Genomic DNA, 72,089 nt, shown 5'->3' with positions numbered 1-72,089 from the left:
CTCTTAATTTTCTGTGTCCTCTGCCTCTACTTTCCCTCTGGGGAAGATTTTTACCTTGGCTCTTTGCATGCCTGGCTCCTTCTGATCTTTCATGTCTTGACAAATACCAGCTCGGAGCCTCTCCCAACTACTTCATCTAAACTAAAGTTGCCCTTATTCCCACCCCAACACCCTTTCTTATGATCAAATTTTATTTTTGCTTTAGACCTTATCGTTCTACTTCATTAATTGTTCACTTTTTTAAAAATATCTTCCTCACTAGAATGTGAGCTTGGTGAGAGCAAGGGCCTTCTCTGTCTGATACAATTTATCACTGTATTTCCAGTGCCTTATACATAACAAATGGTCAACAATTTATTGTAGAATGAACAGAATGGTTCCGTCAGTAGTATAATACTGACAACAATGTCCTCCAAGTCATTTTGGAACTTAATAAATGATCTGTTTCCACTGTGGATGAGGCTGGTTTTTAATTTTCTAAAATATTTCCCTAGATAGGAAAATTAAGTTCTGGGAAGGATATAAGTGACTCCCCAAGATCAAACAGAGAGTCTTTTATTTGTGGAGTGATTCCCACAGCATTAATTTAGCTTGTGGTATCCCACAAGAGTAAAGGAAAAAGGCACAGGGGACTGTTCAAGGTCAAATCCAAGGTGCTTGAACCTGCTTTCAGCCTCCCTGCCATTCTTCGAAATTTCTCTAAACTCAAAAAAGAAAACCAGGTGGTACTAGAGTTGATGGCTCTTTGCCAAGCACAGCAAGCATCAGCTACTGAGTGGCCCCTTAAAACTCATTAAAAATGAAAGAGACTTGTTAAACAAGCTGGAAATACTGTCGCATTTGAGTGAGATTGGCTTCTCACAGCTCATCCCTGGTTACCTCCAGACAATGGTTGGTCGATAAAGCACTTAACACTGAAGGATTTTTAACCACTGTCTGCCTCAACCTCCATATCCCCACATCCTTCCTGAGCCAGTTCTTCCTGAGCCAGCTCTTGTTCTTGAGAGGTTGTGGTGTGTGGGAAACAGGATGGTAAGGGAAGGACTGAGCAATTTGTGTCTCCTTCATAGGTCCTTGTCTCTTTACCCATCCTTTAAATGTGGGGATAACCTTTATCAGGGTTATTCATGTCCTTGGCCATAATGTTCGACAAACATCTTGGTCTTGTAATCCACTCTTAGGGCTTGTGTCTTCCACACTTGAACTCTCAGTCCAGAACTTTCCTCTGAGCACCAGACTCATATAACTATTTACTATGTACTAGGATGTTCCAGAGATGCTTCTAACCTAATAGCCAAGCTGAACTCAATTATTCCCTGCTCTTCACTGTCCATCACCAAAGAGAAGGGGTGTAGGGAGGTCACACTGCAATTTGCCTTTATTCTTATTTTAATAAAGGCTATCTGCATGTACCTGGTTTCTCAAAGTAGAAATGTAGGGTTCATGCCATATTTCTTCCTTTCCCTCATACCCGTTTTGGCCCCTCCCCTCTTTTCCCATGCAACCTGTCTTCTGTCTCCAAGTGTTTTCCTGAATATGTCATCTTAGAGTTCTGTGGCTTTGGGGAAATCGTTTAACATTTCTAAGCCCCAGTTTTCTGCCCTGAAAATGGAGATAATGTCTACTTCATAAGGCTGTTGTGAGGATCAACTTTACTATTCAAATTTAAGGGTCAGTTACTAAGTAAAAGGCAAGTCCTGCTTGCAAAGATTAGGCAATGTTGGCTCCAAATGCCCAGCAAATATCCATGATGATAGCCTTGTGGGCAGTTCTAGATAGAAGTCATTTTAGAATCACAGGTGTGCCTATGATGTCCCCAGAAAGCAGAATTACATCCCAGGAAGAGAATGAACAAAGTTTTTTTGGCTGCCAATTGTATTTTACCCACAGCTAACAAGAAAACATGGTATATACTGCAGGTCACTAGGCAAATGCTCAGATATGCCCTGGGGTGATTTTACCCCAGTACCCAAATACTTACCCAGAGAACAAAGCCAAGGTTCATAGAGAAGGGCCTTTCTTATTGTGTGGTCCTTCCTTCCTGCAGCTGTTGCTTCATGGGATTTTGTGGGCAAGTACTCTGGCCCGTAGCACTGTCTCCACTGGCCAGCCACTAGCCCTATCAGATTACCCCTGTGGAAAAGGCTGTTGTGTATTTCCTGAGCTCTACATCTCATTTCCTGAGCATTTTTTGGTTATCCTGTAACCCTCAGTTTTCCTTCAGCCTCTAAGCCAGCACTGAACTGGCAGGAGGTACACTTATCCTTTCAGCTCTTTTAATGTCCTTCTGTAGTGTGATTGCTCAGGTGTTTTGGGGCAGCCTGGCTGGCTACACCATTCAGCAAAGCCAGGAAAGGGTAGTAATGCTGTGATAACCAATTAAATGCCCAGAAACAAATCTTTGTGAGTGAGGTCCCCAAACTGACAAAACTCTGTGACTTGCTTCAGGAATCAGAGGCAAGGATAAGAAGGATTTCTTGGTTCTGGAATGCTGCTTCTTGTTTCACTGAAACTCATAACCCAGTTAGATTATCCTTTGGGAAATGAATCAGGGTGGTTTAGAAAATCAGTTATGCTACCAGAGGCCACTCTCCCACATGGTTTAGCCAACTGTGAAGATAGGGGTCTTAGTGCTAGGAAGGCTTCAAAAGACACTGATGGCTTTGTGGTAAGAGAGGTGAGGTGGAGAAGGACAGAGGAAATACTGTTGAGAGACTTGGGAGGAGACCGTTTGTTCTTTCAGCTGTGTGGACCATCATTTAGGACATTGCCCTAGGAATAGAATTCTAGTCAAACTTTGATTAACTGGAGCATGAGAAAGTGGACCTTCTGTTCCTAGGCAAATCAATCTCATAATTAGTCAGCAGTGGGGTACCTTGAATGCAGGGGCCAAAAGGGAAATGAAAAGTGAAGTTTGGCTGTTGTAAATGCAAGATGATCTCCGAGAGAAGATGAAAGCTTTTGAGGAAGACCTGGGGCCTGGAAATGCTAATATTACAAATTTTTATACTTTAAAAGAAGACAGTTTCCAAATATAAATCAGATAATCCTTTAAACCACACAGTGTCTTCCCATTGCTATGAGCTGGGCAGATCAGAAAGGCGGGTCAAGGGTCAAAGACTGGTGAGGATAATGACTTAGACTAGGTCAAGGCAGCTTAAGTGATAAAGTAGTAAATCTCAGGCCTAAGTAATAAACCTCAGTTTACTACTAACAAATCTGTGAACAATAGTACATCAGAAACCCTGAGATAAAAATAGGAGATGACGGTCACTGTTTCCTTGTAGCTGCTCCTGTTTTCATAGAAGTACGTATGAAGTTGTGTGGTCTTAGCCATGGTACTTAAAAAGAAATCCTATAAATCCCTGCATGATCTGCCCTCTGCTTACCTCTCCAGCCTTACCTGGTACCACTCTTGCTTGGTTTACCATGTTCCAGCCCCATTGGCCTTTCTGTTCCTTAACATGCCAAGATCCTCCCCTCCTCAGAGCCTTTGAATTTACAGTTTTCACCCAACTTCTTCCAGCTCTTCTCTTGCTTCTCATCCTTCAGCTTTTAAGCTCCAAGCCTCACCAGAGAAGCTTTCCCTAATTCCTCTATTTAAGGTAGGTCTCCCTCAACCTCATTACTCTATCAATATCACTATTTTTTAAATTACTCAATATTCATCACTGTCCATTATTATCATGTTTGTTTGTTCGTTTAATCTTTTGTATCTCTTTGAGTAGAATGTAAAAATCATGAGGGATCCTGTCTATCTTCTTAACTCTTGTGTTTCCAGCACCTAACACAGAGCCTGGCACATGTTAGCAATTAATAAGTAATTGTTGGCAGGTTGCCCTTCTCCAAGAGGGAAACAATCAGCATGGGTGATGGATCCTCCCCACCTAATATATAGGACTTTTGAAAATAAAAGTAAGACTCAAAAAAGAATTTCATTTAATATGTTGACAAATTTTCTCCTTTTTTTTTTTTTTTTTTTTTTTTTTTTTTGCGGTACACGGGGCTCTCACTGCTGTGGCCTCTCCCGCTGCGGAGCACAGGCTCCGGACGCGCAGGCTCAGCGGCCATGGCTCACAGGTCTAGCTGCTCCGCAGCATGTGGGATCTTCCCGGACCGGGGCATGAACCCGTGTCCCCTGCATTGGCAGGCGGACTCTCAACCACTGCGCCACCAGGGAAGCCCCATATTTTTTCTTTTTGAAAGTTAATTTCAATATAAATATGCTTACAGAAAGATGCTCATAGTGGTTAATATAGTGTAATTTAGTTTAATTTACACTGCACAATTTGGACTAAAAATATGTTACATTTTAAAGTTTTTCTTTAAAAAGGGATTGCGATCTGTTTTTTTTAATCTATTATAAATATAATAAAGATATTATCTCAAAAGTTGTTAAAGCAGGCAACAAGATCTATGAACAATTTCTCTTTGCTTTACTTCTTAATAATACACACATTGCACTCTAAAGGCTTTAAGTTGGGGCAGCAAAATATTTTTGAAATGTTTCAGTGCCAGCTAACATAGTGTATAGAGAGTGGGGAGAAGTCTGTGTGCAACACATAAACAACTATAATAGCTATAGTATTTTGGTTAGTATTGTTTATAGCTTATAAATCTACACAAACCAATACTGAAGTAATTCCTTGAATCTGAGTTCCAGTAGTGTGCTGGAATTGGATTGTACAAGCTCATGAGAGTAGACTGTGTGTATGTCTTCCCAACTCCACTTTCACTGACTTCAAGTTGGTAGCTTGAAATTGGCCATGGTGGGAGTATTTACAACACAGCGATCAGCAAATGCCACCAATCAGGGCTCTCTTGCTCCCCTGCCTTGTGAAGCCAGTTATTAAATATTTACCTGCACACCACATCACACTAATAAGGTCATCCTCTGCGCTGAATAAGGACATTCACCAAAAGAGTTGTCAGTTCTAAGTTTCATACAAAAAAGAAATATATAAGTTTCATCTCTAGGTGTTCAGTCTAGAACTGAAACTATAGTATAAGCAAGGTGTACATTCCATATTCAACCTGCATGGGTGACACGTCATGGAGTCTATGTGGTTTTAAATTTGTAAGCACATAGTGCAAATTCTCCAAAGTTCAAGGGCAATGGGACTCTGGAAATAAATGGTCCCGTCCTGTAAGACTAGAACAAAACATAGAACCATATTAATAAGAAAGTTAAAAAACAAAAACAAAAACAAGTAGCCCCCAGAGAAGAAGCAGCTCTGACAAAAGAGGAATAAATAAGTTAAGTTATACGCTAATAAGTATGAGGTTTGTTTTTGGGGTGATGCGAATGTTCTGGAATTAGATAGTGGTGATGGAGTGTACAACTTTGTGAATATACTAAGAAAACCATATTCTATACTTTAAAAGGGTGAACCTCATGGTATGTGACTTATATCTCAATAAAATGGTCAGTTAAAAGAACTTAAGGCATATTGGAGAAACACATAAACACAGGTTCAAAGGATAGACAGTTAACAGAGAAATACATTTGCACAAGCTTACCGAATATTTGGCTTATACTGATCTCTAGTGCGTTGTTAACTTCACAGATTCTAAAGGACTGGCAAGGGTTGACTGGCACCTTAACAAAGCTGAAAGCAAACAGCACTTTTCTTTATTTCACTTTCCCTTCCTCCTTTTTCAATGCCTTTCTCATAACAATTAACTTAATGTCTCTACTATAATCTATCGGTGTGGGTCTAAACCAGTGGTCAGCATTTTTTTGTGTGTGTGTAAATAGCTAAAGAGTAAATATTTTAGGCTTTGTGGAGCATAAGATCTTTGTCACAACTCTTCAACTTTGCAGTTGTAGCATGAAAACAGCCATAGATGGTACATAAATGAATAAGTTGTGGCTCTATGCCAATAAAACTATAAAAACAGGCAGCCTATTGGATTTGGTGCATAGCACAGGCTCTGGCTTGCTGACCCCTTGTCTAGACTGCAAAATGTCGTGGGAGTGTTGATTTTGCTTGGGAAATTCTACTGTATAGAGCAGTGTTTTGCGAACTAGGAGTGGGAGGTGGGGATATGTATCAGAATCACCTATCACCATATCTTGTCTTTGCAGGATCTCTTATTCCATACTGATCAAAAGCAGAATGTAGGTATTCCCTGGGTCCTTGACCAATGCCTATTTTAGCATTATTAAAATATTATATATCATCCTATCCCTTAAATAAATAACAAGAAGTGTTCCCTTCTCAATCCTTCCCATATGATCTTCTGGAAGCAGGGCTGAAAAGCATTTTTAGATGAAAATATATCAAGAGCCACAAGATACCAGCAATTTTTTTCTGAGACCACTATCAACTGTTAAATTAACAGAAAGCAAAACTTTATCCAATAAATTTGATCATTATTTAGCATACATTTCAGTTTCCATAGTATTTACTTAAGGAAACTGGAGGCACAGGGAAAAGAGGATAAGAAGAGGTAAGTAAAAATGAGCTCTTAGAGTTGCAAATAGGAGTCAGTTACCCAAATGTCAAGTGTAGCCACTAAGCAAAAGGCAATATTTATCAGTGCATAGAGTGGAATCACTATCTTTCTGATGACAAAATTTTCATCCATGTTTCACACACAGTTATTATGTGTCTGTTAATACTGACTTATTTTTAATGACAGAGGGTCTAGCATTTCTACTTTTTTTTTTTTTCTTTTGCGGTACGCGGGCCTCTCACTGTTGTGGCCTCTCCCGCTGCGGAGCTCAGGTTCCGGACGCGCAGGCTCGGCGGCCACGGTTCACGGGCCCAGCCGCTCCGCGGCATGTGGGATTTTCGCGGACCAGGGCATGAACCCGTGTCCCCTGCATCGGCAGGCGAACTCTCAACCACTGCGCCACCAGGGAAGCCCGTAGCATTTCTTTTTATATATCCCTATATCTGAAGCCATCGTTTTTAAGGGGACACGATCAGGGAGATTATAAAACTTATATCGGGAGCTTATATTGCTGAACGTCTGACATTCCACCTATGGGGTCATCTCTTCCTCCCCCAGAAAAGGACATAGTAAGCCATTATTACAGATGGGAATGTGGTTTATCAGTGTGTTGGGGCAGAAAAAAATGGTTAGAAACTACTGATGGAAAGTAGGCATAGAAGAATATAAGGCTTTATCACTGATAAAAGAGAGGATGCCTGCAGGAAAAAACTTCAGCAACTGTATTAAATTATCAGGGTACAATGAATGTGCTAAACTGCTGGTTCATTTACTCTCATATTTTGAATTGTTACCACTAAATGCTAGATAACAAGCCTGATAACCTTCACTGCATTCTGAGAAGGCAAGTGGACCATTATGGAAGCGAAGATGTTTTGGATCAATCTAGTATGCTCTATTAAGTTAAGTTAACTACCATTCCTTCTTCTAACTCACTTTGTTCAGCAAAGTTCCCTGTTCACAAGGCAACTCAGAGGCAAAATGAGACATATATGCAAAAAACTAATACAAGGTAGAAGGTAATACGTTTACCAAAATAAATATGGAGTGCCAGGGACATTATAGGTGGGAGAGATGACATCAGGTTGGAGCAGAGTGTTAGGCAAAGCTCCATTAATCTCCAGTCTTCTCAGCTCTTTTCTCAAACACAAAAACAGTTATTGGTGCTTTGGGATAAGTTAGACACTGACTTTTGGTAGTACTGTTATTTTTTAAAGGTATTGTTAAGCTTTTTCCATGTGTGATTTTAAGTTTCTGAAATGTAAACTTGTCATATCTTTGAGCCATAGGTTGCTCTGTGGGAGCACATTCCCTATCACATAGTGGAAATCAGTTTGGGAAAAAGAGGTTATTCTGTCTTACTCCCTTCAGGCATGTGTCTTCTGAGTTGTTTCCAGCCACATTAGGTGCTACCTAATATACATGGTGAGATTATTTAGGGCTTTGGAAGTTAGGGAGAACCTCTATTCCTCAGCAGGCATTTGGGTAACAGGTGAGGAAGTGAGATAGATATGCAGTTCAAGTGTGGGCAGGCACACACACACACACTCACACACTCACACACAGCTAACTTAGCAGCTGTGAGGATGGAGGTGGAGGACTCAGTGCCCGCTAAGCTACTTCAAGTACCTGCATGTCTGAGGCTGACTTTGAAGCCTCCAGCGTGTTTGGAGTTAATTCCCATTAGGTTGGACTCCGCCCCTCTCTCCCAAAGGTAAAGCAAGATTTTCAGGCATCACTGCAAAGAGCAGCTGGGATTCCCATCCCCTTCTGACAAGCTGTAAGGAGAAGTTGTTTCTCAGATTTGAGTCCGAAGAGAGGAAACAAGTCAATCAGCCTTCGTGGTCAGAAGGTAAATTTGCAACTTGGGCCAAATGCAATTGAAACAGCTGGATAAGAAACTGTTTGCTCTCCCCTTGCTCAACCCCCCCTTCTCCCCTTCCTTTCTCAGGCTTCCTGTCCTTTCATCTCACAGCTCAGAGAATCTGTTTTCTTCCCAAAGGCAGCCTGGTGCATTTTTACTTCCTCAAGTCTGTTGTTTGCACAGAGGCTAAGAGGAATCAGGGCTGAATTCCTATTTCATACTGACATGGTGTGAAGACCTAAGGGTTAAATGCTAGTTGGTTTCCCCAGGAGAGTTGGTAATTTGAGGAGAGGAAGTCCATGTCTCTGGGAGTGGAGGGAAGGATTTTGTTCTGACCTATCTATTGAAATAAAAGTGGATTGGGTTTGCTGATATGCTGGGTTGATCTCTTAGACTTGCCTAAATTGGGGTTATGGTACTAAAATGGGGTGCTGGGGTTAAACTGAAATGCAGATGTTAAAGTGAATTGGGCTGGAAATAAAAGATTGCATTAGCTCAGTAAATATTTGAGTTCCTACTGTGTGCCAAAGCATGACGATTTCCAGAAAAACCTGAAATAGTTTAACTATAAATCCATTCTTGAAAGGAACACTGGGCCAAATGATTCTGTTTTGTGGTGGGAAACAGAAAACAGAAAGAAGTCTAGGGGTGAGGAGAAATCACTGAAAGACTGGTTAGCAGAGAAAGGGGAGAGGTATGATATTCTACTTCTTGGGTGACTTTGAGTCTTCTCTATTACTTTGGGAGAATGGAGTCTTCTCTGATAGGTGGGGGAATGAGCACCTATCCTGGTGTTAGGTATACATAGCACAGATGTTACTTCACTTGAACTTTATGTTCCATCATCTCCATTTTATAGATGAAACTAAAACTCAGAGGTTTTAATTGATCCTTTCAAGTTCATATAACCTGCAAGGGGCAGACCTTAGGACCCTATCCCAGATCTGGATTCTAAAATCTGGACTCTTGTCCATTAAAAGAGTATTTCTCAATCATTAATTTCCATCAGAATCAATTGAGGATTTTTGAAAAATGCAAATCCCATAAAATTTAATTCAGTGAATCCTAAAAGGGTGTCACAGTCTGCATTTTGGACAAGCATCGAAGGTGATTCTGATGCAGAGGCGTTAGGGACCCCATTTTGAAAAGCACCCTTCATATGCCAGGCTGCCTCTCATGTCTGCTGAAGTGAGAGGAGAAGCCTTCAGCCCACCTTCTTCCTACACTGGCCAGATTCACTGAATGGGGGAGGTTGGCTATGGTGGCATTTTATTCACTATTGAGGCCATGGGTAGAGGGACTCCTGGGCAACAATAGCAGGCCTGGGGCTATGAACCTAAGCGTGTGAGGAAATGCTTTACCAGTTAGTCCATTGTTGATAGGACTTAACAGTGTCTTGCCAGAGCAGGCTGGTCGGAGTAGTGAGATAGGACTCCTAGCCAATCAATTGCTCACTAAAGGTGGTGGCATCGTTCCAGCCAGAATAAGAACTGGGGTGAAGATCTCTAATTGATATGCCACTTTCCAAAGCAGAAGACAAGACAGAGAGCTCAGTGAGCAGTATTTTTTTTTTAATTTACAAAGAAGGGAGAAGCTCATATGAAATTTAGGGAAATCATTCCAATTCCCACCTTTCTAACCTCAGACCCAGGAGAAGGGGAATAGCCCAGGACTTGACATGGAGGTTCTTTTTATGGGCTCTCTCTGTCTCTGCCTGGCCAACTTGATTATTTAGAATTGGCCTTCTAGGTTGTTGATGACTTGGTTGGTCCTGTCTCTGCACTCACTCCCTGGCTTCCTGCCTCCTCGTGCCTTACCTGCTTGTGGACATCTTCACCTCAGGATGGAGCAATGCAAATAAATAAATAAACAAACCCAACACAGCTAGTTTTGCTAGTCTTTCTACCCCAGACTAAAAGAGGATGGAAGGAGGGAGAAGGCTTAGAAAGACCATCAGCAAGCAAGAAAGCTGAGGATTTGACAGACAAGACTTAGACTGAAAGCAAGGTCTTCTTAAGCATAGAGTAGAATGGTGGGTGCCAGGGGCTGGAGGGAGGGGGAATGAGGAGTTGTTTCTCAATAGGTTTACATTTCAATTATGCTACACGAATAACTTCTAGAGATCTTCTGTACAACTTTGTACCTATAGTTAACAATATGCACTTCAAAATTCATTATGAGGATAGATCTCATGTTAAGTGTTCTTAGCACACACACAAACCCACAAAACAATACAAGGAACTTTTTGAAGTTTATGAATATATTTAATACCTTGACTGTGGTGATGGTGTTACAGATGTAGGCATATGTCCAAACTCAGAGAGATGTATACATTGAATATGTACAAGTTTTCATATATCAGTTATACCTCAATAAAGCTTACAAAAAGTGAGGTCTTCTTCAAGTCACCGGGATGCAAATGGGAAACAAAGTTCTGGGAGTAGATAAATCATGAGATGATTTCAGGCACAGGAGAACCTGGAGACACTCCCATTGTGGAGACGTACAGAGGAGGAGAAACTTCTGGGGAACTCAGGTGGCAGAAAATAAAGAGAGAAATGTTTGGGAAGTGGTCGTAGATTCTTTTTGAGGCTGTGTCTGAAGCAGAAAGATCTAGAATGGTCAGGTTGCTTATATATCCAATTTGATACAATGGCAAGACATTTCTCTGGAGTAGGACTCTATTTACCCACTGGAACCATATGCCTGTGCATATTGCTTATTTCCTAAAGTCTCAACACTGAGCATGATGTATCTGTAAAAGGGTTGGCAGGTAGGCTATGCGCACAGTCTAGGGGCATGAGGCGAAAGTCCGTTCATATTCCTTTGCCAACAGAGCTGCTCTTCACAAAGCAGTCCAAAACCGGTAGTGTTGCAGTCACATTTTCCTCAGCAGATGCAAGTCAGAGACTCCCTTTCTGACCACTTCATATTCTGGTCATTAACTCGTTGGCTTCTTTACCTGGACCCTGTTAGCCAAGATAGCACTGTCCTTAACCCAGAAATTGTATGACAAGCTTGAGTGGAACAAAAGGATTTGAGTCTTTTTCTGTGGGGACTGGGGAGGAGGTAAGGTATTGGAAGAATTTGGTTTGTTTTTCTCCACCAAGAAAAATATAAGAGCAATGTTTCCAGTTTCACTGATACTAAGTGCGTGCCCACATATGAGTAGGTACACATGGGAGTGAAAAGGTGAGAACAAATGATTACAGTCTTGGCAACGAGACACCACAGGGAGATGTGGAGTGCTCATTTGGGGAGAAAAAGTCTAAAGGTAAGCTACCAGCAATCTGAATTAATCTGTGTTGATGAAGGGCTCTCGTCTGGAGGACAGTGGCCAAGCTATTCTCTATTCCCTCTGAGGCCCCGACCAAAGGAATTGGCCTTAAGTTGCACTAGAAAACGGTTTAAAATGAGATGTAACAAATGATTTATTGACAGTGAGAATTATCAAGCTACTGAGAAAAATTGTAGAGTTCTCTTCTCTAGAGTTCTTTGAAAGCAATATAGATAACTGTTTGACATGTATGGCTTAGGTGGGTTTCCTGCATCTTACAGGTTGAAATGACCTCTATCCATGAGTCTGTGTTAGAATGACCACTGTATCTTTACCACTAGTCTTTAGTAAAAACAACAAATTTAGAACAGACCTCATACTTCCACCCTGGTCGTTATAACTTTCTAGCCAGACTCACTGCATCTCATACAACTGCTCTCAGAAACAGGCATGTGACCCATTTATGAGATAGAGCAACTAAGGGTGAGGGACCATGTAACCAAAGAGAGGGGGTCAATAGCAATCCTATCAATACCTGGTTACTGGACCACTTAGCAGGAGCACCAGGGTGAGTTCTTGGTTTCTGAAATCCAGTGTGGCTCTGTGGCTAGGCATTCCAGGACAGGGAAAAAAAGCGATTGCTACATGAAATACACAAGAGGAATAAAGATAGAGTGAAGTATAGCATTGTGTGTAACTTTTATTAATGTGAATGTAAAGAGACTTGGATAGCCCCTGGGAATGAACTTGGATTGCTTTGGAGGGCTGTCATGAAGGGAGGTTACTCCATTGCAGGTGGTGCAGTAACTCAAAGCATTTGCGTGAATGCACTTCCCTGTCTGTACATGTGAACATGTAGCAATGTACACGCAGACTCCACATGGCCCATTGCCTCCTTATCTGGCCACAGGTGAAGCTGGGCTGGGGCTTATTTTGTGAACAGAAAATATTGAGCAACTGGATTCCTGACCTCTCTTGTCTACATGAAGTCAAGCCTATGATTCAGAAAGGTTTACCTTCAAAATATAAAGATTTCATCTCTCCATTATTTAATTCCATGGTCACTTTTAACTTTATATTGTTTAGGTCCTGGAGAGATAACATGAGAAAATTATCTGTGGCAGTGATTCTCAACATGCTGTCCATGGACAGTGCTGGCTCTCCACACTTCTAGTCCTAAAGAGAATGACTAACCCATCCAAGTTTGGGACTTTCCTAGTTTCATCCTTGACAGTCCCACATCCTTCAGTCCCAAGTGAACTAGCATGGTTGGACACCCTCATTCTAAATGAAATAAGGACAATGAGTTTTTCCTGAAGTTGAAAGTATTTAAATTCTGAAGGCCAATGAGTTTTTCTAAAGCTAAACCTATTTTATTTAAAAGGAATTTTGTAATCCTGACTTCCTACCTCTTGGCTTCGAAATGCCATTTTTTTTTAATGAAATTATGGTAACAGTGGTTGGCAGTCTTGTAGTTTTTTAAACATCCTGCTTTGTCACAGATGGTGATAACCTTATGTCAGAAGGCCCCCTCCTATTTTAGTATAGTTGTAGGTACCACTCACTGATATGGTCCCTTTCTCTGCCTTAAGCTCTCTGCCCTTCTACTGGCTGTCATACTCGTACTTCTGATCTCAAGGTGATGACATTTGTGGGGGACATATGGGGTTAGTTCTGACTACAAACTTGAAACAGTGAATACCCGGGTCCTAACGGTTACATGCTGCTTAGAGAAAGTGGCCTTCCTCCTACCTTCCCTGTCCTTCCCCTCTAATTCTTTTGCCATCCTTAAACAGTTTTGGCATCATGGGTGGGAAACCACGGAGGCTTTTCATTGAAACAGTTTTGGGGTGATGAGGAAGAATATGGGGGAAAATTGCAGATGAAGGAGAAGTGGGAAATTATGGCTCTCCCATTGAATCACTGTGTAACCTTGGGCAAGTCACTTAGCTTTCTGACCCTCAATTTGCTCATTTGTAAACTGGGGGTACTATTCATACCTTTCTTACCAACCTAAGAAGATTTTTGGGCAGAGCACATGAAATAATGGACTTGGAAGGGAATATGATGCTACAGCCAGCAGCTGTTCATCAGCTTGTTTCCTCTCATCCTCTGGCCTGGGCTTCTTCACGAAGAAGTAAGTTCATAAAAGAGGGCTGCTTGCATTTTCCATAATCTTACATGCTCTAATATAGCAAGCAGAGGCATTGCCTCATTGCATCCAAGCGTACCTGCTTTCTAACAGCAATTACTCAAAACTAGTTCCACTTCTCCTCCTGTTGGCTTTCAATCCCTCATCACATCTTTCTCTCATTCCCTCCACTCCCAGGCATAAAGCCTCATTCCCTGGGGCCCAGCTCAGGGCACTCTCTTCCCAAAGCCCTAACATTCCAAAGTAAGCACCTGCAATTTATGATCTCTGCTCCCTTCCTGCACGAAACACATAGCACACAATACGTATGTATCAGGAGGGGAATTGTGGTGGAGTGAAAAAAGAGCATTATACTAAGAATCAAATAACTGGGCTCTAGTCCGGCCAGTGTACTTCACTAGTTCTTTACCCTTGAGTAAATCATTTCCTCTCCGTATTTCCATCTGTAAAGTGATAGGGCAGGGGGGTGATTAGCTCTGTGTAGTACAAAAGTACTGATCTAGGAATCTGCACATTGGGTTTCTTATTCCAGTGTGGCTGCTTGCTAACTTACTCTGCGACTTGGGGAAAATTATTTCCCCCTTTACAAGGGTGTATTCCCCCATACGTAAAACAAGAAGGTTGAATTAGGTGATTCATTAAGATCCCTGCCAGCCTGGAAATTGGATGCTTCTATAAAATGGGTTTCATTAAACAAATATGGATTGCAGTGCCCGCTCTGTGCCAGGTACTGTTTGATGATGGTTATGACAGAGCTCATGGCTGGACAAGGTCCTTGAGACCCTGAGTACAACTGCTGCTTGCTCCTGACAATGTCCCAAACTGGCAATATAGCCAGTTCCTGTAATTCCCGTGCATTCAGTCCCCCACTGCTGAACCCCTCTCCCACCACCTGTAACTTTACGCAGTGGTGATGAATCATGGAGAAGTGTCTGAAACAAACTCCACCGTCTGCTTGCTGGAGATGTTCACAGTGCTGTCAGCAAGCTTCAGTGTGGTCTCTGGCTGCCCTCATTGAGAAACAGGCCAGAAAGCAATGGCAGATTAATGGAGTTGGGAGGGAAATGGTGGATTTTTGACAGAGGGGTCTGTGAAAACCATCTGTGAGCTGGGCTGAGGAGATTAGATCTAAAAAGACTCTCACTGTCTTGAATCTGAGATGACTTGTTCCAAAAGCCACCTTGAAAGGCCCTTACAGCTATAGATCTATGTTCCTGATGCCAGGCAGGGGGTACCTGATCCATTTCAGAGAGATGAGATGCTTTCTTAACTTCATTCAGCAAAGGACCAGGCAGGTTTTCTTAGTAGATAACCTAGTGTTAGACAGCCCTCACTGGTTGGAAAGGTGCCTCCCATTTTGATTTTGGGAAAAAGTGACTGAACAGTGCTCACTCAGTGATAAGCAAAGGGTATGAGACTAGGCACCCCTTATTTTGTTTACCCATTTTAACCTAGTTGATGTAGTACTGTGAAAGCCCACATTAATGCTCTCCTGGACATCCTACCAAGGTCAAATGGGCACATCCTCTAACTCCATGGTGAACTCTCCTTCCCTCTTCTCCCTTGGAGTAGAGGCAGGCCCTGTGAGTTATCTTCCTTCTTTCTTAACTCTCTGAAAACAACTTGGTTCCTGGCCTTCTTGAGATATTGCCTCCTTCCAGGCCTTCAGGTCAACAAGGCCATTCCACCAGAAGTTGGGGGCTCTCCAGAGAGCCTTAGTTTGATTCAGACTTCCCTCCTGTCACTTGTTCCATGCTGGATGTCAAGAGCTAAAAGCTGTCTGCTCAGGCTGCATTGGAGTGGGCAGAACAGTCACTAATTCAGTTCTACGCTTCTTCCATGGCAGCCTAGAGACCATAGAACTCTGAATCAGGCGGAAGGAAGGGAAGATGGGAAAAGTGCTGGAGAGCAGAATCCCATAGGGACCCAAATGGTCCTTGAGACAATAATCTTATCCAGAAGTAAGGGCCAAGAAGCACATGACTGAGCCCCAGGACTGGCCAGGCAGATGAAAACTAGGCCAATGGAGCCTACATGATAACTTTCTACATTTGGTGCTGTGACCCAACTCATCTCCCCATCCCCGCAGAGAAACCTGGGACCATGCGGAGCAGCCTGACCCTGGCGGGGACCCTCTGGGCCTTCCTGTCCCTTGTTACCGCTGTGGCCAGTTCTACCAGTTACTTCCTGCCTTACTGGCTCTTTGGATCCCAGCTGGGGAAGCCAGTGTCATTCAGCACATTCCGGAGGTGCAACTACCCTGTGAGGGGAGAGGGGCAGAGTCTGATCATGGTGGAAGAGTGTGGGCGCTATGCCAGCTTCAATGCCATCCCAAGCCTGGCCTGGCAGATGTGCACAGTAGTGACAGGTGCCGGCTGTGCTCTACTGCTCCTGGTGGCACTGGCTGCTGTTCTAGGCTGCTGCATGGAGGAACTCATCTCCAGAATGATGGGACGTTGCATGGGAGCCGCACAGTTCGTGGGAGGTAAGACGGTGTTGCTGGGATTGGGTAGGTTGGGGAGCTTTGCAGGGGTGTGGGTAGTGGGGATGTTGTCTCATGGGGAAATCCACTCTCAGCTTCTCCCCTTTGTCCATCTCTAGGGCTATGAATGGGGACTCGTTTGAAACACCTAGCCTGGGACTCCCCAAAGTGCAATCTACATCAGGGTTTTATTCTCAGCAAGATTGGCTAGTAGGCAGAGTTGATATCTGGTTTTTTTAGCCCTGATTTTCATCACCTTCTTCTCCCTGCAGAGTGCCCATTGAAGAATATTATCCAGGTCTGCTTTCCAGGGGCAGCAACTTATACTCTAGTATTACTGCTCCAAAATAAACTTGACCTCTAAGATCCCTGATCTCTGGTAGTTATCTCAGAGGACAGTGATCTGATAGACACATACACCCAGGTGTTAATTACTAATAAGAATTTAATGTACAGTCCTCACCAAAAAATACATCTCTAATAGTGAAATGCTAGGTACCAGGCAGACTTCAGGTGACTGCTTATTTGACAGCATCTAAGGCTAGCCCTGTCTAGTAGCCATTAACAGACTATCCAGGTTTCCTATGGCCCTGACGCACCCTACTTAGCTTTTCCCTCATTCAGCCTCCCTCTAAATTTAATGCAGGAGACCTGGATGCTGGCAGTGTGTGGATGGGCTAGGAAAGAGCAAAATGCAAAAATGGCAGACTGTAGGAAAGCAAGGAGAGCAGTTTAATCTGAACGGAGAAGAAAAAGCAAGTTTAAGACAGACAGGCAAATGTGTGTGTGAATATGTGAGCTATGTTTTACACCTAGTTGGGGCAGTGGAAAAAAGCGCTGGTAGAACCTATTGCTGAAGTTTGTTGCTGTTGTTCCTAAAGTTGTAGAATCATTATTCATTATCACTGTCACCTCCATTAGCAGCACAGTGTGGGTGCCTGGAGCCAGGAAACTTGGATCCCACTTCTGGCTCTTTCACTAAGTTGCCCTGTGGCTGTAAGTAAATGACAGTGACCTCTCTCTTGTTCACTTCCTTTCTTTCCTTAAATTTGTTCATTGGCAAGATAACCCAGATCCTAATTTTCTTTCTTCTCTCCAATGACTGCATTTATGTGGCCTTGGGGTGAGACGTTAGTGATGAGCTAAGACAGTGCTTCTCAACAGGAGCTGATTTCTTACATACCTCATCCCCCACCAGGGGACATTTGGTAAGGTCTTTGACATGTTTTTGGTTATCAAAAATTGGGGAGGGTGCTACTGACAATCAGTGGATAAAGGTGACGGTTGCTGTTAAATATCCCACAATGCACAAGAACAAGACAGCTGACCACTCCCCAAAACAAAGAAGTATCTGGTCCCAAATGTCAGTGGTGCCAAGGTTGAGAAACACTGAGCTAAGGTATCATGATTTCCTGGCCTTCTTAGGAAAAGCACCAGATTCTCTTTGCTGTGCCAGTTAAGGTGATGTTTTCTTTCCCTCTTTCCTTAGACTCATTATGCAAAGTTTGTTTTGTTTTTTGTTCTTTACATCTTTATTGGAGTAAAATTGCTTTACAATGGTGTGTTAGTTTCTGCTTTATAACAAAGAGACTCAGTTATACACATACAGATGTCCCCATATCTCTTCCCTCTTGCATCTCCCTCCCTCCCACCCTCCCTATCCCACCCCTCTAGGTGGTCACAAAGCACTGAGCTGATCTCCCTTTACTATGTGGCTGCTTCCCACTAGCTATCTATTTTACGTTTGGTAGTGTATATATGTCCATGCCACTCTCTCACTTTGTCCCAGCTTACCCTTCCCCCTCCCCATATCCTCAAGTCCAGTCTCTAGTAGGTCTGTGTCTTTATTCCCATCTTACCCATAGGTTATTCATGACAATTTTTTTCTTAGATTCCATATATATGTGTTAGCATACGGTATTTGTCTTTCTCTTTCTGACTTACTTCACTCTGTATGACAGACTCTAGGTCCATCCACCTCACTACAAATAACTCAATTTTGTTTCTTTTTATGGCTGAGTAATACTCCATTGTATATATGTGTCACATCTTCTTTATCCATTCATCCGATGATGGACACTTAAGTTGCTTCCAGCTCCTGGCTCTTGTAAATAGAGCTGCAATAAACATTTTGGTACATGACTTTTTTTGAATTATGGTTTTCTCAGGGTATATGCCCAGTAGTGGGATTGCTGGGTCATATGGTAGTTCTATTTGTAGTTTTTTAAGGACCCTCCATACTGTTCTCCATAGTGGCTGTACCAATTCACATTCCCACCAACAGTACAAGAGTGTTCCCTTTTCTCCACATCCTCTCCAGCATTTATTTTGTCTAGTTTTTTTGATGATGGCCATTCAGACCGGTGTGAGATGATATCTCACTGTAGTTTTGATTTGCATTTCTCTAATGATTAATGATGTTGATCATTTTTTCATGTGTTTGTTGGCAATCTGCATATCTTCCTTGGAGAAGTGTCTATTTAGGTCTTCTGCCCATTTTTGGATTGGGTTGTTTGTTTTTTTGTTATTGAGCCACATGAGCTGCTTGTAAATTTTGGAGATCAATCCTTTGTCAGTGGCTTCATTTGCAAATATTTTATCCCATTCTGAGGGTTGTCTTTTGGTCTTGTTTATGGTTTCCTTTGCTGTGCAAAAGCTTTTAAGTTTCATTAGGTCCCATTTGTTTATTTTTGGTTTTATTTCCATTTCTCTAGGAGGTGGGTCAAAAAGGATCTTGTTGTGATTTATGTCATAGAGTGTTCTGCCTCTGTTTTCCTCTAAGAGTTTGATAGTTTCTGCCCTTACATTTAGGTCTTTAACCCATTTTGAGCTTATTTTTGTGTATAGTGTTAGGGAGTGATCTAATCTCATACTTTTACATGTACCTGTCCAGTTTTCCCAGCACCACTTATTGAAGAGGCTGTCCTTTCTCCACTGTACATTCCTGCCTCCTTTATCAAAGATAAGGTGACCATATGTGCATGGGTTTATCTCTGGGCTTTCGATCCTGTTCCTTTGATCTATATTTCTGTCTTTGTGCCAGTACCATACTGTCTTGATTACTGTAGCTTTGTAGTATAGTCCAAAGTCAGGGAGCCTGATTCCTCCAGCTCCATTTTTTGTTCTCAAGATTACTTTGGCTATTCGGGGTCTTTTGTGTTTCCATACAAATTGTGAAATTTTTTGTCCTCATTCTGTGAAAAATGCCAGTGGTAGTTTGATAGGGATTGCATTGAATCTGTAGATTGCTTTGTGTACTATAGTCATTTTCACAATGTTGATTCTTCCAATCCAAGAACATGGTATATCTCTCCATCTATTTGTATCATCTCTAATTTCTTTCATCAGTGTCTTATAATTTTCTGCATACAGGTCTTTTGTCTCCCTAGGTAGGTTTATTCCTAGATATTTTATTCTTTTTGTTGCAGTGGTAAATGGGAGTGTTTTCTTAATTTCACTTTCAGATTTTTCATCATTAGTGTATAGGAATGCCAGAGATTTCTGTGCATTAATTTTGTATCCTGCTATTTTACCAAATTCATTGATTAGCTCTAGTAGTTTTCTGGTAGCATCCTTAGGATTCTCTATGTATAGTATCATGTCATCTGCAAACAGTGACAGTTTTACTTCTTCTTTTCCGATTTGGATTCCTTTTATTTCCTTTTCTTCTCTGATTGCTGTGGCTAAAACTTCCAAAACTATGTTGAATAGGAGTGTTGAGAGTGGGCAACCTTGTCTTGTTCCTGATCTTAGTGGAAATGGTTTCAGTTTTTCACCATTGAGGACGATGTTGGCTGTGGGTTTGTCATATATGGCCTTTATTATGTTGAGGAAGTTCCCTCTATGCCTACTTTCTGCAGGGTTTTTATCATAAATCGGTGTTGAATTTTGTCAAAAGCTTTCTCTGCATCTATTGAGATGATCATATGGTTTTTCTCCTATTTGAATTCACATTCTAACCTCCCTTATCTCTGAATAATCCCACTCTTTAGCTACTAATGATTTTCTGGCCACATTGGAAAGTCATTGGATTAATTTCTCTCTTCTGCTTCAAAACCATGGTACAGAACCAGTTATTAAAGCTGGTTAAGCCTATGACTTTATCTCCCTTTGGGGGCTCCACAGATATTACAAATGAACCTTAAGTCGGCTCACCTTTCACCTGCATTCTTGGGCTTACTATGGCTAGTTCGGTACTTCTATGGGCACATTATTTCAGGAAGTGACACTTAGCTGGCAGGTGAAAGGGGTGCTCCTTACAACGCATATTTATAGCCCCAGAGCCCAGTTCCGTGCCTGGCACAGAGCAGGTATTCAGTAATGGTAGAAAGAATGAACATATGGTTAAGGCAATGTTAGTGTATTTTGGGATAAGTTGGTCATGTGAGAGCTGGGTTCATTCACATCCTTTGCTTTTTTCCCAGGCTTCCATTCAAAGGTATTAGCACCCTGAGTTCTCTTCTCTTCTGACTTGAGAGTGATAACTTAGCTTCACTTGCTTTTCTAAGAATTTCCAGCAGAGGGTGAACAGGGACTAACTGTTAGGAATCAAAACGTCAGTAGCAATAGCCTCCATCTGACTCCAAGCATTAACACTGGCTCCTACACCCACCTTGCCTCCTATCTTAGGCTTGAGTGAGACTTTCACAAAATGTTTATGGTTCTCCATATAATACGTTTTGGTTGATCTCACTTTCTAGGTCCAGAAACTCAAAGGAAATTGTTGAAGGGAGATGTGGGTGGGTAATGGAGATTTAGACACTCATGGACTGAGTGGGGGAGAGCTTTAATTGAGCAGCAGATATAATACAGTGGCAATAGAAACATCAGTATCATGTTAATCTCATATGATTCTGCTATTTTATATTCCCCATCAACCATTGCTCATAGGAACGTAGTCACAGTGTTTACACTTAGATGGGGGTCATTAAAGTTCAAGAATAAAATGCCATTTGACAGTACTCATGGAAAGAATCAAGATCCAAGGTGTGCTACAAGGGTTATCCCTGGGGATATTGGACAGATTGCTAAATTTATACAGCTTCCCCACCTGTAATACCAGCCAACTAAGTGTCATTCTCATTTCCTTTTTAGAAACTGGTGCCTGTCAAAGTTGCATCAGATGTGAAGGAATGGTGAAGGCTGCTTGAATGTATCATATTTTCTAGGCACCCCTTGGCATACAATCATTATCCAAGGTTCTTCAGAGATCTTGGTGTCTCACTCCTCAGAGATGGGCTTTGCCTGTGGCAGAAAGCCAAGGCTGAACAGCATTTTGAGCTCCGTGGATAAAAGACATAAGAGAAAGAGCTGTGAGGGTTAAGTTTAAGCTTGTTGTTCAGCAGAGGGAAATTGATTTTGTTGCTCCAGGCCTGGCTGCTTCTCGGCAGCTAGCGCATTAACCAAAATACATCAGGGGGAAGAGCCATTTTTTTTCAGGTCTGGTTTATCTCTGCCAGACCCCAAACCACTGAAGAGATGGAGGATCCATTAAGAACTACTCCCTCCCCCTGCCTGACTTTTGTTCCCCCGTTTGGCGGCTGCCCACAGAGATGAGTGGTGGGAAGTGGGAGAGACAGGAAGAAATAAAGAGCTGCTGGCCTGAGTCATACTCAGCAAGGTGACCTGATGGGACCCTTGGGTCCCATTTGCTCCACCTGCAGCTGATCCAGCTGGACAAGTGTAGGTCCAGAGAGCCTTCCACTGGGACCTTCATGCCCTCCTCTAACCGGTGAAGGAAACATCTGGCCAGGAGATTATTTCAACCCTGGGGATGCTGAGGTTTCTAACCAGCTGGCCCCCAGTCCCTGAGAACAAGGTCATTATTTACATTCCCCTGTGTATACATATGCAAGATGCTTGTGAATTATCCTCTACCTTCAGTGAGAGCTAACCAAAGAAGAAATAAGTGAGAAGTAAATATAAGGAACTCTTGGCAAGAAAAAGTGTAAGATCTTGGATCAGGTTCCTTGAGGGAGGCCAAGAATCTTTCTAGATCAGGGAATGTATCAGAATCACATGGAGTGCTTAAAAAATGTGGACCCAACTCTCCAGTCCTCTTTCCCATACTGATATACACAGCAACAGGTGGAAGGCTGCATGTTTTGGAAGATCTCTCCAGTGACTTTGATGTGTTCCCTTTCCCCAACCCAAGTGAGAACTACCACTCTGGACTTTTTTTTTTTTTTTTTTTTGGTTAAGCAGATGGAATTCAACACACCCAGACAGGCACTAATGATTTTCTCCATGGAAGGTCCTAATGTTACATGCTTCAAGCTGAATGAAAGTTGCCACTGGAGACGGATCACTGAGAACTTGATTCAAGGAAAGAGTGCTGTTTTCTAAAAACCATTATCTTCTCTGGAAACCAAGCATTTCCTGGAAAGTCTTCCAAAGTTTCATCAGGCATAATTTAACTTAGCCTTACCATGCTGAACAAGGATTATAAAAGTGGCTTTCTGTTTCGGAAATGGTATTTAAAGAAGTTAACCTACTAACAAAAACTCATGTAGCAAATTTGAAGCAGAACAGAGACTGTGGTCCAGGGTTTCTGACTCTCAGCCCTGGGCTTTATGCACTGATGTCATTGATTTTTCTTTTTCCGTTTGGAGAAGAAATTCTATCACAATGTTTTTCAGAGTGGTCCATGAAGCCCTTGTATAAGAAATTGCCTGGGGTGCTTGTTAAATACAGATACCTTAGTGCCTTTCTAAGCCTACCCAATCAGAACTGATGCCTGGCACTCTGCATTTTACACGGCCTCTCATGCTGATTTAGTTTTGAAAGCATAGTATGAAATATTTCAGATATGTGCACTATACAGCTTAAGAAATAGAATATTACCAATGTTGTTGAAATCTCCTTCATACCCTGATAGTATTCTCTTGTTCCCACAGCAAAGTTAACTACTGTCTTGGATTTGTTATTTATCATTTCCCAACATGATTCCAGTACACACTAACATTTGAAAACCTCTGCTCAGTTTTGTTCATAGTGTTGCTTTTTTCTGAAATTCTGTTTTCTTCCATCTCTGCCTGTAAATCTCTCTCTCTCAAAGGCCAGGTCAAATGCAGCCTCTCTGTGAAGCCTCTCCTGATGTACTTCAGAAATCTCTAGCAGAGGTGAACTGTTTTATAACTCTGAGAGAGAATATGCAGTGAAATGAATAGCAGAGTTGAGTGGGAGTGCTCCCTGGGAAGGGAAAGCTGAGCTATAGCTGGACGGCAGACATAAATTTTCCACTATGTTTGAGTTGAAGTTGCTATAAGAGCAATAAATTGAACAAATTAATAACAAATTAACCCATACTAGACTTCTGCTCAGGGTAGTAAATTCAAACTACCAAATAGCCATACTTGGACAGATATTTGGGAGTGGGGTGTGAAGTGTAACAAGATGGCTGCCCACCCAACAGTTGCACTTGTGAATGGGAGGTTGTGGTGGACAAAGGAGGTTGATAACACCCAGCTGAGGAGACTTTCCCTGCCCGGAGACAAAAACTAGGCATCTACCTAATTGAGAATGTGGGAGATGGTTATACAGCTGTTGCGATATGGGGAAGTAGTCATTCTGGCAGCAGGGGAAGATTGAGGGCAGCTGGAATGTAGCAGCAGAGAGGGTTCTGAGGTCTGTCCGAGAGTGTGCGCCCAAAGGTTTGTACTGGCGTTGAGGTTGCCACAAGGGCTGAACCCGAGCAAAGTGTCTAACTCTAGGCCTCTGTTTGGTCAGAGCAATGAATGAAAACTATAGCAACCGTGTTTCAGGAGGACACTTGGTACGTTTTGTGATAGGGGATGCTTGTGGAAGGAGCAGTTGAGGAAGGGAAGGAAGATGGCAGCCCACTGGTCACCTGCACATGTTCAGTGGTGGAGTAAGGGTGGTAACACACTCTAAAGGGCTTTCCCTTTCTAGAGGCAGGTGCAGTTGGGACAGACTTCTCCATGGGGCATATGTGTCTGGAGGGGCAGTAAAACCTGTAGTTAGGAATGGCATGTAGGAAAGTAGGAGCCAGGGCTACAGCTCATACGTGGCAGGGCTGGGATTTCAACTAATTTTCTCTGCCACCAGAGCTCCTGCTTTTAATATTTTTAGTGGTGTTTTTCTTAAGTGTTGGCATCAGCATCACTAGGGTGCTTTTGAAAGGCATATTCCTGGGCTACAATTACTGAATCAAATATCTGTGGGTGAAGTTCAAGAATCTACATTTTAAATAAGCCCCCAGTCTTCTAGAAGGTGGCAGAGCCTGTCAATGGAAAATGACTTCTATGTTGCTATTTGAAGCCCATCTTCATATCCCAAATTCATTAGAACTGTTGGGGACAAATATAATTGAGGATAAATTATCCTGTGACTTCATTTTAAAATAACACATCTTCTAGGACATCTTTCTCCATCTATGATCAAATGTAATGAATCTTCTGTCAGTTACAGGTCCAATGTCTCCATGAAGTATGTTTACAACCTACTGTGCTCACCTGTCTAAAAGGCAGGAGGGAGGATAGGGGATGGGAGGTGTGGTAGGGCAGGTTGGGCAGAGCACGGAGCCACATGCGCTGGGGCAAAACACATACCTGGGCAGAGATTCCTGGGCTCTGGCCGGGTGCCTGTGAAAAATTGCAAGGTAACAACTCCAAGCAGGCAGCTTTTAAGTCAAGCCCTGTCTTTAGGGGGGCTGAAAAAGGTGAAAGGTTCCTCCTGCCGTGTCAGGAAAGGCACTTAGCCAGCACAAGCTCCTGCTTGAGTAGTCAGAGCTCATGCCAGTCCCAGGGATCTGAATGTGGAGGTTAGAATACAGAACTGCTGTTCTTTTACGAACTTGTGTTCTTTTCTTCCTAGTCTGTGTGGGAAAGCTCACCTTTTATTAACTCTTCTCTCAAAGGGTACACACTGAAAGCAGGAAAAGGCTGAGGTTTTGTTTCCAATTTTGTCCTTAACCCATTGTACATACTCTGGGCTTACATACTCTGGCTCATACCCCCTCATATCCTATGATTTCAGTTTATCTGTGGTGAGAAAAAATAGGAGTGTTGTTCCATTGCCACTGGATAAATTCCAGAGCCTAGAAAAGTCTTTTGAGTGACCAGTTTCATCTCCTTTAAGACTATCAGACAGATAAGAGTGTCTTCTAATTTTAAGCATTCCACTGAAGGGAATTTCTAACCTTAATTAGTCATTCTTTTAGTTTCTAAACCCTCTCTCACCGTCAGAAAGTTCTCTCTGTTTTCCTATTTAAACTTTTCTTGATTTTTCTTTAGGTCCTTGTCTTTTTCTCTGGCCTCACTGAGTATTGAGAACAGCTGGTTGCCATGTTGCTGACAAGCTTAGCGAGTACTTTGAGATCTTCCAAAAGGCTGCAGCTGAAGGCAAAGTGGGCTTATTAGCTTCTGAGGGTGTATATGGAGTCTTCCTCGGTGAGGAAAGAGAAACGAAGGTGAGGCTGGCAGTCCCTGGGGCAGCTTGCTTTTCACGGTCTGAAACCTTTCTGTAACCTCTAAATATGCCACCCAGTCATCATTAATCAAATACGTGCTTTGTGGAGGCTCTGTGTTGTGTTAGGTTCTGCATCCACACTCAGGGCAGGTGACCTTCCTATGAACTTTGGTGTAGTACTCAAGTATAGCGTTCTTGTAGTTAGGCTCTCTTGGCTGTAAGCAGCAGAGACTTGCTTGAGTTCTCCAATGAAAAGGGGACTTATTATAACATAAGAAAAATGGAACTGGAAAGCCATTGGGAAGGACTAGATTCTCTAGCTCTTTCAGGAGCAGTATGGAGTTTTCCCCTCAGGATGTATCTGCTTCCTGCCTCTCTATTCTCTTACTTTACCAATCAGTTTCCTCAGCTTACCCAGAATTGATGTCTATTCATAAGTTTGGACTGAACTTGGCTTTAGCTTGACACACACTTGATTTTACCTCCTGGTGTTTTTTCCTAACTTCTGCTCCATCTGCTAACTAGCTCAGCTTCTCTATGTTTCTTTCCTTTTTAAAAAATATTTATTATTTATTTGGTTGCACTGGGTCTTAGTTGCGGCAGGCTGACTCCTTAGTTGTGGCATGCTGATTCTCAGTTGCGGCATGCATGTGGGATATAGTTCCCTGATCAGGGATCGAACCTGAGCCCCCTGCATTGGGAGTGTGGAGTCTTAACCACTGCGCCACCAGGGAAGTCCAGCATCTGTGTTTCTTGATTAAAATTTCCAGAAACAAAAATCTGGCCCAGCTCTTCTCTTCAGAGCACGATATGATGACATCCATTACTGGCCAGCCAATGAATTTGGTTGCTTTTGTGTCAGATGCCAATGCTTAGTTCAATCCATGGTCGCCAAAGGCAACGGAGAGGTGATCATAGGTTATAAAATGTAAACCTAGGCAGTAAACAAGAGCTGTGGATGAGGCAGTTGTCCTTAAAAGACAGTGTCAGCAAGCAGACCCAGATTTGTATCTCTGGTCAGAAGAGTAAGGTTATCACTAAGATCCCATAGATTTTCCCTGTAGTAACCAAATGACCTAAACAAAATGGAGGTGAAGGCAAGGGGCACAGTGGAAGGTTTTGGAAACCAAAGAAAGTAGGAATGCTTAGCATGAAGCTGGGATGGTTTCTCAGAAGAAGGAAGCGTTTCTGGAAGAGGGAGTCTGGTGCCCTGCTCACCGGGAGAAGCCTAGATAACGTGGATGCTTTCTGTAGACCCCAGTTTGGCAGCTGAATTCAAGCTACAGAAGTCATGACCTACCTTCGACTACCTTCGACTCTTAGAAAAGGATGAATTGTAGGAAAGAGTAGCAGCCCCTACCTTTTTATTCTTTGTAAATCAGGCCAAGATAGAAGAGGAGTCTGGTTGGAGAGGCCAATTCAGCTTTGTAAGTCATTGGCAAAAACATTTTGGCTGTGAAAAGCATACTGGCCTGTCTCAATCCCCAATACTGTCCTTTCTTTGTGAGTTGTCCCCTCTCCTATCTACTGCAACTCACCACCTATGGCACAGCAAAGAAATCCTGTTGAGTTGGTAGTGTCATAGACATTTAGGGTGAAAGGGGAAAGGTAAGCTCTGAGTGGAGGAGGGAGAATTTGAGCTGAGCTAATTCAGAGGGAATGTTGGGATGATAGAAGACCTGTTATATTTTTTCTACCTGTGTGTATGCTTTTATTTTTTTTCCAGGACTGCTGATAAGCTCAGGCTGTGCCTTATACCCCTTGGGATGGAATAGTCCAGAGATAATGCAAACATGTGGGAACGTCTCCAATCAATTTCAGTTAGGTAAGGTGACCTGTGCAGGATGGTGGTGGTGGCTCAGTGGGAATCTGTTTTTCAAAGCGCTCTTGGAGGTGCCTGTGCTTGGTCGTGGTGCTTGCCTGAGTCTCTCACTATGTTAGCTTGTGGGAAGTGGTGGATTGGTCAGACTTATGTGGTCTCGCTAATTTACAAGGGTTGAACATAAATTCTACTTCTTTAACCATATCTCTCCACACTCTTTATGTAATTTTACCCAGAGTCCTGCGACTGATTTGGGACAACCCTATCTACAGAGGGATTCCTAATGCTTGGAGACTGCTAATCCGTCATCCTCTGAATAAATACTAGTCCCTGTTGTATATCCTTCTAGGCACTATTTTCCAAATACAAATCAATAGTATCTCTTCTCGCTCCCCACTGAGGTTATAACAAGAGGTAATTTGCTTTACATCATGCATTAGGAACCTAGGTTAAACACTGGGAACTGTTACTGGCATTTTTACATTGTTACTGGCATGTTAATGACAAGAGGTGTTAAATATTCAAATGGGTGACAGAAGTAGCTCTGGGCTCTTCTGTGGTTACCAACTTCACTGAGAATGGCTTAAGTTCATTATTGTGAATTGGGAATAGACTGGACTCCCCCTGGAAGATTTCAAAATATTTGTCCAACCTACCATGATGGAAGAGAATAGGAGGAGAAATGTCCAGTTCTCCTTGAGTATTCTCAGTTGAAGGAGAGGATTTTGGAAGAAAAGGCCACCCATTCCCTATAGCTTATGCTCCAATACTTCTCTTTTTTCTCTGTGGCCTTAGATTGTTTTTTGAGTCTCACCTGACTCATTTTTGGAGGAAGGAGCTGTTTACTCTACAAACATAACATAACGGAAGGGCTATATAGAAGACATGACAAATGTAGACCCCGGCATGTTCAGTGTTCCTGGCTCAGGGCAGGGCTGATTGCTAAATATAATAATTCTGCCATAGGTGAAGGAATGAGTAAATACTTGGCAGGTGCTGGGTTGTTAGTTCTATAATTCTACTTTTCTAAAATAACAGCTTTATTGATATATAATTCACATGCCATAAAATTTGCCCTTTTAAAGTGTACAATTAGTGGATTTTAGTATATTCACAAGGTTGTGCAATCATCACCACTATCCAATTGCAGAATATTTTCATCACCCCAAAATGAAACCCCTTACCCATTAGCAGCCACTCCTCATTCCTCCCTGTACCCAGCCCCCAGAAACCACCATCAATTTAGATTTACCTGTTCTAGACATTTCAGATAAATGCAATCATATTATAATATGTGGCTTTTTGTGTCTGCCTCCTTTTACTTAGCATGATGTTTTCAAAGTTCATCCATGTTGTAGCACGTATCAGTACTTCTGCCTTTCATGGCTGAATAATTCTCCATTGTATAGATATAACATATTTTATCCACTCATCAGTTGATGGATACTTGGGTTTTTCTACTTTGGGGATATTATGAATAATACTGCTATAAAAATTTGTGTATACATTTTTGTATGAAAATATATTTTTATTTCTCTTGGGTATGCATCTAGGTAGGTGTGGAATTGCTGGGACAAATGGTGACACTATATTTAAGACTTCTGAGGACCCTTCAGGCGGTTTTCCAAAGTGAAAACATCACTTTGGAAACTGCATCATTTTACATTTCCATCAGCAATGTATAAGGGTCCCCATTTTCCAAAATCTTCACCAATACTTATTTTACATTTATTAAATTATAGCCATCCCTATGTGTGTGAAATGACATCTCATTGTGATTTTAATTTGTGTTTCCCTGATGATTGATTTTGTTGAGCATCTTTTCATTTACTTATTGGCCATTTCTATATATTCTTTGAAGAAATATCTATTCAAATCTTTTGCTGATTTTTAACTGGGCTATTTGCCCTTTTTTGTTGAGTTGTAAGAGTTCTTAATGTATTCTGGACACTAGACCCCTTTCAGTTATATGATTTGCAAGTACTTTTTCTCATTCTGTGGGTTGTATTTTCACTTTCTTGATGACATCTTTTGAAATACAAAATTATTTAATTTTGATGAAATCCACTTTTATCTATTTTTTCTCTTGTTGCTTGTGCTGTTGGTATCAGATCTAGGAATACAGTATTGTCAAATCTAAAGTCATGAAGACTGTTTTGGCTACTCTGGGTCCCTTGCATTTACATGTGGATTTTAGGTTCAGCTTGTCAATTTCTGCAAAAAATCAGTTGGGATTTTGATAGAGGTTGGATCAGTTTGGAGTGTATTGCCTCTTTAGCAATATTAAGTTTTCCAGCTCATTGAACACAAGATGATGTTCCAGTGAGTTAAGTTATCTTTAACCTCGTTTGATGATATTTTGTAGTTTTCATTATATAAGCCTTGCAATTTGTTGGGTGACATATATCCCTAAGTATTGTTTTGATTATACTGTAAATGGAATTGCTTTCTTAATTTTATTTTTGGATCACTCATTGTTAGTGTATAGAAATACAAATAATTTTTCTGCATTGACCTTATATCCTGCAAACTTGCTGAACTCCTTTACTAATTCTAATGAACTTTTAGTAGATTACTTAGGATTTATTATATACAAGATCACATGATCTGAGAAGAGAAATAGTTTTAAGTCTTCCTTTCCAATCTTTTCCTTGTGTAATAGCCCTGGCTAGAACCTCTAGGACAATGTTGAATAGAACTCGTCAGAGTTTTCTATTCAACATCCTTGTCTTATCCCTGATCTTAGGGGTAAAGCATTCAGTTTTTCACCACTAAGTAAGAAGTTGGCTAGGCTATTTTCATAGATGGCTTTTATTAGGTTTGAGAAAGTTCCTTTCTATCTATTCCTAGTGTAAGTGTATTCATCATGAAAAGGTGCTGGATTTTGTCAAATGCTTTTTCTACACCTACTGAGATGATCATATGTATTTTATTGATTTTCATATGTTAAACCAACCTTGAATTTTTGGGATAAATCACAGCTGGTCATGGTGTATAATCCATTTTATATGTTGCTGGATTCGGTTTGCCATATTTTGTTGAAGATTTTTGCATCTATATTTATTAAGAATATTAGTCTGTAGATTTCTTTCTTGTGATGTGTTGATTGGATTTTGGTATGAGGATAATATTTTTCTAATAAAATGAGTGGCTACTTTTATTAATGTAAAATGCCAGAGTGAAAAACTGGAGATGTCATTTGCATGTAGTCGTATGGCAGTTTTCTGCACCAATCACCACCTCCAAGGACCTAGTTCCCAAATGGGCAATTTTGTGTTTGGCTGCCTCTGTCCCAAGTTGATGGGCTTCAATTGTGTTTACCACAGGATCATTACTTTTCTCTTCCTTCATTTACTCAGGTTTTTTTTTTTCCTTTGGTTACTGTTTCCCTCTCCACTGCATTCTTCTCCTTTATTTACCCTTCTCTCCTACACCATATATTTGCCTAAGGGCTCTAGCTCCCCTTTCCTTAGTGCACTGGACACTGTGTTGTTCTGTGAATCTGTAGAGGTGAAGGAATTGAAGAATCCTGCTTGAGTGAAGCCCTCCTAGTTCCTTTTTTGAATCACTGTCACATCCTTCCAACTCCCTGTGTCTCTTATTCCTCTGAAGCCCACATTTGCTGCCCATATTCTCCAATTGCATGCCTGTATATTAGCACCTTTCTGGTTAGTACTGAAAAAATGAGATAACCTGTGCCATTCCTGACCCATTTCTAGTCAGCTGCCCAAACATACAGGGCAATGACAACTCTATTAACAGTTGTTCCCTTGCAGTATAGAGGTGCTAGGAGCAGCAGTAAAACTTGTAGTAGAATTAAAAAGAAATCTTTCATGATGTGATGGGAATGCCAAGCTTGTGAATACCAAGATTTGGGGATGCCAATGCTAGAAGTATAGCCTTTCTCCTTAGACCTTTCTTTAATACCCTGGAGATTCTGGCAGTGTGGAAGCATCCTCACACACCTTAGATATTAAGAGGATATATGAATGAAATAGGAGAAAAGTACTGAGTGTCCGGTGTATAGGCCTTTGTTCCCTTTTCCTTGAGAGGCAGCATGGTATACTGAAAGATCATAGAGTTTGGAGTCAAAGATCTCGGTTGGTATCCAGGCTCTGCCATCTTTGTAGTTGTATGGGGTAAAGATATCTATGTCTCAGTTTCCTTCTCTGTAACATGGGGGATGCTAATAATACCCATATGAGTTCTGTTGTTACGGTGAAATAAGAAAAAGTATATTGAAGTATCTAACACAGGGTTTGACTTAAAATAGATGATGGGCTTCCTTAATAGACAGCAGAGTAGAATGTGCTGGGGGGTAGACTGTCAAATGATGGCATTACTTTGATTCTGCTGTAGGCTCTGTACCCTCCTATGTGTTCTGTATTTTGGGAAGGGAGAGACACAGAGCCAAGAAAGACATGGACCCTACCTGAGCTTCGTACCCTGAGAGAGGGTACGAAGAGGCTTGAGAGAGGTGAAGGGGATAGGGAGGACAATAGAAGCAGGCATTGCCAGTCAGGGAAGTTGATTCTTAGAGTAAGTAGATTTCTCACTCTGATACTTTGAATGGCATCCTGCAGCCTCCAGTATGAAAGGGTAACCCTCATGTCTTCAACTCCTCTTTCCCTAAGTTTCCCAGTCAAGTTATCCTAAACCATCCACAGTTATGATTTTTAGTCCTAGCCTGAATTATCAAAGATATGACTTGTATTAAGACAGCAATCTTGATATCTGTGTTTCATTAGAGATAGCCACAAATGCTTTGATACTCTTCTCATATAGAGGCCAAGTCAATCTCTACCCTCTATCCTCCAAATCTGGGCTGGCCTACCTACAACTGCTTTAATCAATACAGTATGGCAGAAGTATCATCAAGTTTATTCTAGGCCTAACATCTAAAGAACCTGTAGTTTCCATGTTGGTTTCTTGGAGCTCTGAGTCATCATACAAAAAAAAATCTGACTACTCTGCTGGAGACCACATGGAAAGTCCTGGAGATAATTAGAGACAGAGAGGCCCAGTTGAGTCCAAACTTCCAGCCAAGGCACCAGACATATGAGTGAAGCAGTCCTGGACCCTCCACACTAGCCATATGAATACCACTGAATGACCCTTTTTGATGCCAATTGCACTAGAAGTATTGCTTAGCTGAGCCCTGACCAAATTGTGACTGACAGATTTATGAAATATAATAAAATGATTGTTGTTTTAAGCTGCTATGTTCTGGGAGTGGTTTGTTATACAATAATAGACAACCAGAAAAATGCCAATTCATATACATACAAATTTAAGATTATTATTTTTAATCAAAAGTAATTTATGTATGTGACAAAATAAAACAGTACACAAAGGTTGAACATGCAAAGTAAGTCTTTTTCCTGACACCAATACCATTCCCCAAAGAGACCATTACATTCCTTTTGTATCTCTCCAGAATTTTTCATAAATGTAAAAATATGTGTTTCTATGCATATCTTTATTTTGTCCAACCAAAATCATATTATGTATCTATCTAACTATCTAGCTATCCATACTGTTCTGCACTTTGCATTTTCCACTAACCAATATCTCTTGAAGAGCTGTTAACATTTATAGATCTCCAGCCTATGTTTTAGACACACCCTAATTTTTCCATTGTAGGAATAGCATAAATTCCACGAGGGCAGGGATATTTGTCTGTGAGATTAAGTAACTTGCCTAAGGTCACTCAGCTGGTAGAGTGGCAGAGCTGGGATTCAAATTCTAGAAACCTGGTCTAGGTAACACCATCCAATAGAAGTTTCTGCAGTCATGGAAATATTCTGTGTCTTGCTGTCCAATGTGTTAGCCACAAGCCACGTGTTGTTGGTGAGTGGTTGAAATGTTAGGTTTGTGGGACTGAATTTTTAATTTTATTTTATTAATCTAAATTTTAATAAATATTAATGTATTTAATTTTATGAATGTAATTTATTTTATTTTATTAATTTAAATGTCATAGTCACAATGTGACCAGTGGCTACCATTTTGGACAGCAGGGCTTGAGAGTCTGTGCTCTTAGCCACTATGCTCCTCTGTAGAGAAGAAAGAACCTATTGAGGAGACTCAGAAGGAGTAGCCAGAGGGATGTAAAGAAAATGAAGAGTGTGGTGTCACAAAAGCCAAGAGAAAGAGAGTATGTCAAAAAAAGAAAGGGGCATGGTCAATTGTGTTTAATGCTGCTGCAAGTTGCTGGTTGGGGATAGAGAAGTGGCCATTGGAGTCAGCCAGACGAAGGGACCCAGAGGAGCAGTTTTGGATTTATAGATATTAGAGGTATTGTGAGATGAGGAAATGAATGCAGTACATGCCAACAATTCTTTTAAAAAGTTTTGCTATGAAGGAGAGCAGAGAAACTGTGTAGTAACTGAAGGAGAATGTGGGATGAAGAGAGGCTTTTACTAAGATGACCAAATAGTTGAATGATGATGGTAATGATCCTATAGTGGAGAGAGACTGATGCAGAATAGAAAGGTCCTTGACAAAGTGAAGGTGTAATGAGCAGGACCCGTGAACAGAGATTTCAGTTGATTTCAACTGATTTCCTATATACATATTTCAGCTTCACTGTGATTTTCAAAATTCTCTTAGATCTATAAAACTATTAGAGCATTCCTTCATATCCAAAGACCTATAAGCATCGGACACACAAATGAGCCCCATTGAGAATTTAGAGAAGCTAAATACTTCTAATGGCACATAGCTGTTTTCAAGCAAGCTTATAAAACCATTGTGTTTTCAGGAGCACATAATTCTAAGGTAAGGTCTCTACCTTATCAATGGATCACATTAGCAACATGTTCTCATGAATATGATCTAATCTGATCCTTGAAAGTACATGCATAGCAGATGGTAGTATGCCCATTTTATAATGAGGAAACCCTGAAATATGGAGAGGTACAGCGATTTGTGTAAGGTCACACACAGCAAGTTAAAGGCAGAACTGTGAGTAGAGCCTTATCTCCTAATTCACTGTCTTATGTGTGCTACAGTGACTTTTTTCCTCTCTATTGGTGAGGGTGTATCTTGAGTCATTTGAGAATTTTTTTCCTTAAGATATGCTTTAGCTCTATTGTTTTCAGAAACAAATGTCTGAAACATCATGGAAAGTACCCAGTATTGCATCCTGTCTTCCCCCACCCTCACCACCTGCGCTCAGCCTGAGTTCCCTGTCAATCTTTTAGTATAATCAGAGTACAAATAAATAAGGCAGTGGCTGGACGTGATGGGATTCTCAAAGAGTTCCTCAGTGGAATGAATATGTGTGGGAAATTTTAAAGTGCCTTTAGATTTGACTTGCACTAATAAAGGAACCTAAATTGCCCAGCAAAACTTGATCATAGAAGAAAGATATAAAGATGTGTAGAAAAGTTTTTGTGTTCCACGTTCTAAGATCATATGCAGTCTACCTAGGGCCTCTCTCTGGTCTTGTGGGATATCTACTCCTTATGTGTGTCTTATCTCAGTCTTTCTTCCTGAGATAAGGAGACTGTGTGTGTTTTTTGGGGGGAGTGTCAGATAAATGATCTGAAGGGGGTGGGGAAGATACAAATCTCAAAACAAAAACTTACAGTTACAAAAGGAATCTCAGACCCCTTGCCCTCCAAAAGTTTGAACTCTTTCTTTCCAATGCCTCTCCTGTTTCTAGGATCTCGTCTCCTGTCTCTCAGTCCATCTTCCAGGTTCCCTGCCATCCCAGTCCTCCCCCAGTGCCTGCTCTACATCCTGCCCCCCCCCCAGAAATTCACTTACCTGGCTCTTACCCACAAGATTCATCAGTTAAGTTTAGGTAATTGACTCTCTTTCTTCTTTTTCTTCATTTAAAGAAGAAATTAACTTGTATGGAACCACAAAAGGCCCCAAATAACCAAAGTAATCTTGAGAATGAAGAACAAAGCCAGAGGCATCACACTTCCTGATTTCAAACCATATTACAAAGTTATAGTAGTCAAAACAGTATAGTATTGGGCTTAAAAACAGACACATAGATCAGTGGAAGAGAATACAGAGCTCAGAAATAAACCCACACAAATATGGTCAATTAATCTATGACAAAGGAAACAAGAATATACAATGGGAAAATGATAGTCTCTTCAATAAATGGTATTGGGGAAAATTGACGGCCCCATGCAAAAGAATGAAACTGGACCACTATCTTACACCATACACAAAAATTAAAATGGGTTAAAGACTTTAACATAAAACCTGAAACCATAAAACTCCTAGCAGAAAACATAGGCAGTAAGCTCCCTGACATGAATCTTGGCAATGATTTTTTTGGATTTTACACCAAAAACAAAGGCAACATAAGCAAAAATAAACAAGTGGAACTACATCAAACTAAACAGCTTTTGCATAACAAAGGAAACCATCAACAAAATGAAAAGGCAGCCTACCAAATGGAAGAAAATATATGCAAATCATATATCTGATAAGGTGCTAATATCCAAAATATATACAGAAGTCATATAAATCCATAGCAAAAAATCAAACAATCTGATTTAAAAATGGTGACAGGATCCAAATAGACATTTTTTCCAAAAAAAGGCATACAGATGACAGATGTCCAACAGGTACATGAAAAGGTGCTCAACATCACTAAGTATCAAAGAAATGCAAATGAAAACCATAGTGACATATCACCTCACACCTGTCAGAATGGCTATCATCAAAAAGACTACAAACGATAAATGTTGGAGAGGGTGTGGAGAAAAGGGAACCCTCTTGCACTGTTGGTGGGAATGTAAATTGATACAGCCACTATGGAGAACAATATGGATGTTCCTTAAAAAACTAAAAATAGAACTACCATACGACCCAGCAATCCCACTACTGGGCATATACCCTGAGAAAACCATAATTCAAAAAGAGTCATGTACCAAAATGTTCACTGCAGGTCTATTTACAATAGCCAGGACATGGAAGCAACCTAAGTGTCCATCAACAGATGAATGGATAAAGAAGATGTGGCACATATATACAATGGAATATTACTCAGCCATAAAAAGAAATGAAATTGAGTTATCTGTAGTGAGGTGGATGGACCTAGAGTCTGTCATACAGAGTGAAGTAAGTCAGAAAGAGAAAAACAAATACTGTATGCTAACACATATATATAGAATATAAAAAAAAAAGGTCATGAAGAACCTAGGGGCAATATGGGAATAAAGACACAGACCTACTAGAGAATGGACTTGAGGATACAGGGAGGGGGAAGGGTAAGCTGGGACAAAGTGAGAGAGTGGCATGGACATATACACACTACCAAACGTAAAATAGATAGCTAGTGGGAAGAAGCCACATAGCACAGGGAGATCAGCTCTGTGCTTTGTGACCACCTAGAGGGGTGGGATAGGGAGGGTGGGAGGGAGAGAGATGCAAGAGGGAAGAGATATGGGGACATATGTTTATGTATAACTGATTCGTTTTGTTATAAAGCAGAAACTAAAACACCATTGTAAAGCAATTATACTCCAATAAAGATGTTTATATATATATATATATATATATATATATATATATATTTAAGGAATAAGAAGTGTTGGCAAGGATGTGAAGAAAAGAGGACACCTGTACATTGCTGGTGGGAATGTAAATTGGTGCAGCCACTATGGAAAACAGTATGGAGGTTCCTCAAAAAATTAAAAATAGAACTACCAGATGATCTAGCAATTCCACTTCTGTGTATTTATCCAAAGAAAACAAAAGCACTAACTCGAAAAGATATATGCACCCCTATATTCACTGCAGAATTATTTTCAGTAGCCAAGACATAGAAACAACCTATATGTCCATTGATGAATGAATGGATAAAGAAACTGTGGATATATAGACAATGGAACATTATTCATCCACAGAAAACAAGGAAATATTGCCATTTACAACAACATGGATGGACCTTGAAGGCATTATGCTAAGTGAAATAAGTCAGACAGACAAAGACAAATACTGTATGGTCTGAAAAAGACAACCAACAACAAAAGAAAAAAACAAACTCACAGATACAGAGAATAGGTTGGTGGTTGCCAGAGGCAGAGAGTGGGGATTAAGTGAAATGGGTAAAAGGAGTCAAAAGTCACGAACTTCTGGTTATAAAATATATAAGTACTGGGGATGTAATGTACAGCATGGTGACTATAGTTAATAATACTCTATTGTATATTTGAAAGTTACTGAAAGAGTAGATCTTAAAAGTTCTCATCGTAAGAAAAAAATGTATAACTATGTGTGGTGATGGATATTAACTAGACTTATTGTCATGATCATTTCACAATATATGCATATAGTGAATCATACATATTGTACACCTGAAATTAATATAATGTCATATGTCAATTATATCTCAATAAAAATAAGAAATTAACAAATATTTTAAAGAGAAAAAATAAACAATAATCATGAACTTGAACTGAAATCTACAATGGGAGGGACCTTGTAGATCAATCAGTGGTCTCATTTATAGCTACTGAGACCCAATAAGCACAGTGACTATCTCAATTCCCCACTAGGGACGTGGGGCTAGCTCACTGACTCTCACGCACACTGAGATGTTGCTCAATGGCAATCCAATATCTGTTTGTTGAATGAATCACCTATTCAGTAACAAGGGGAAAGTCAGACAAAGGCTCCCAGCAATAGCCAAGTGCCAACTTTCCCACACTTTAGTTTGATTAAGTAAATGAAAGATTTAAGCTGAGAAAGTTGTTTTGTTGATGGTTGTTAATTGAACTCTAGACATCAAATGAAGATTTCATGGACTTGATCCCACACAAATGAATCTATCTCGGTTCAACATTAAATGGATGCATTTAACTCCACATTCTAGTTACTTCACCAAGCCTTTAATTGGCCTCACCAAGAATGGGAGCCAGGGAAGAACCCATGGGAGGATTGCCTAGTGGTAAGAGTGGGCTTTATCATAGCTACACCCTTAGTTCTGTGACCTTGGGCAAGTTTTTCAGCATTTGGAGCTTATTGCTACTTCCTGGGTCGTTGTGTGGATCAAATGACATCACACATGCAAAACCCCCAGTCCAGGGTTTGGTATATAGTAACCAGTCAACATGTGTTGTCTGGTATTATCATCATTATAATGATACCGATTGTTGAAATGAAAAGGTCCCCAGTACTTTAGCTTTCAGAAAAAAGCAAGGAACCACTTGTACATAGCATGATGAATAACAACACAGGCTAATAGTAGAAAAACCTGGGTTCAGATGTGAGCCCAGCCACTTACTATTTGTGCCTCTTCGGGCACACTACTCAGCCTCTCTGCATTTCCGTTAATGGGGTGGATAAAAATATTTTTCTCCCTAAGGTTATTGAGAAGATTAAGTGAAGTAAGACACACCTAAAAATATTTAGCACACTATGTTGCACTAAATGTAACCTGTTGTTAGTAGGTACTCAGCCCAGTTCTCAAGAGCCTCTTTGGAGAGGATGCCCCAGGCTTGACTTCTGGGAGGGAGGGAGGGAGAGACCCACTCAACTTGACAAAGGCCCACAACAGAGGCTACCTAAAGGCCTTGTGTATGTGCCCTGTGTTTCCTCTCTCAGAGGCCCATTTCCTTTTTTCTCCCATCATTTCCTTTCATTCTTGCCAGTTCAAAGCCTTTTATGGTGACTCGGGGTTTGGCCTTTATGGGTTCAGTTTACAGGCGTTTCCTGTTACCTTTCCTCTCTGTCAGTTTCCTTCTTCATGGACGTTTTCTTGTGCTCACCAGAGCATAATAAAACAGCTTAATACATTCTCATGTCCACAGAGGGGCAGCAGAGTGTGGTAGAAACAGCCCTCGCCTGGGTATCAGAACAGCTGGGTTTTAATTTTCCTAAGCTTGCTTGGGCATGTCACTTTCCCACCCTGAGCCTTGGTTCCCCCGTTTTTACATAGAGAGCATTGGACTAGACTGATGAACAACTAGAGGCCACAGATACCTACCTAACTCCCTGTCGTGACCTACCTACCTTTGTGGTGAGGCCCTTGATCTAATTTCATATTTATTTTGTTCTTAAAAACCAGAAGGATAGGGAAGAAATAAACCAGTCTTCTTAAGGCAATCCTCCTAGAGGATAGGAGCCTTTTAGTATCACTCACCCATGCGGTGGGGCTAGGGATTAGCCAAAGGGCTTGCCAGAAGCAACTCATTCATTGGGCAACATCAGCTAGAATGCCCTGGGCAGCCAATCCTTCTGGAAAACTTACGGCTCAGGTGTTGCTTAAGGTTTTTCAGTTGCCCTCCTAGCCTAAACAGAGAGAAGTCTCCACCCAGAGGAGAAGCTGGGCTAAGCTGGAGGAGGGAATCAGTGGGTGAGGGAGCAACTTAATTCAACTGCAGATCCCTGGTGCCTGGCACACTTTTGGCACTCTCTAAATGTTGCATTGAGTGGAATGAACAAATTGTAGGGTGGCTCTGTTGCCATCTTACTGTGTGACCATATCCAAGTCATTTCAGTTCTTTATTTTTTGTGTGTTTTAATTGAAATACATTTGGTATATAGCATTGTATAAATATAAGCTGTACAACATGTTAGTTTGATACATTTATATATTGTAATATGATCATTAGCACCTATATTACATTATGTAATTATAATTTCTTTGTAGTGGTTGGAATAATTATGTTCTAGTCTCTTAGCAAGTTTGGTGATTATCATACAATATTGTTTTCTATATTTACTGTAATGTGCATTAGATCTCTAGGGCTTATCTAGTACTTGTTGCAATGTTTGTATCCTTAAACATCTATTCTCTCACCCCGCAGCCCCTGATAACCACCATTTTATTCTCTGTTTTTTACGAGTTTGGCTTTTTTAGATTCTACATACAGATTTCAGCTCTTTCGACCTATTTCCCCATGACTAAAGTGAGGATGATTTTATCTACCTTCAGAGATTGTTTTGGCCATGAAATGACAAAGTTTACATGAACGTGCTTGATGAAAAAAATGCCCAACAGGTGTAAGGGGTAAAAAATGAGAAAGCTGATCTACCATTAACTTCCTCCTCCCTATCATTTCAGTAGCTAAAAATTCAGTGCTAGTTTTCTCACTGACCATCTCCTGTTAAAAAGAGAGAAGGACTCAGGGCTTCCCTGGTGGTGCAGTGGTTGAAGAGTCCGTCTACCGATACAGGGTGCCACGGGTTCGTGCCCCGGTCCGGGAAGGTCCCACATGCCGCGAAGCAGCTGGGCCAGTGAGCCATGGCCGCTGAGCCTGCGCGTCCGGAGCCTGTGCTCCGCAACGGGAGAGGCCACAGCAGTGAGAGGCCCGCGTACCGAAAAAAAAAAAAAAATAGAGAAGAACTTAAAGTAATGAGACTCTATACATCACATGGAATGCTAAACTATTTTTATTTTGAATAGAAAAAATAATGGTGTTTATAAACATTTCAGTCTTTCCTGAAATTCCCCATATGAGAGGAGGGTGCATACCCCTGGAGTAGTGGATCCCTAAGGTGACTTCCAGCTTGGTGACTCCAGAGGGAGACAAGGCTCTAAAAAGGCCTCAAGGGCAGGTCCTCAGCTTTACTTGGCCTTATTTCCCCACCCAGTGTCCCGCAGAGGGTCTAGTGGGCTCACTGACTGAAACAGTGAAGGCAGAATTGTGAACCAGTTGTCTATACATCAGACTACCACGCGATGGCAGTAAAGTCAGGCAGATTCATTCTGTTCTGTTTCTTTCTCGGTCCTGCCTGGTCCTCAGGTCAAAGAACGTGATTCACGCTTAATTTCCTTGCTTCCATTTCCTCCACACAATTTCCTTCTATAAACTTCAGCATCAGCTTTCTTTGTTCCCCTCACCTTTAGTGAGTGAGTGTCTTTCCCTGTCTATTCTGGGATGATACTATCTCCTAAGCCTCTGCTTTAAAATCAGAAATCATTTTTTAATTGGAGGTGTTAATACTGCAGCAACCATTTCACAGGGCTCTTGTGAGGATAAAATGAAATGATATATACCTAAAACATTTAGTACAGGGTCTGTACTCAATAAATGTTAACAATAACTGCTATTATAATTACTGTTATTATTTTTATAGTTTAGACTGACCCAGAAGTTTCTTTTTTTAAGTAAAACGAAATGGGTTTCAAAGTCAGGAGCCAGAAAGAAAACCAGGGACAACTCCTTCACATCCTAGGAGCAATTCTCTGGCTAAATTAATGTTACAGGGGAGAAAATATAGGTCTCTGTGTTGTTTCATATGACTTTTTCAAACCATCTTCACCAAGCCCCATCCAGGTGAATTGAGAAGAATTGCATCAGACGTATCTTTCAAGCACTGCATCGAGCTAGGTAGGTCCCAATAAATGTTGATTCCCTTCTACTTTTCATCTAAAAGCTAGACCAGTTTGGGCTCATGATACGGTCTGATTCAGGTGGCTTCCCACTGTGCTCTGCATCAAAATCATTTGGGCCCTCTCCTCAGAGACAGTGATTCTGTAGGCATGGAGTAGGGCCAGGAATCCGAATTGTAAAGTTCTCCCCAGACATTTTTGGGAACTGGTGGACTAGTTGAAAAGTGTTTAGCTGAGAGAAAAGGGAGCTGAGAAGTACTGATCATTCTAGGTGCCATGCTAAGTGCTTTATATGTGTCATCTCATTTGATCTTCACAGCTACCCTGAGAGGTAGGTGGTGTCACTTCTATTTTACCCATGGGGGACCTGAAACTCAGAAAGGTTAAATGACTTGCCTAGAGGTTTAGTCTATAAATGACAGGGCATGGTTTCAAATGCAGTTCCTTGTAACCCTCATCCCAGGCCCTTCTCCCTGCACCACATGACTTACCGAGCACACATGTGCCTGGTCCTGTCTCTACCCTCTGACTAAGTGGGAACCTTGGTCAAACACTTCATCTGGCTGCTCATTTGCTTCCTTATAACAATATTTCTGTCTCTGGCTGGGAGTTGATAAATGAATAATATAAATGAAAAAGGACTAAATGAAATAATGGATGGAAAAATTACCTTGTAAAATGGTAAAGTGCTATACACACATATTGTATTATTTGTGGCATTGGTTATTCCTCAGGGAATTTGGGTCCCAGGAAAGTCTCTATAGTCTAAATACATCTGTTGACCAATGGAGCATGGATAGAAACAGCTGATGTTCAATGCTGGCGTTGCTGATACGGGGTAAAGTCAATGGCTGGAATGAGGGTGCATTCATTCCTGAGTTCTGAGGTAGGTTAGCTTGCCAGGTCTGGCCTTTTAACACTCGTAAGTTTTTGAATAGTATGTCAAAAATAGATAACAGTCACTCAATAAGCATATTCTGGACACTTACTATATACAAGGTGCTAAATGGACAACTGTACATAATTCATAGAATTCAAGAATACAGTCTTCAAGGAGCTTGTAGTTTATTTGAGGAGGCATGATATATATATATACATATACATACATATATATATGTGTATATATATATAAAACAACGGACATCTAACCAATACAACCATAATAATGTCAATCCCAAACCATAATGATGTCAGTCATCAGAAGGAATAAATACTGCTAGCAAAGGCATACAATGAGAACTCTATAATCTGTCTTCTTTCCCTTAGTATCAGTTATCTGGATAACAGAAAACAGTTCCTGACTCTCTCTCTCTGTTCCTCAAGTTACTGCACACTGCTGCCTTGCTCTGTGGCCTAAGTGGCTTTTCAAAAGGGCAAATCAGATGTCATTCTCATTTTTTAGCAATGGTTCCCCATTGCCTTCAGGATAAAGTCCAGACTTCTTAGCATGGTCTATGGGGACCCTGGCCATCATTTCCATCACCACTCAAGCTGCTTTTGCCCAGTCACCCTGAAAATACCATGTTCCTTCAAACTTTTGCAACCTTTCATGTGTTCTTCCCTTGTTAGAAATACCTTTTTCCCCTTCCTCACCTACCTAACTTTTTACTTTTTCTTGAAAACTCCCTGCTCCCTTGAAACTGGATTTGATGCCCCTCATCTGTATCCTTATATCACTCTATGCTATAACACTTGTCACACCAATACTCCGTTTAGTTGTTCCACGTCTGTCTCTGGTGCCCTTTCACTCATCTGGTTTGTTGATCTTACATATCTGAGAACAACATGTTTAAAGTACTTAACCCAGTGCCTGGCACATAGATGCATTTGACCAATATTGGCTATTTCTATTCCAGTTGCAGACTTAATTAGCTGAGAAAATTCAAATGGATGCAAGAAGAGGTCTATTGAGCAGATGTTAGAGAAGAGGGGCCAGTTTTTTAGAGGTCAAGTATCCTAGAGAGCTCATGCTGAGTCAGAGAGGTCCAATACTTGATTAGATATTTTTTTTAAACCTGTCTCTTCGGGGAGAGTATGTGTTAGTCTGTTTGGGTTCCTATAGAGACACCAAAGACTGGGTAGCTTATAAACAACAGAATGTTTATCTCACAGTTCTGGATGCTGGGCAGTCCGAGATCAATGTGTCTGGTAAGGAAATGCTTCCTGATTTCATACAGGGCCATCTTCTCTCTGTGTCTTCACACGGCAGAAGGGGGCAAGGGAGATGTCTGAGGTCTCTTTTATAAGGGAACTAATCCCATTCATTAAGGCTCTGCCCTCATGACCTAATCACCTCCCAAAGCCTCCACCTCCAAATACTATCACACTGGGCGTTAGCATTTAACATATGAATTGGGGGGAACGCGGACTTTTAGTCTATGGCAGTTCCCAAAGATCTTCTGAGGAGCTGCTCCAAGTGTAGTTGATGGGCAGTAGGAAGGACAACACAGAGTGACATGGAGGTTTTTTTCAGGGGCAAGTAGGAGTCAATCTTGGAAAAGATCCAGTAGCATAATTTAAATTGGCCTGAGACATAATTCCTCCCCCTCACCCCCAGTGGAATAAAAAGATGAGCAGAGTAGCTAAACCTCAGGCTAGTTATGCAAGAAATGATATAAGTAGGAAAGGCAGGCTGGCAAAGTATGAAGTTAAGTCAGAAACAAATGCTCAGTGGTGGTGAGGAAGATTTCAGTAAAAGGATTCAATTTGTTTAGCAGAAGTTTGTGTAAGAGAGAGAACAAAATCAATCAAATCAGGGCATCTCTGTCACCATGAGGATTTGACACTTTACTGAGTGAGTGCTACCCTGACTTTCTAGCAAGTGCCCTGGTCTGCCCTTACCCTTTAGAGCATTGGATTTGACCAAGACAGAGTTGGCAACTCACAATGTCCTGCCTCCCTAGCAGACCTGACTGAGCCAGCCAAATAGTGGCTACTAGCAATAATATGGTTACCTGAACTACTGAAGTTTTCAGAGGAGTTTGTTTGTTTGTTTGTTTGTTTGGTTTGTGGTTTGTTTGTTTCCTTCTTCTCTGGCAAGGGAGCCTGATAGGCTCCTGGAATCTTCAGTAGGTTCTGCGCCTCCAGTCTGGGCTCTTCCTGACACTCATATCCAGCCTAGAGAGTGAGAAGAGAGCCCATTCTCATGGCTTTGGCTATCTATTTACTGGGGTCTGTGGTGGGTGTGGAGGGAAGGGTATTCGGCAATTACCTTTGAATTCATTGGCTTTGCTTTATCATTAACGATTATTCATCTGTACTGAATCCAGCAGAGAAAGTTCTCTGCTCATTTAGCTTGGCCTTGGCTTGGCTACATTGAAAATGTTTTTGTGTTGCTACCTATGTAGACCTTAAAGTCAGCAGGATTTCTCGGAACAGATGGGACCACCAGCCTCTTCCAAAACCCTGCTGTCTGCTTAGCACTAAATTCAGGTCCCTGTGGCAAAAAATATGTTGAATAAGTAAATAGCAACCTGCCCTCTTCCTCACCACGCCCCCCCCTCCCCGCACCAACCATGCACACCGAACAGCAAGCGGTGGTGGGTTGGAGCTCTGGTTTCATAAGCTTAGATGGTGCCACAGTAATGGGAGCAGCACCTGGTTTTTCTGAGCTGGGTCTGCTTTGGAAAAAATAGGACTCTCATTAGGAAGAGGTCTGTTGAAGAGCTCAATCTCTTTAATCTCTTCACTCCTCAGTGTGTCTCGTGTTCTCGAGTGTTCTAATCTTCTAATATTATCTCCACAAACTCCCCCTGCCTTTATTCTCATCCTCTTCCACCTACTGCATTGACCCTCCTTTAGTCTCTTTCTCTCCTTTGATCTCTCTCTAGTCCTTCCCCTCTCGATCTACTCTGTAGAATTCCAAAGGAACCTTGGGTGTCCCTCTGTAGCTGAGTATCTTGCCCTCAGGGCCAGTGCAGTCAGCCTGATTTGATACGATGAAGGCTGTGAAGGCCCCCCAGGTGGCTCCCAGACAGACATCCGGCATATCTCGTATCTATCCTGTCCCTCTGCTCTGGGTGCTGAGGTCGAGGGCAATATGCTGGTTCCCACTGCAGGTCCTCCTCTGTCCATGTAGTCACTCCTTCCCTTATCTTGCTTCTCTAAGGCTAGAGTAGTGTCTCTCAAATTCCCTGATTATTGGAGTATCTTAGATGAAAAAAACAGATGTTAATATGGTACTCTCTGCATTCTACCTCAACCACCTCCCAACATCCTGACTCCAGGAGTTCCTAGAATTTGTATCTCATCTTTGTATAGGAATTCAGTCTTCTCTCTACACCCTTGAGCTGTTTACCTCCTTAAAACAGCTTTATTCCTTCTTGCCCTACCCTAAGGCTTGCTTCTATCAGCCTCTCCCCTACCACACTAATATCTTTGGCTTTTACCACTGATCCCAAGTCACAAGTAAGCCTTTTTCTGGAGTATTAGCTCTCAGAACTTGAATTTTGGCCACTCTTGCATCAAATCAAAACTTCATGTATCTGAAAATTCCATTACATTTCACCTAGCCATAGTCAGTTTTCAAGGTGTTAGTGGTTGTTATTATTCTTTCTATATCCCTGCTTCTCTGTCTCCTCCTCCAACCTTTCAGGAACCTAGAATTCCATCAGATGATTCTCTAAAATGTAAGACTTGAGAAACCCCAGAGACAGACTTACCTCACTCTTGTTTTTAATTAAGACTTTAATAAAACAGTTTAAGGTTCACAGCAAAATTGAGGGGAAAGTACAGAGATTTCCCATATGCCCCCTGCTCCCACATATGCACAATCTCTCACATTATCGACATCCCCCACCAGAATGGTACAACTGATGAAGCTACACTGACACATCATAATCATTCAAAGTCAATAGTTTACATTATGGCTCATTCTTGGTGTTGCACATTCTATAGGTTTGGGCAAATGTATAATGACATGCGTCCATCATTACAGTATTTATCATACAGAGTATTTTCACTGCTCTAACAATCCTCTGTGCTCTGCCTATTCATTCCTCCCTACATAGCTCCAACCACTGATCCTTTCACTCTCTCCATAGTTTTTCCTTTTCCGGAATGTCATATAGTTGGAGTTGTACAGTATGTAGTCTTTTGGGAATGGCTTCTTTCACTTAGTAATATGCATTTAAGGTTCCCCCATGTCTTTTCATGGCTTGAGAGCTCATTTCAGCACTGAATAATATTCCATTGTCTGGATGTACCACTGTTTATGTATCCATTTACCTAATGAAGGACATCTTGGTTGCTTCCAAGTTTTGGCAATGATGTAAACATCTGTGTGCAGGTTTTTGTGTGGGCATAAGTTTTCAACTCATTTGGGTAAATACCAAGTAGCATGATTGCTGGATCATATGGTATGAATATGTTTAGTTTCGTAAGAAACAGTCAAACTGTCTTCCAAAATGGGCGCACTCTCGTTTTATGCCTTTCCCCTCTTCCTTCAAGGAGGACTCTTTTCTTTGGATTACTTCTCTGGCATGTATGGCTTCTGAGCTAGAACTATGACCATGCCTCCTGCAGAGAAATATTCTCTGTCAGACTCATTCTTACTCTAATTCCCAACTCTGACACCCACACCAATGTTGGAGCCCACAAAAAGCATTGGCTTGTGGCTAACCCTTCCCACTAATGAACCATTGACAGCTGGCCAGACACCAAGTCCCTGAAGAGCATAGGACTGGGGCTCTAGGGGGAGGGTCATTTTAAGTAGCAGACAGTGATAATTTGTTCTCTAAACAGCAGAGATATAATAAGATAACTTAATGCTAAATCAAAGGAAATAGAGTCAAACTCCAAGCCAATTTGATTTGCAACTTGGAATAAAAGCAACGTGTCTTGATTTAAATGTCAGGCCCACTGCTGAGTGATGATTTAATAACTTTTATGAGGGATCTTGTCACAGCAAATTCAACACTGGAATAGAATGACTCACAGATAGGGTGTTAGAAATGATACAGAAGAGCACAAAAAGGAACAGGCGTATCTCAGGGCTTATCCAAAAGCTTTGCGTAAAGCTAATCTGCAGTTAGGACCTTTTCTCTCCCCCTATCCTACCACCCAATCTTTCTCTTCACAGACACCTATGCATGTGTGTAGACACAATCCCCAGGTGTGATGTCAGCTCACTGAAGTATTTTCTGGGGACACAGGTCCTTGAACAATTCTAGCATGGAATTGCATTCAGTGCATTCTATCTAAAAGGCAAGGCAGCAGTGAGCCTGGCTATTTCTGAAGAGGATCTCAAAACCTCATCTGGTCCTATTGCTCTATCTTTACACAGGTACTTAATTATTTTCTCTCATTTTAAGGGCAAGAGAGCTGAGATCCAGTAGGGTTAAGAGATTTCTTCAAAGAAAGAAATGTCATATATCTCTTGACTCCCAGGGAATTTGGAGGTCCTTCTCAATACCTTGTGAGATCTCTCTCCTTGACCTTCTCCAGCCTCCCTGGGCTAGCACACTAGAATGCTCAAGGCTGACCAGGCCCCACTTTCAGCCAGCTTCCCAGGTCAGTAAGGAAACATGCACAGCTGTTCTTAAGGGAGAAGGATCCATTCTGCTCTGGTAATCTTTCAGTCACTAAGATTCGTTTTGGAGGTAATTCAAAGTGTAAACATGTGGTGTTTGCCTAAATGATGGTTGATAAACCTTGAAAATATTAACATTTTTGGCCAGATCATTTTTTGTTGTGGGAGGCTGCTTTGTGTATTGTTGGATGTGTCAACAGCATCCCTGGCCTCTGGTTAACCGGTCCCTGCCTGTAGCATAAAACTACCTCCAATCCCTTTTACACAGAGCTTTTAGGTTAATCTTCCCAAACTGTACGTCCAACTCAGTGGTTCTTAATGGAAAGCAATCCACCCCCTACCCTGACCCCACACCTCCACCCCCAGGGACATCTGTTTGGCAATGTCTGTCAATATTTTTGGTTTCCACAGTTCAGTGGTGGAGGGGTAATTTGCAGACATCTAGTAGGTGGAGGTCAGGGTGTTACAATGCACAAAACAACACTCCCCCCTCCCATTACAACAAAGAATTTTTTGGCCTAAAATGTCAATAGTGCCAAGGTTGAGAAGCCTTGCTGTATCATATCATTCTCTGATCAGAAACTTTCCATTGTTCACCACTCCTTGTGGGAAAGATGACAGATTTCATGGTCCTTCCTGGTCTAGATTCAACTTATTATTTGCCATCTACAGCTTCTTTTCTGAAACATGTGATCTGCTTTCTCGCTTATATAACTTTGCTCACACCAACCTCTCCCCCTGCACAGAATGCCCACGTCCCACTATTAAAGTCTGGTTGAAATGCTATCTCCTCTATAAAGTCCTATCTGAGCCTGAATCCTCTCAGCTACAAATAATTCTTTCCCTGGATGTTACTGGACTATTTTACTCAGATGTCTCTTAAAACATTTATCACATTCATAGTAGAATGGAAAATTTGAATTAAAAGTTGCTTTTAGAAATCTCTCCAGTAAAATTCCCTTCACTTTAAGAAAAGGAAATTGAGACCAAGAAAGGTGGAGTGATTAGTTGAAGGTATCGTACTGTCTCATAAAACTTGGACCATAGTAATTTGTATCCTTGACTCCACTCTCCTGGCATGGTTGAAACGGATGACCATGGATTTAGTCTTGGCATTCAAATCTCAACTCTGACACTCGTAAGTTGGTAAAGTAATTTACCTTTCTGAGATTCGGTTTCCTCAGCTCTGAATGGAAATAATTATGGCTGTTGTGAGAATCAAATGAGATGGTGTATTCAAAATGTATGGCACATAGTAGGTACTTGATAAATATTTGTCAGATGGATAGAAGGATCAACTATACTTCAAGGAATAGAAGTTAGGGATTGGTGATGGTCCATGGGACTTCACTAAAAGGTGATTGGAGGTAAAGTGTGGTAGTTCATTGCCACTACTCCCTACATTTGCATCCTTCCATAGAAAACACGAGTTCCTCTGTAAGCCATCAGACCAGTGTCCAAGCTTTCTGTGGAGTAGGTGAGTAATGACAGCAGCTCTCAACTTGGAAATGTATTCCTTAAAAGGTTTGCTTTTTTTCCCCTTTTGCAATGCTAGTCATGTAACATCTCTGTTCCCTCAAGCAGGTAACAGGTAGGGTTGTAGGGAGGGGACTGGATAGAAGATATATTTCCTCTGTTTCTCTTTGGTTTCCTGTGTGGCAGCAGCCTTGGCCTTAGATGCTGTTCAGTGGCCTAATAGGCATTTCTGTGAGAGGAAACTCTGCACTTGGGGTGGCAAAGGGGGCACTTTGGTGTTGGTTCCTAGCCCAGTGATACCTGGTTCTGACTTGACTTCAATAAGGTTTATTAAGGCCTTTCTAGCTAGCTCTTCACTCTTGAGCTGCCCACTGTGTCAGCTTTCTTCCTGCTTAGGGCTTTGGAGTAATGGCATGCTATGCATTTATTCCTTTCATTTACAGAAACAAGTCTTTCCCTTGTCCCAGGGTGCATGTACCTAATAGAAAAAGCCCTGCTACTCCAATGGGGGGATGAACTGACAGGCAACTGAAGAAACAGAATGAGACTTCTGATGCCTCTCTAGACTAGACTGGGAGCATGCCAGAGAGGAGGAAGCTTCCCAACAGTGGGCCCACCCCAAGAGCTAGCGCCTGTCTACTCTGCTATGTGAGCACAGAATTTTGTTGGAGGAGGCTAGGAGAGAAGCTCAGGTGAGCCTATTGCAAATTGATTTAGGAGCTCCCTCTTTAGAGCTTACAGGTTAAGTGTCCTATAAGAGGAAAATGGCTTTTGGGAGTATGAGGAAAACAGTAGAGGGCAGAGAACCAGATTGAAAGTAAAGATACTTGGTCTGGATCCCTGCCTCTAACCTCTGCTTCTGAGAGGGTTCCTAGGGCTTTTGATTGAGCCTCACATTCTTGTCTGTGAAGTGGGTGCAATACAGCCTGTAGCCTTCCTTCCAAGGATTGTAAAAGTTGAAGGTTTGCCCATCTCTAGAATTTTCACTCTGTGATACACAAAGCATTATATAAAACCTCCTACTTTTACTGAGTGAGTGAGTCAGTGTCTAAAAGGAGGTATGACAAGGTTGGAGGGGGGGGAAATCCAGATCTATTGGCTGCTTGCTTCAACATCTTATTTTTCAGTTCACTCTTCCCAGAGTTCCACTATTATTATTCATGTTGAGGTTACTTTGTAGATAGTTGGATTCCTTTCTTTAAGAAGGCTTCTCAAAAAAAAAAAAAAAAAAGAAGGCTTCTCTTTCAGATTTACCCCCTCTCTCTGAAGATTGCATTGTTTCAATAGCTACTGTTGTTGCTCTCACCATGAGTTTGGGTGGGGCTATGGGACTTCAGGAAATCATATGACTGCCTAAGTCTATTGGTAAAGTACCATCTCCTCTAAAGAACTAAGATTTGACACTTGCCATGGGAGAGTATAAGGAATTCATTAATTCATTCAGGTACAGAAGGAAAGGTACACTGTACTAATGAGGGCTTTTGATGGAATTTGACTTAGGGATGTCAAGCAAGGCTTCACTAAGGAATTAATGATTGAGTTGAGCTCTGAAGAATGGTTGAACATTCACTAGGCAAAGAGAGTGGTGGGAAGTGTATGTGTACATGTGTACATGCACTAAGCATTTTAGGCAAAGGGAACAGAATGTGCATAGGCCTTATAGCACATTCCAGAAACAAATAGAATAGCTGATTTTATAATTTTAATTCAAAATTTAAGTCATAAGTTTGGGTGTTAAGGGTTAAAAATGCAAGTGTATCCATCTTTTTTTTTTAAACATCTTTATTGGAGTATAATTGCTTTACAATGGTGTGTTAGTTTCTGCTTCACAACAAAATGAATCAGTTATACATATACATATGTTCCCATATCTCTTCCCGCTTACATCTCCCTCCCTCCCACCCTCCCTATCCCACCCCTCCAGGCGGTCACAAAGCACCAAGCTGATCTCCCTGTGCTATGCGGCTGCTTCCCACTAGCTATCTACCTTACGTTTGGTAGTGTATATATGTCGGTGCCTCTCTCTCGCTTTGTCACAGCTTACCCTTCCCCCTCCCCATATCCTCAAGTCCATTCTCTAGTAGGTCTGTGTCTTTATTCCTGTTTTACCCCTAGGTTCTATCTTTGAAGTATTGTTAGGCTAAATCATACTGAGCACCCAGTGTTGACAGAGCATGGGAGCGTTATCAAGAAAGAAACAAATACATTCACTCTGTTGAGCCAACAATCTGGAAGGGGGTAAAGAGTAGGTGAAAACTGCATGATATAAAAATCTTCCTTCCAACATTTTGCCTAACAAGTACACCTACATAAGGGGTATATAGATGAATTTCTGGAGGGCTACTTGGTTGAGGTGACTCGAGCCCACTGGGGTTAGTCAGGGAAGACTTCCTGGAGGTGCTGAGTCCTGAAGAGTATTCTGAGGAAGATATGAATCGGTGAATAAGAGGAAAGAAGATGTTTATGTCAGGAGAGACAGCATAAGTGATGACTTGCTGGTAGAAAGATTATTTCTGAGGTAGGAAATTTGGGATAAATTAGCCTGGCCCTAATGAAAAAGCAAAGCAGCCTGACTTGGGGGCATCTTAGACTCTTTATATAACATGGCAAACAGACAATTAAAAGAAGGAAAATTAGGTTCCCTGGGAACCATGTGAAGAGAAATAATTGGTTATTGAAAAATAAATTGTCATGAGGGGAGATCAATCAAGATGGTGGAGTGAGAGGACATGAGGCTCACCTCCCCCCATACAAACATCAAAAATGCATTTATATGGGGAAAAATTCTCGCTGAAAATCATCTGGAAACTGGCAGAAGGACTCCTGCACAACCAAGTCTGTACAAAAGATACACATGTAATCGGGTAGGAAGGGAAGAAAAGTGATCAGGTCAGGACCTACGTCCCTGGGAAGGGACTCAGAGGAAAAGGGAGAATGCAAAGATGGAGACCCAACTTGAGGATTGACCAGTGAGAGACACAGATTGTGTGCCCCAGTCCCGGGGTCTTATGCATAGGAGACAAGCCACCTTGGCTGGTTGGAAAACCAAAGGGACTAGCAGGAGGGCTAGTGGGAAGCCTGGACTCTGTTCTTGAGGAGCATGTGCTTGTGTATGCATGCTTGCTTGCCCCCTAAGTAGGGCAGAGAGAGGTCTGCTCTGGTGGCTGCCAAGTTTCCCACAACTGCCCCACTGCTTCCCAGCCCAAGCTAAACAAACACTCCAGCCCCACCCACTCCACATCATAGTGTAGCACTGGATCTGGGGCAGCCACAAGCGAGGAGAAGAATTGACCATGGGATACAGAGGTGATCAGGTCTCAGGGCAGGACCTCAGTGGAACAGCAGTGGCTGGAACAGCAGTGGCTACCATTGGCGCTTACTCAAGCAGTGCATCAGAAGCAGCCTAGACCTCTGATGGTGGCCATTCCACTATAGCTCACCCCCAAGTATACACTGACAGTTCACATGGGCCCTGCCTGTCTTGTGGTGTGGCTCCACAACAAGGTATGGGTGGCAGCTATGAGAGACAAAGGGGACTTGCACCTGAGGCTGTGTCTGAGGAGAGAGAGGAAACAATTGCAGGCGCCTGTACAGGCAGCACATCGGAGACAGCTTGGATCTCTATCTGTGGCTGACTTGAGCAGAGAGCCTGCACAGGGCCCCTTTGCTTCAGGACTCCCCATCTCTGGGGTGAGGATCCTAGTTTGGGGAGAGGGGAAAAGACACACATAAAGGCAACAGAGCCAGCTTGGGCTCAAACTTCAGGGCTTCTGCTCCAGCAACATGGGACCAGATCTCACCCTTGATAGGGTGGTGACAGCCACTGAGCAGAGGGGAAGTCCCACCTCACACTGGCTCCAGCTCTAGCCCCTCCATCTCCAGCCCAAACACATGGAGATGAAGCAACATGCTACTAAAAAACAATGGGTTGGGACTTCCCTGGTGGTCCAGTGGTTAAGACTCTGAACTCCCAATGGAGGGGGCATAGGTTCGATCCGTGGTCAGGGAACTAAGATCCCGCATGCCACATAGCTCAGCAAAAAAAAAAAAAAAAAAAAAAAAAAAAAAAAAAAAGGGTCAATGAAGAAATCAAAGAGTAAATCAGAAAATACCTTGAGACAAATGAAAGTGGAAACACAACACTCCAAAATCTATGAGATGCAGCAAAAGCAGTTCTAAGAGGGAAGTTTATAGCAACAAAGGCCTTCCTCAAGAAAAAAGAGAAATCTCAATTAAACAACCTAACCTACCACCTAAAGGAATTAGAAAAAGAACAAACAAACAAAAAAAGCCCAAAGTCAGCAGAGGAAGGAAATAATAAAGATCAGAGAGGAAATAATTAAATAAAGATTAAAAAATAGAAAAGATCAATGAAACCCAGATCTATTTTTTGAAAAGATAAACAAAACTGATAAAATTTGTTCACCAAGAATAAAAGAGAGAAGGCCCAGGTAAACAAAATAAAAAATGAAAGAGGAGAAATAACAACTGATACCACAGAGATACAAAAAATAATGAGAATATTATGAATAGTTATATGCCAACAAATTAGACAGCCTAGAAGAAAGAAAATTTCTAGAAACATACAACCTGCCAAGATTGAATCAAGAAAAAACAGATAATTTGAACAGACTGATCACTAGTAGTCAAATTGAATTTGTAATTTAAAAACTCCCTGCAAACAAAAGTCCAGGACTTGATGGCTTCACATAGGAATTCTATTGTATCAAACATATAAAGAAAAATGATACCTATCCTTCTCAAACTATTCATAAAATTGAAGAGGAGGGAACACTCCCTGATTCGTTCTATGAAGCCACCATTACCCTGATACCAAAAGCAAACAAAGATACTAAAAAAAAAAGAAAATTATAGGCCAATATCTTTATGAACATAGATGCAAAAATCCTCAGCAAAATATCAGCAAACCAAATTCAACAATATATAAAAAGTATCATACACTGTGATCAAGTGGGATTTATTCCAGGGATGCAAGAACGCTACAATATTCACAAATCATTCAATGTGATACATGAATTAATAAAAGAAAGGATAAATATCACATGATCACCTCAAAAGATGCAGAAAAAAGTTTGACAAAATTCAATATCCATTCATGATAAAAATTCTCATCAAAGTGGGTATAGAGTAAACGTATCTCAGTATAATAAAGATCATTTACAGCAAACCCACAACTAACATCATACTCAACAGTGAAAAGCTGAAATCCTTTCCTTTAAATTCAGGAACAAGCCAAGGATGCCCACTCTTGTCACTTCTATTTAACATAGTATTGGAAGTCCTAGCCACAGCAATCAGACAAGAAAAAGAAATTAAAAGCATCCAAATTGGAACGAAGAAGTAAAACTGTCACTACTTACAGATGACATGATACAACGTAGAGATAACCCTAAAGTCTCCACCAGAAAACAATTAGAACTAATAAGTGAATTCTATAAAGTTGCAGGATATGAGATTAATATACAGAAATCTGTTGCTTTTCTATACATTGTTAAAGAACTATCAGAAAAAGAAAGTAAAAAAAATCAGTTTTAAAATTGCATCAAAAAGAATAAAATACTTAGGAATAGACTTAACCAAAGAGGTTAAAGACCTATACTCTGAAAGCTATAAAACATTGATGAAGGAAATAGAAGATGAAACAAAGAAATGGAAACCTATTTCATGCTCTTGAATTAGAAGAATTAATATTGCTAAAATGGCCATACCACAGAAAGAAAGAAATCTACAGATTTAATGCAATCCCTATTAAAATATCCATGATATTTTTCACCGAGCTAGAACACATAAACCTAAAATTCATATGGAACTACAAAAGACTCCAAATTGCCAAAGCAATCTTCAGAAAAAAAGAACAAACCTGGAGGTATAACCCTCCCAGATTTCAGGCTATACTATAAAGCTACAATAATCAAAACAGCATGGTACTGGCACAAAAACAGACACATAGATTAATGGAAGAGAATAGAGTGCCCAGAAATAAACCCACACACTTATGGTCAATTAATTTATGACAAAGGAGGCAAGAATATACAACAGTCTCTTAAATAAGTGGTGCTGGCCTCTATTTACAATAGCCAGGATATGGAAGCAACCTAAGTATCCATCAACAGATGAGTGGATAAAGAAGATGTGGCACATATATACAATGGAATATTACTCAGCCATAAAAAGAAACGAAATTGAGTCATTTGTAGTGAGGTGGATGGACCTAGAGTCTGTCATACAGAGTGAAGTAAGTCAGAAAGAGAAAAACAAATACCGTATGCTAACACATATATATGGAATCTAAGAAAAAAGACAGTCATGAAGAACCTAGGGGCAATACGGGAATAAAGACACAGACCTACTAGAGAATGGAGTTGAGGATACAGGGAGGGGGAAGGGTAAGCTGGGACAAAGTGAGAGAGTGGCATGTGACATACCACTAGAGAATGGAGTTGAGGATACAGGGAGGGGGAAGGGTAAGCTAGGACAAAGTGAGAGAGTGACATACATACACTACCAAATGTAAAATAGATAGCTAGTGGGAAGCAGCCACATAGCACAGGGAGATCAGCTTGGTGCTTTGTGACCACCTAGCAGGGTGGGATAGGGAGGGTAGGAGGGAGGGAGATGAAAGAGGGAGGAGATATGGGGATATATGTACATGTATAACTGGGTCACTTTGTTATAAAGCAGAAACTAACACACCATTGTAGAGCAATTATACTCCAATAAAGATGTTAAAAAAAAAAACTAATCTACCCAGTAACTTATAACAAATGTCTTGTGATCTTGTTTTGAGAATAAAGAGATGTAAACTGTTAAAAAAAAAAACTGGTGCTGGGAAAACTGGACTGCTACATGTAAAACAGTAAGATTTCCTCATACCATATACAAAAATAAACTCAAAATGGGATAAAGATCTAAATGTAAGACCTGAAACCATAAAATTCCTAGGAGAGAACATAGGTAAAACACTCTTTGACATAAATTGTAGCAATGTCTTTTTTGTATCTATCTCCCAAGGCAAAAGAAATAAAAGCAAAACTAAGCAAATGGGACCTAATTAAATTTAAAAGCTTTTGCCCAGCAAAGGAAACTATCAACAAAATAAAAAGACAACCTATGAAATGGAGGAAAGTATTTGCAAATGATATGGCCTGCAAGTGGTTAATATCCAAAATATACAAATAGCTCATATAACTTAATATCATAAAAAGGAACAACCTAGTCAAAATTGTACAGAAGATCTGAATAGACGTTGTCCCAAAGAAGACATACAGATGGCCAACAGGCACATGAAAATATGCTCAATATTGCTAATTATCAGAGAAATTCAAGTCAAACAAACAATGAGACATCACCTCACACCTGTCAGAATGGCTATCATCAAAAAGTCTACAAATAACAAATGTTAGTGAGGATACAGAGAAAAAGGAACACTTGTACTCTGTTGGTGGGAATATAAATTGCTGTAGACACTATGGAAAACAGTTTGGAGAGTCCTCAAAAAACTACTATATGACCCAGCAATTCCACTCCTGGGTATATATCAGGAAAAAACAAAAACACTAGTTCAAAAAGATACGTGCACCCCAATGTTCATAGCAGCACTATTTATACTCCATCATAAAAAAGAATGAAATTATGCCATTTGAAGATACATGGATGGACCTAGAGAATATTATGCTTAGTGGTTTGTCAGACAGAGAAAGACAAATACTGTATGGTATCACTTATATGTGGAATCTAAAATAATAATACAAGTGGACGTACATGCAAAACAGAAACAGACTCACAGATATGGAATACCAACTTCGTTACCAGTGGGGAGAGGAAAGGGGGGAGAGACAAGACAGGGGTATGGGATTAAGAGATACACACTACTGTGTATAAAATAGAGAAGCAACAGGATATATTCTATAGCACAGGGGATTATAGCCATTATCTTATAATAACTTTTAATGGAGTATAATCTGCAAAAATACTGAGTCACTATGCTGTACACCTGAAACTAATATAATCTTGGAAATCAACTATACTTCAATTTAAAAAAGTAAATTGTCATGAAGATCAGTCTTGACATCCCCACCTGACTGACTATAGTCAGGATTCCCTTTCTGCAAGACTGTGAGGTAGGTGAAAGTCACTGCCCACATTTTTTTCTCAGAATTCCTTTGCAATTTTGTATCACTGGACATCTACTCCAATTTCTGGAGTCCTATTTGCTTAAGCACTTGATTTTAGCAGTTATTTATTACTCTGATCCCTTGTAATATAATAGCTTTCTTTCTTTGGGCATTGACCTTTTCTGATGGATCTCTGAAAAAACTCAAACACTTCAAAGGAAAGAATCTACCTCTGGTAGAATGAATGATAAGTTGTGGGGTGGATATTTTTGAGCAGGTGACCTTTCCCATTAGCCTTCAAACTGAAACTACCCCTTAGAAGCTTGGCCTTGATTCCCATGCATATTTCCTCCCTGGATGTTGAAAAATTAGGTTAGGATAGAGACACGTGGTACGGAGCAAGGGATTTGATTTTGCCTGCAAATTTCCTGATGATACAGGATATAGTTCTTTGAAAACAGTCCATGAACTGTAATATATCAGTGTAGTTAAAACTGTGGAGCTTCAGAGTCAAGATGAGCCAGGGTTTACATCCCGACCCTACCACTTTCTGTGTGATTTTTCACAATTAACTTAACCTGTGCCTTGGTTGCCTCATCTTGTATAAAACAGGGATAATAAGAGTAGCTAACTCATATAGTTACTATAATGATCAATGAAATATATGTCTAAAGAGCTTAGCACAGTTCTTGACACTTGATCAAGTTGTTCTTGTCATCACTGTCATTAGCATCACCACCACTGCCACCACCAACATCACCTCCAGGTTCCTACTGTAACAGAATAAAATTTTATAACCTCTTGCTAAAGCTAATACCAGCCATCAGCAAGGGAGGAAAGAGTAAGCCCACCCGCATTCACTGTTTCCTACTCTCACTTTAACCCTAACGTCTCAAAGAGAATGTATGAGAAGACACTCTAACCCTCATGTCTCTGTCCCTGTTTCCACAGGTACCTGTCGGCTTGGCTGGGCATACTACTGTGCTGGAGGTGGCGCAGCTGCGGCCATGTTGATCTGCACCTGGCTCTCTTGCTTTGCTGGAAGACACCCCAAGCCTGTCTTGTTGGTGGAGAGCATCATGAGGAACACCAATTCTTATGCCATGGAGCTTGACCACTGCCTCAAACCTTGAGCTTTAGCAGAAGATTGGAGAGGGTGGGAAAGAGGAGGGAAGGGAGCCTTGAAAAGAGGTACTAAGACGAGGCCAGTTCCTACCCACTTGCCAGTAGTGTAACCCAGTGTTTGCATGCTTTTTAACTCCCCAGTCATTCATTTTCGGTTTCCCTTAAACCAGTGGGTCAGTGGCTATTTACAAAATTCATCAAGAACAATAATTCTCAGACTTCCCTGGCGGTCCAGCGGTTAAGACTTTGTGCTTCCAATGCAGGGGGCGCAGGTTCAATGCCTGGTCGGGGAACTAAGATCCTACGGTGTGGCCAAAAAAAAGAACAATAACTCTCTCTAATGTTTACCTAGCTGGTGAGTGTCCACTAGCCCCCAACTCCCAAAGTGCTCCTTCATACAAAATGATAAGAAAGATCCTCAGTTGAGAGGTAACTGCACAGTCAAGCAGCTCTTCAGAGCTCTACAGCTCCTATCACTTACCCCAAAGCTTAAAGTTTGGGTAAAAACACTTGTGCATGAAGGGGCCATGAGATGGACAGGGATGGTTCCTACCACTCCATTCCTTTGGTCATCCCCTGATACTTATTGCCATCTCCAAACATCTATGGAGTGCCACTGCCCCAATTTTTGTGACTTTCTCAGGACTATACCTTGACTCGTCCTCTTTTTTCCTGTTTTTCTTCCTTGCCGGTTGTGAGCAAGCTTATGGGGAGGGTGACTCCCAATGGGGAAAACACTAATCAAGGATGCTTGCATATAGTCTAAGACCCCTTCCTCATAATGCTTTAGAATATTCATAAAAGTTCATTTTGTGTTCTGGCTGGGTGACTGGCATCAAAATAGTGGCAAGTATTCCCTAGTCCCTTATAGATACAGAAATGGTGTTCATCAAATGTTCTGAGCAGAGACTAGCATTTGTTGTGTGCTCAATAAACACAAATTCAGAATGATGATGACAAGGATATTTCTGCTGGTTCCTTACTGAAATTCCTATTAGAGTTCATTTTTATTGACAAGGAAATCCACAGTGGCCTTTTGCCCCTATAGTCATTCCTAGCATGATACACATTTCTCCACTTGTTTCAAAGACTATTCATCAAGTGCTTTCCCTTCCATCTGGGGTGAATTAGACATAAAAGAACAGAGTCCTGATGTCACCTAAGGCTGATGTATTTTTAGGCTTGGCCTCCATCCCATCTGTGCTCAAGGCTGATGGATGGTGTAGAAGAACTTGGTGTCTCTCAGGGACAGAATTTGTCTCCCCCACTCCTCCCTAATTAATTCAGGCTAGCTCTGTTGCTCCATAACTATAGCTTTAGGGACTAGGGAAGGCCTGTGACACAAAAGGCCAGCTCATCTCTTTCTATTCTTAATCACTCCAGAGTGGTTTCGGTACAGCCCGGTACAGCCCTACCTGGAAGGAGAGAAATGGCAAAAAATGTTCTCATTAGTTATATGCCATCCCAAGAAGGGTCAGGGTCCATATATCGGCCTTATGCAGGTAAGTGAATTCAAGCCTACACTCCATTCATGAGCTCATTCATTCATTTAATCACTCATTCAGGACACACTTTTTGAATATCCTACTGTATGCCACATTCTGTGCTAAGCACTGGGGGAAAAAAAGATACAGTTTCTCACCCTAAAAGTGACTGGGTGTTGACAGACATGTAGATAAATATTGCCAAACAGTGTGTTACATGCTACCAAGTGAAGGACTGGGGGCTAAAGGATCACATAGAGGGGCTATTAAACCAACTTGGGGTGAAGGGGTTCATGGGAAAGATTTCTAGAAAAGATGATGCCTAAGATAAGTCTGAGAGATGAATAGGGGGAGTTAGTCAGCAAAGGCTAAGTGTGTACCATACAAGGGAACGTGGAAAGCAGGGCATGGAGACATGAGAAAACGTGACCCCATCACAAGAATGATGAACAGAGGTGTGAAAAGGGAGGAGGCAGAAGCTGAAGCTGAAAAGGGAAATACCAATGGGATCTTCTACACTAGGGTAAGGAGTTTGGATTTTATCCTAAAGGAGGGCCATTGAAAGGGAAGTGATGTGAACATATTTGTGTTTTTCAAAGATCAGTTTGACTAATGTGAGGAGAATGGAAGAAAATAGGGAGAGACTCTAGATATTTCAATAATCTAGGTATAAGAAAATCAAGTCCTGAATTAAGATAGTGACTGTGGAGCTGGAGCAAATGGATGAATTTGAAAGAAGATATTTAGAATATTTTGTTACGTACCAGAATTAAAATATCTTATTAATAATTTTATACTGAGTAAATGTTGAAATGATAATATTTTGGGTATATTGGGTTAAATAGAGCATATTAAAATTTCAAAAAGATATCTAGGAAGTAGATCCCATGGTACTTGATGTCTAATGGATATGGTAGGTGAGGACAAGTGAAAATTTTGGCATGATCGCTCTGAGATGTGGGCTATCACCGGGATGGGGAATACCGTAGGAATAACAGATAGTAAGGAACAGATGATCGGATTCATGTCAAGTATTATCTTCCCCATGGAACTGGATTAAGTGTTTAAGGTAAAGCAAGTTGAACATATCTCACTGGGAGGAAAGCAATGTAATTAGGTTTGCAGCATCCCCTCTCCCCAAGAGAGATGACTAAGAACAGGTAAAACAAAAATGGAACTGGCTCAAACTTCATTTTTATTGTGTAGGCACAATAATGCAACCTTAATTTAGGAGAGCTCAATGTATGGAGAATATGTCAGGTGTTTGAGGAAATGCAGATCAGTCTCTTTCGAAAAGGCAATCGGATCAGGTGATCTTTCTTCTCAGGGTAGGGAACCTTCTGGAATTCTGCAGGATAGGATTTGTGAAAGTGATATAAGCGTTTAAGTCAGGGTATTGGCAGGAAAGAGATGGTATACTCAAGGAGTTTTCCTAGCTGAGCTTAATGAAGGGGCTGTTTATGGTGGTGTGGGTAAAATTCAGGGAATCTACAGTGATGGTGAGGCATACAGAGGCGATGCATGGCGGGGAGCTGTTATCACCCCAAAGACTGAAGGGACAAGGGGAAGTAACTGTGTTATTGGAACCCAACAAGAACTGTAGCCATGCAAGAAGGGCTGCCTGATAGGAGCTGTGTCTTTAGGTAGCACAGTGTGAACTCTGCCCAAATGTAACACAGCTAGGAGGCAGACAGGAGCACAAAATCTTTATCTCCCTCTCTTCCCGCTCTCTGATCTCCTCCCAATGCTCACCATTAGCCAGACCCAGCCAGATGCCAGCTGGCAAAAAAGGCTGTTGCTACAGTCCATTGAGGTCAGCCTCCTTTGTCACAGAACATGGAGTAGAAGGGCAGAGAATGGACCTTGCGGGTGTGAGCGGCAAATGGAAAATAACAGCTCAGTGAGTTTTCTCAGCTCCCGTTGCTACCATTCCCTTACACATTGCTTCCCGGGAAGTCAATGCTTTGCTGCCCTCCATGGCCCAGATACCTGAACACACTGTAAAGTAGTTATACCCTAGAGAGGAGACTGAGCAGGAAGGGGTTAATTCTAAAGAACCATTGTAAATGACTGTCACCTTGTATAAGGTATTAGTTGGCATGTTTCCTCTCCTCTTCCAGGGAAAGGGGAGAGGATTTAAAAGGGATTTTTTTTTCCTGTGAAGAAACCAGGCCTGCAGGGGCTTATATTCAAAGAGGGATCCAGCCCCTTGTTCAATTTGAATTTAAATTCCTCCCTGCCTGTGTCTGGTTTCTTTCCTGCCAAGCATTGTTTTTGCACAGATGTCTGACTAGCCTATTTTTTTCCCCCTGTGGCCTAGAGCAGACTCTTGGAAGCTAAGCCTGCCTCCTCTGGCTGCTGTTAAGCAGAGAGGAAGGAGAGCCCATGGGTCGGGGGAGGACTGAAGGAGCAAAGTGAGGATCTCAGAGACGGTGGTCTGTCCCATGCCAGGCTGGCTGGCCTGCTCCCCGCCTGTGCACACAGATCGAGTGCTTAACCATGGGTCCTTTCTGACTCTTGGAACCACTTAGATCTTGTGTGTAGAGGGGTGAGAGGTGGGAGGCTATTCACCCAGGCTAGCACAAAGCCAACTGATTATTTCTTAAGAGTCTATTTAGCAGGATATTCCTTCAGGAAAGAATGTCAGGTGGACAGCACTCACCCATTTGGCATGTCTCTCTGTCTGTAGGGTTACAATTTCTCCACCTTGGGTGGCCCTTGGTATACTGCAAGTGTCAAGTCATCCAGGTCTGTCTTGAGTGATGCCTTCTCCCTAATGTCACCTCTCATTATCCCTGTTCCCAGAGCAGTAGCTGCCGCCATTGATTTTCACATGCTGATGACTTCCAGGCAGTGGGTTCCCGCCTTGCAAGGACGTGTGCCCTGAACCAATATGGACAGGCTCTGGCCTCTGAGCTTCTGCAAGAGTCGGTGGTAATGTGCGATTTAGGTTGGATGAGGGGAAACCCTAGGAGGATGAGGGGATGAAGAAGCTGCTGGCAAGCAGAGGCTTTATAAATTGTCCAACAAGTTGGACTAAGAGGGAGGTCTGGCCCCTTCATAATGTGCTAAGGACACTGTCTTCAATCTGGCATTCACTCTTGGTAGAAATACTAATGTGGAGAAGCTTCAGGATTGTATTTAGTCCCAAGGCAGTCTGTCGGTGAGAAAAAAAAATGGAAGTTTCAAGAAAACCAATAGTGAATGCATTTTGTAAAAGATGGCAAGCAACACACTCTGTGGCTTGAGGGGAAAGTTCTGCTATTTCTAGAACTCACCATCAATCTCTACCCAGACCTAGTAAAGCTTTCTTAGCAGACAGAAGGCAGCACCCTTACAAGGAGTCATCTCCGCTCTGTGTCCCTGGTTTAAAAGCATTTTCTGATCTGGAGGGGGGCTGCAGTTGAAGGATATTTATTACTGGCCTCTCTTTCAGATATAGAGAGATGTATTTTCAGCTTCAATTTTCATTTCGTCTACTTATGAGATTAGACTCTCCCAGTGCTGATGTCTTCTCTAAAGGCATCGAACCCCCACTGAGTCTTCAAAGCTAACAGCAAATAAACAGTTGTTCTGTGTGCACACAAATGATTTAGATTTTCATTATACAGGGCTGCCGATATGTCAGGAGGCAGAAGTAGGGGGAGACAAAATGCTTGGTTTTGACTGCAGCACTGTGTCCTGGTTCTTCCTCCCTCTCCAGAAAGGAGGCTCCAGAGAACAGTACTTGGGAGAGGAGGGCATCAAGGCCACCTGGCATCCATGAGGGCAGCCCATGATGTTGCCTCCTTTTCACGTAGTGCCTCTACTTCCTGAAGAGGTGGTGGCAACTACAGAAAGGAAACAAAGCTGGTAGAAAGATCAAGGGGAATAAAGAGGGGTAGATGAAGAGGTAAACATGGTAATCATTCCAGAGATACATTGCCTCCCTCCACTGTGGCCTATTAGAATCCCATTTGGGGAAACTTGGCAATTTTTTTCCGAGATATCTGTTCGTATATCGAGCTAAAATACTGCCCCCCCTTCCCCGCCCCATACAACATGGTAAAGTGAGAACAGTTCAGGTTTGGTTTTGGAGTCAGACAGATCAAAGTTTGAATCCCAGCCCAGACATTTCCAAGCTATGTGTCCTTGGGCAAGTTACTTCTCTGAGTTTACAAAACTTTCTAAGACAGCATCTCCTATCTGCTGTTGACCTTTGCACACCCCAGGATCTATAGAAGGCATGTACCATCCAGTGGCCCAATACCTTTCATTTCGCACTGATTATTCTAACACGGTAATTTTGAATCCTGGTTCACATTAGATTGCTCCGAGAAGATTTTTTTTTAAAGTTTGATGCTTATGTCCCACCCCAGTCCAACTGAGTCAGACTCTGGGGGCTGCTACACCATAGTATCCCATCTTCATTGTTGACATCATCTGCTGACCCCCTTGTCATCTCTCATTCACTGAAGACTTCAGCACCTGGCTCATTTTCTTTTTGTTTTTCATTCCTATTTCTGTCATCCTTTTGGAAACTTTAACATCCACATGAACCACTCTGCCAACTTCTTGGACTCTCAGTTCTTTGACTTCCTTACCTCCGATGATATTTTTCTTCCATTCAAGCTCTGCTGCTCCCACTTTTAACATTGGCAATAAGTGCACCATCACCAAAATCCAGATTTCCAGCCTCCCATTCCTGACCACACTTCTTATTCTTTCAGCTCATGTTTTTTAATATCCCCACTCTATCAACTCTTCGATCCCATCCTACTTACCCAATCCAAAGTCCATAGTTCATCAATGTAATCACCTCTTGAATAAATGTACCACTCTTTTGCCCCCTGCTCACCCTGTAATATATTTGTCTGACAAAACCTTTTTTTTTTTTTTTGTGGTACGCGGGCCTCTCACTGTTGTGGCCTCTCCCTTTGTGGAGCAGAGCCTCCGGACGTGCAGGCACAGCGACCATGGCTCACGGGCACAGCTGCTCTGCGGCATGTGGGATCTTCCTGGACCGGGGCACGAACCCGCGTCCCCTGCATCGGCAGGCGGACTCTCAACCACTACGCCACCAGGGAAGCCCTGTCTGACAAAATCTTAATTAATCCTTGTTAAATTTAATAATCTGCCTGGTCCCAACTGTTGACAAAGAAAAACAATAACTGTTCTTGCATTTTCTCTGTCTATACCTACTCCCTTGATGAGTTCATGCAATTCCATGGCTTTAAATATTATCTATACCCTTGCTACTCAAAGTGTGAGCTATAGTCCAAAAACATGGGAGTGCATTAGAGATTTAGAATATTGGGCCCTACCCCAGGTGTACTGAATCATAATCTGCCTTTTAGCAAAATCCCCAGGTGATTCATATTCATTAAAGTTTGAGAAGCGCTGATCTATGCCAGTGGTTCTGAACGGTGATTGCAAATTGGAATTAGCTGGAGAGTTAAAACTGCTAATGCCTAGGCCCACTTTCAGAGGTTCTAATTTAATTGGTTTAGGGTAAGGCCTGGACATATATAAATTTTATAGGTCACTATGTGATTTTTATGTGCAGCTGTGATTGAGAACCACTGACTTAAATATTGATGACTCCCAAAGTAATAACTCTAGGCTAGTGCTGGCTTACTAGTGGGCAGAGTCAGTGTTCAGAAGACTCTGGGGCTGTTGCCCACCCGCTGGTGGGTGAAGCCAGGTCCTGGGGTTAGTGCTGGACTGCTGGCAGGCAGAATTGGGTCCTTAAGTCTGGTTGCAGGGCCTGGGGTAACCAGACTAGGTGTCAGATCACTGGTGGTGGGGAGGGGGAACTTCTTGACACAGTTGGGTATGGGGTCTGGAGTGTCCCGAAGCTTGTATTGGCCTGCTAGTTGGCCTGCTAGTTGGCCAAAATGAAAGGTATCCGGGCCCAGCTGGTCTAAGGGCAGGGTCTGGCTTACTGATAAGCAGGATGGGTCCACAGGCTGTAGGACTGTGGTTTTCTTGCTTCTGGTGTCTGCCCCCTAGTGGGTGAGGCTGGTCCAGAGGCTAGAACAAGCTTCCGGGAGGGCGGGGCCGGGGCCCAGGGGATTCTGGCCTGGTGGGTGGAGCTGGGTCCTGGGCCCTCTGGTGGGCAGGGCCACGTCCAGAGTTGGCGGCTGTGGGCTCAGGAGGTCTAGGTAGCTTGTCTGCTGCTGGTTGGGGATGTGTCCCTGCCCAGCTCGTTAGTTGGCCTGAGGCATCACAGAACTGGTGCCTGCAGGCTGTTGGGCCAGGGTAGGGCTTGGTCCTGGGGCTAATAAGCTAGAGGGAGGAGCACCAGTATCCCCGTGGTAGAAGGAGCTCCCGAAAATGTTTGCCGCCAGTGTCTACGTTCCCAGGGTGAGCTGCAGTTGCCTTCTACCTCTCCGGGAGACCCTCCAAGACCAGCAGGTAGGTCTGACCCAGGTTCCTATCCAATTACTGCTTTTGCCCTGGGTCCTGGAACATGTGAGTTTTTGTGTGCGCCATTTAAGAGTAAAGTCTCTATTTCCCCCAGTCTAATGCCACATTTCTGTCTCAGCTTCCTTGCTCCCTGCGCCCAAATGCAAAGCTATTTTTGGCTGAACTTTATACACTTCATCTCTCTTTTCTAGGTCAGACACGCTCTCATTATTTATACAAAATTCTGACTCAGTAGCATTCTAGGATTCTGAACCAAACTCTAAACTCTTTGGAATACAACCTAGGAAAAAGGACCTATCTCATTGTTATGCAAGCTTTCCTTTCTCTGACAGTATACTTCCCCACAGATCTCTAAGCTCTTTCACAGTTTTGCTCTCTCAGCCAGGACGAGCACATCTCCACACCATACTTTTAGGTCTGAGTCAGCAGTAGTATAGAACATTAACTCATTAACAACAAAATTGCCTTTCCTAACTCTAAACTCTTGCCAGACTAAGGTTGTTTTCAATTAGCACATTTAGAAAGAGGTTTTTTTCCCCCGTTTTTTGCATAGCCATTCCTTTTACAGGGTAGTTGGGAAGCTCAAAAGAATCCATGTAAATATCCATGGTATATATGCATAAGTATAAAGAATAACTCAGATATAGGTTGAAGGTATATATGAGGGCCATCCTCAGTAATTGATCTTTCCCTGGTTGCTTTTAGGCTAGAATCTTCTTACACCTTAAGTTTCAAGGACTATTATCATTTGCAGGGCTAGCATACTACCATTCAAACATAATCATATTTCTATTGGGTTGGGTTCTGAAGAATAATGCACGTCCCTTTTCTTCTGGAAATCACAGCAATGCATGGGCAGTAGCCCTCTGTTCAACCTGATTCCCAGCTGCACCATAACTTTAACATATCCTGCTTTCACGTCTTCACTCGTGCAGTTTTCTCTTTGAATTTGTATTTTAGACTATCAAATGTGACAATAGCCAGAAACCTATTTTATTTCTAAATAATAGAAAAATCATGAGCATTTAGATAAATGGAAGTACTTTCAAAATCAGCAGCTCAAAGAGATTTGGGGTTTCAGGGAACTTGTGAAATGTAAATGGTCACCACCCACTGCTACACACCATTGAGCACTTCTGTAAAACCAACAACAACAAAACAGTTTCCATTCTTCTGACCAACCATGAGGGAGAATTTGCTCTCAAGGCAGTGCTCTACCATAACTGTAAACTCACCCTTTTGTGGTCTAAAGTCAAGGACTGCACTAGTATCTGAAGTGATGGGAACAGTAGGATCTATTTCCAAAATCATACCAAAAAGAAAGGAGAGGTTGGGGAAAATTCTGACTATTGCTAGATCCTGGAAATGTATTGATTTATGGACTCACAGGTCTGCAAAACTGTGAATGGTGACGAGGGAAGGGAAAAGAGTGTATGTGGGTGCACACACATATACAAGTGTCCTTTTATTACTTGTGGTAGGAAGAATTCTAAAAATACATCCAGTTTGAGCTTCTAGTATAATGAGATATCACTCCTGTGATTATATTATTATATGGCACAGCTGACCTTCAATTAGGGCGATTAGCCCAGTGAGCCTCATCTACTCACATGAGCCCATAAAGGCAAAAACATTTTTCAGCTGGTGGCAGAAAGGAAAGGCAGAAGGGGAAGTTAGAGATATTCACATCCTTGAGAAGGATGTGAAATGCTGTTGCCAGTTTGAATATGGAAGGGGCCTCTGGGAGCAGAGAGTGGCCCCCTGGTTGACAGTCAGCACAGAGACAGGGACCTCAGTCCTGCAACTGCAAGGAACTCAACTCTGCAAGAGAGCCCGGGGCTTCCAGCTGAGAATACAGCTCAGCTGACAGCGTGTAAGACCCTGAGCAGAGGTTCCCGTCACACCATGCTGCACTTCTGACCTGCAGAATTGTGAACTAATAAATGGGTATTATTTTAAGCCACAAAGTAATGGTAATTTGTTAGGCAGCAATAAAAACTAATATATTAATGAATTAATTTTGTCCCAGGATCATGGAGCTCCTGAAGGCATAGATCATGTCATCTCCGTGGAAAAGGCCCACTGTCCCTAATGCAAAGTCTCGTGTCCAGTAAGTACTCCAGACCTGTTAACTGGTGACAGATCAGCTCACTGGACCAGGTGCAATTGCTCAATGTGCTCACCAGACTCAGAGTGTCACTGAGCCTCTTCTCTGGTTCAGTGCTACTATTAAACTACTGGCTGGAAGACAAGGGCCAGACAGCCAAGGTTCAGCTTTGGTTCTCTCTTCCCCTACAGCAGATAGGAAGGGTCCCTCAGGCACACACGAGTTTAATAGCAACATTGTGTTGTCTTAAATAAGCCAGGCTGGGCTCCCTCTGGGATCTGGGCTGTGATATCAGAGATAAAAATAAACCACTAGGCACTTGCTGCCCTCATTCTTGGGTTGATGAGAAGTCAGATGATGAAGTTACACTTTTAACATGATCATGAGAATGGAAAAGGGCTCACTCCTCTTTCAGTTCTCATTAGGATCTTCGTCCAGACAAAGGCTCTATTTACAGGTGCTTTGTAAAATGTAGCTCCCTTCCTGTTCTCAGCAGGCAGGGCAGCATGGTGCTGTAATGTTGGCTTGGCTTTCCCTTCTACCTCCATTCCTTCCCTTTCTTACTCCTTCCTTCCCTTCCTTCCTCCTTCCTTCCCTTCCCCTGCTTCCTATTCCTAATTTCATTTTTTGTTATTTAGCTGTTTGGTTTGGGAGGGTAAGAGCCCCAGAGCTGCAGCAGCAGCAAAAAAAAAAAAAAAAAAAAAGAAAAAAGAAAAAACCCTCAGCCTCTCAGAGTGAGATAAATGCCCTTTATTCTTATTTGAGTTTCTCACTGCCTGGAGTGTAAGGGCAGAAAATAGAACTGTCTAACAGAAGCAGAGAGCAAGACCTTTTCCATGGTGTTTGGAAAAGACTAAAAAAGGGAGCAGAAAAGAGGATGAGGTGACCCTGTTCCTGTCCCTCGGCAGTCACTTAGTCAACATTTCTGGAGTGCTGTGACATTTACTGTCATTTCATGTAATGTCATTAAACAGGGCATAACGTGGTTCTAGTACATGTGCCCTCTGTGTGCCCAGATATTTGCTACCTGGGCTCCAAAAGAAACAGGACATTTAGGCTATGCCCTTAAGGAGCTAATAGGGTTTCTGGGGAGCACAGAACCCATATATGAAAAATACATGAGAAGACATAGCTCCAGGACCAGACAGAAGAACTGGGGACAGTGTGTTTTGGGGCTGGAGAAGAGTGGAAGGAATGTGACTTGTGGAAGCAGCAGTGATGGTTATAGAGGTGTGGAGGAAGGTTCTTTGTGGCATGGGGTTAGGAAGGAAGATTGAAATGCAGTTGCATAGATGCAGGGTGAGTGGGGATAAATATTCTTTGTACCCAGTTGTCACAGAGTTTTCATGTTGTTTTGGACTGACCTTGTGTCCCCCCAAAATTCATATGTTTAAGCCCTAACTCCCAATGTGACTCTATCCGGAGATAGGGCCTTTAGAGAGGTAATTAAGGATAAATGAGATCATGGGGTAGGGCCCTAATCCAATAGGACTAGTGTCCTTACAAAAAAAAAGGAAGAGACACCAGGAGGCATGTGCATAAAAGAATAGACCACGTAAGCAGAGCAAAAAGGTGGTCATCTGCAAGCTAAGGAAAGGGGCCTCAGGAGAAATCAATCCTGCTGACACCTTAATCTTGGACTTCTAACCTCCATAACTGTGAGAAAATAAATTTCTATTGTTTAAGCCACCCAGTCTGTGGTATTTTGTTATGGTAGCCTGAGCTGATTAATACTCATGTCAAGGAAGATTGCTTGCAAGCCCTGGTTCTCAGTGCTGGATGATGGTTGCTCTAAGTCACTTATTCTCATGGTCAAAGGTTTAAGTGGGTCAACAGTGATAGGTACGTAAGAACTTGAGAATACAGGCAGGTTCTGGCACGGCTCTTAGCTAGGTGACCTTTTGTAGGTCATGTTACTTATCTGGGCCATTTTTGTCTCTTTAGTGAATTAGGAAATTAATAAGAGTAACTTGCTAATGCATGGATATAAAGTTAAAGGTAAGGATCATAATAACCTTGGCATATTTTTCATAATATTCATGCTCTACTGCTTTGCTCCCTGTTCCTATTGAGAATCCCTGGTTTTGATATCACAGGTCATTTAAGGTCGGTAAGGTCTGCTGTCTTACCCATACATCCCTACCCATACATCCCTACTTCTTGTTATTGATAAGTCTTCTAATCCTAGAAGAACCAGTAACAGCTTCCTTTTAGCTGGGTAGAGTCAAGTCCTTAATCCATCCTATGGTACCACCATTAGCTGCTACGAGAGAGGAAAATACCTCTTCTGAGGTGAAAGTTGAGGGGAACCATGAGAGTGGTGAGTCAGGGCCCTGGGAGCTCTCAGCTGTCAGATTGTTCAATATGTGGGACTCAGGAAACACCAAAGCCTTCACCTCCTGCTTTACGTTCACTCTTAGAAAAGGTACCCCCAGATCTGAAGGAGGCGGTATAGAGTAGTGTGACTTCTCATGGGCAGAGAGGTGCCCCCCATCCTTAGCAACCTTTGCTTCCCCCTAACCAGGCATGTCTTAGCTGTAGTTGTCATTCAGACAGCCTGAATATAGGTCTATTCACAGAGACCAGGGACCTGGGTACAAGAATGCAACTCTGAGCTCATGGGCACAGACCTCCTGGTTCTCCCCTGCCACTAAGCCTATTACCTCTCCCACCCTGTTCGAACCTCCACTACTCACATCCACACACCACCCGTCTGAACTGGGGAGGTCCAAAATCTGAAGCCCATACTAGAAATCCTGAGTGCAGCTGAGAAAGTGCCAGAATGATTGAACATCTTTTCCTTCAGCTTTGATGAACCTCTAACCCAGGCAGGAGATTTATCTCTGTTGTCAATGTTATTTCAGGGCTCAGGAACTAGTTGTCTACCTGACTCTTCAGCCAATCGTAGGCAGTGATAAAGAGGAGGCTGGCAGGCAACAAGGTCCGCTGGGGATAGTGAAGGTTATTTTGAGCTTATCTTATTCTTAGCCAGCAGCCTGGGGCGTTGGTGTCTGCACATGATTCAGTTT

At 41.8% G+C, this 72,089-nt stretch overlaps 1 protein-coding gene across 1 annotated transcript; it reads left to right on the top strand.

Moving 5' to 3' along the window:
• Window positions 1-15,788: 15,788 nt before the first annotated feature.
• On the top strand, window positions 15,789-59,069 carry LHFPL1 (LHFPL tetraspan subfamily member 1; the record flags this gene model as incomplete). Its single annotated transcript, XM_082864340.1, has 3 exons — window positions 15,789-16,237; window positions 27,390-27,488; window positions 58,888-59,069. Exons 1-3 carry the CDS (start codon window positions 15,856-15,858, stop codon window positions 59,067-59,069), a joined length of 663 nt encoding a protein of 220 aa, XP_082720466.1. The 5' UTR covers window positions 15,789-15,855.
• Window positions 59,070-72,089: the final 13,020 nt, after the last annotated feature.

The sequence above is a fragment of the Leucopleurus acutus genome (genome assembly GCF_964270905.1).
Source record: "Leucopleurus acutus genome assembly, chromosome: X".
Classification (NCBI taxonomy): domain Eukaryota; kingdom Metazoa; phylum Chordata; class Mammalia; order Artiodactyla; family Delphinidae; genus Leucopleurus; species Leucopleurus acutus.
The sequence above is the reverse complement of the archived record's forward strand: the minus strand, read 5'-3'. Positions and strand labels throughout refer to the sequence as shown.